Source organism: Gymnodraco acuticeps, unplaced genomic scaffold (assembly GCF_902827175.1).
Source record: "Gymnodraco acuticeps unplaced genomic scaffold, fGymAcu1.1, whole genome shotgun sequence".
Classification (NCBI taxonomy): domain Eukaryota; kingdom Metazoa; phylum Chordata; class Actinopteri; order Perciformes; family Bathydraconidae; genus Gymnodraco; species Gymnodraco acuticeps.
The window spans coordinates 116431-187812 of record NW_022990279.1 but is presented as its reverse complement, the minus strand read 5'-3'; the positions used below and the strand labels follow the sequence as shown (position 1 = coordinate 187812).

The window sequence follows — 71382 nt, the reverse complement described above, 5'->3', positions numbered from 1 at the left end:
TTGGTGTCTTTATGTATGTACATGCAGACACCACCTCCATTCACGTTCCTGTCCCTTTTCACTGATGGTGCTACAGGCCGCAAGGCAGCTGCATTTACCACTACAATAAGCATGTTAATGTTAATCTAATACAGCTCTGGCGATGATCCACTAGCACCCCCCCCCGCGGTGGTTTTGAAATGCTCCCGAATTCTGAGGTCTCAAGGTTGGCAAGCAGGGCCGCCCCTGGCCAACTTGGGGCCCCAAGCGACATTGTGAGATGAGGCCCCCCCCAACCGGCAGGAGTGAACTTTTTTTTTTTGGAAACAAAGTAGGCTACTTTGCAAATATAATTCCTGTTTATTATTATTATCAACAGTTACTTTTTTATACAGTGAGGTAAATGGTAAATGTGCATGTATGTCGTTCAGTATGCGTTTACAGGTACGTCTGCATTTCCTGCCAAATACTAGCCTCTAAAAGATTAAAATATAATTAATGCAAATAAACTACTTCTACTAATAATCCTAATCAATTCAATAATATAATATATATATAATATAATAATCAAATGTAGTTCCCTCTGTCAGCAATGTATTAACAACTACACACACATTTCTATCAGTATTTCTCTGTGTTGTGGTTGACATGATGATGACTGTTAGGAGTAAAAGTTTACTTTTTATTCATGTACTTTTTATTCATGTATTTTTTTCTTTTAATGTTTCTTTTATTATCTTTTACTGTTTTTAAATGCCTTTGTCTGGAAGTCTTTCATTTTTGAATTGCCTTGTGTTGAAAGGTGCTATATAAATAAACTTGCCTTGCCTTAAGGGGAGAGGCTGAGCATCACCATGAAATGTGCAAATTGACATAAAAATGAATAAAAGGTGGAAAAATGCTCCATGTTTTTTAGGCTGTAAACTTTAACTGTTATGTAAGCCAACTAGAAAGACAGTTTATCACTCTTCCTCCTGTACGTTAGCAGATAAAAGGCATCACATACTTGAATGAATGGTAAATAAAGAATGCTGGAAATAACTGCATCTCCATTAGCCTGTATGCTCTGCAGAGACTGCCTTATTCATGTCGTGAATTGCAGCTGATGTTTTAATATGGCAATTGGCAATTTGCTTATACAACATTCGCAAGTTGTACATTTGACTCATACAATAACCCACCTTCGAGTGATGCTCTAGTTTCTTCATGTTGTTTTTTTTTTCCCTCTTGCTTGCGCCGGACTGAAACTGTCTTTTCACCGATATCTCTTCACCTGCACTAGTGGCCGTATCAAAGCCGTGATTGGTCAGATGTCGATTCATTACAACAGTGTCGGGTTACAGACGTGCTCCTCTTGTCACCTCTCACTCTCACTCTCGCGGGGGGTGCGTGGAGAACTGAGCAGAGAACTGCGCACAGCAGCTGAGGCCCTCTGGGCGGGGCCCCCTGTGCAAGGCGGGGCCCCATGCAGCCTGCGTGATTGGCCTGTAGGGAGGGGCGGCCCTGTTGGCAAGTATGGGTTATACTTCACAATCTGTCTTGAGTGATGATGGAGAAGCCGTTCTGTTTTTCTATCTTTGTGGATCTAAAAGAAAAGAAGCTCCTGATAGTACAGTCAATGTTAGTTGTCAGTTGCATGTTACTGCTGTATATGTTTTCAAATCAAAACACTATTAGCAATTTCTGATAGGGCCGTGAGCGAAACGTTGCCAGGAGTTCAATGTAAAGCCAGCCCACATTTCCGACATTACGTCATGACCGCAGCAAATCTGGATCAGCTCCGTTGTTCCCCCGTTTTTAGAAATGTGGGTACGGAGGAAAAGAGAAAGAGTTTAATTTTCTGACACTTTGTGAGTCTCCTGGGCTCCTGGCAGGGCCGTTTATCCTATATGCGGACTATGCGGGGGCATAGAGCCCCCGCGGCCACTAGGGGCCCCCCAAGCTGAAAGTATTTTTATTTTTTTTTAATTCATCCGAAAAACAAAAAAAGTTTAATTCATACACACAAAGATGAACAAAATTAGTAGAAGCGGGAGAGCTGAAGCATAGCTTGTGGAAAGCAAACGAATAATAATAATAATAATATTAATATATGCATAATTGCATATAAACATTGTGAACACTTATTTTCAAGTGACTTTTTTACTTTCATATGTTCACGCTGGGGTTTGGAACTGCTTTTGAATGTTATTAGGCATTTTGTTATGGAAAATGTTGTGCATAATCAGTACTGTTTTACGCTGTACTATCTCAACACATTTTAATAGATTGAGTTTTTTTAAATATGGGAGTTGTGTGTTCATATTTACCAACACCACAGACTATTCGTAACACTTTTTTTTGGGATGTTATTATTTTTTGTAGATTTGTTGAGTAAGTGTTTCCCCATATTTCGGAGCAGTATTAAAGGTAACGGAGAAATAGACTGTTATAAAGAATATATTTTCTTCAAGAATGTTCTTAGTATGATACAAAATACCTATTGTTTTTGACAGTTTAGTCTGTATATAATTTATATGGTGCTTCCAATTGAGTTTTTCGTCAACAATCCGTATAATGCAGTCATTTCTACTCTCAGACTTTGTATTTAATACAACCTGATCTCACCAGAATGCGTGACTCCACCACGACTCCTTAACACCGCATTGCGTGGTGGAGTCACGCATTCTGCTACATTTGCGTGTCGGCACCACGCAAAAAAACCCAATGTAAAGTGAGTGAGTAAGTGTCGTGGTGCACACACGCATTTCTACAACGTCCCACAGTGAGCTTTTATTCTATAAAACGTTTTTAAAATCTACTTTATAGCTTGTAGTAACTCACGGGAGGCTTCTTTTATTTTATTTGTATTCATAATCATTTTTAATTTTTCGTCAGAATGTAAAAATTACATTAGTTACGAATTTTTGTTCTCAAAAAACAGTGCATTGTGTGTAATACAACTGTGATTTTTATTAAATTAGTTAGTTTTTAAGGAAGGCCGGAGCTTCAGCTGTGTCAAATAGATTGTTCCCTTTAGTTAACGTTATTTAAAAGATAATGATCATGTCCCCTCTATTGTATTACGAGCGTCCATTCCCATTGGATAACAGAGAATTTTACACCCGGAAGTAAGTATTCTCCTTACTGTCGATTGATTTTACAGTGATATCTGCACTACTCATCAACTCAAAAACACCAGATTATCCTTGTTAATTACACAACATTGATTGGTTTAAATTGTGTACAATGCTTTTGTATTTTTCCCCTTCGATTCGGAGAAACGAATATTTTTTCTGAGTTTTTGGATGGCAGAAGACACTACACTACCCAGAATCCTCAGCTATCGTTTGGGACTACACCATGTGCTTAGCTTGACAAACCCCGTGATCAGTCCTCAAGCTCTGTGATTGGATGTTGGAGTGGCAGTGCGCGAAGTTTACACGGAGCGTCAAAAAGCACCTTGAAATGGAATGAAACCCATCGACGGCACACTATTCAAAACAAGAATCGAACGTGTCCTATCCCCCCCCCCCCCTTAGGTCGCAGGCTCCTCCAACAGTGCAACACAATAAAACAGATACACAGAAAAAATAGTGAAATAGTGCAATAAGAGTCTATATACAGATTGGAATCTTTTTTATTTTTTATTTAACCTTTATTTAACCAGATAAAAGCATTGAGATACAATCTCATTTTCAATGCTGACCTGGCCAAGAAGTTAGCAATGTTACACATAACACACACATATAAAAGAGAACATAACTAAGAAAACAAAAGACAAAAAAGCAGTCACTTCATTGTGAATATGATATATTAGATAAATAATTTCTAAGTAGCAGCCAGATGAATGTTATGGATGTTGTTTCTAAGTTCAGGTGTTTCATAGTCTTATGGCCTGTGGGATGAAGCTGTCCCTGAGTCTGGTGGTTTTAGTCCGGATGCTGCGGTACCGCCTGCCAGACGGCAGCAGACAGAACAGTTTGTGGCTGGGGTGATGGGGGTCTTTTATAATCCTGAGGGCTTTCTTTAAGGTTAACGTGGTGTTTTTACTCCACTACATTTATTTTAGTTACTTTACAGATTTGGATTAATGATGTGAAATATAAACAACCCTTAAATCAGACTTTAGTTACACCTGAGTAAAATTCAGGGAAGGTGATTGTCAAGTGCCAACAATCAGGAGAGATATTTGATAGTTGGTGCTTGAGAAGACTAAACATTTATCTGCAGATCCGTATAAAGTATATTCATTACTCGTTATTCTCTAATCGTTCATTAAAGACTGTATATAATTGATATTTTGCACATCCCTTTCAAGATTTCAAGATTTTCTAAGGTTTATTGACATATCATATACACAACTACGGTGTAGTTATGCAATGAATGCAAAACTTGGGTCACAGGTTCCTCAACAGTGCATTACAAGACATCTATCAATATGTGTATACCTCCACCATTAAACTGTCATATTCTGCACATTTATTATTCTATCTAACATCTTATAAGAATATAATAAATATGTATAATATCGGTTAAAATAAGTGCTTCAACATAGTTAACATTGCAGGAAAGTTGATTGTCAAGTTCCAAAACAAACCATACAATATATTAGACGTTAAGTACTTTGTCAGGCTTAATATGTATCTGTAGATAGATACCCCCAAAGCTTTTTTCTTATTTAAAAGAAGACCTTAGCCTAAAGTATTCTTTAATGTTTAAATAAAGCCTTATTAGTTTGTTTGTTTTGCACATCATATTGCACAACATATTATTTACAGTATCTTCTTGATATTTTATATTCTATATGTATATCATTGACCTTCTACTTTCCCACTATTTTGTATGTATTCTTAATATTTAAATGTTTTCATCAAACACATTCAAAAGTACTTTACAAAAATGAAAGACATTAAGAAAAAGGCATTTTAAACAGTCATTAAAAAGCAACATAATCTTCCTGCATTGCAATGACTCTAAACGTGTAATAACGTGCTTTAACCAGTAGGTGGTTTGGGTTAAAAAGCTGTCAAGTTTACAGTGTTAACAAAATAAAATATACTGCTGTTTTTGGTTTAGTTGACAACGGATATATTTTGTTATTGTTTTGATATTTGTAACATAACAGCGATGGAAAAAACCCACAGCAACACAGAAAAGATGGTCTTAACAGTCTGACCCAGCGGTCTAGTAGTTAATAAAAAACAATAATATCAAAACAAATTATTACTACTAACTTTATTGTGAAATTAAAACAGAACGGTAAAATAATAGTTTCCGGTCTATTTTGAGGCCCGATCTCTGTAGATAAATAAAGAACTACGATAGATGTGTAATATTTAATGTAGCCAAACCATTTATTACAATGCATTCATGTGATGACTTTCAAAGAGTAAAGCAAGCACTGCTGAATAAAGTATGATTTGATCTTTTACGAAACGTTTTTTATATGGAATGCCGTTGGAGGTCAACCAATCACAGAGCTTGAGGACTGATCACGGGGTTTGTCAAGCTAAGCACATGGTGTAGTCCCAAACGATAGCTGAGGATTCTGGGTAGTGTAGTGTCTTCTGCCATCCAAAAACTCCGAAAAAATATTCGTTTCTCCGAATCGAAGGGGAAAAATACAAAAGCATTGTACACAATTTAAACCAATCAATGTTGTGTAATTAACAAGGATAATTTGGTGTTTTTGAGTTGATGAGTAGTGCAGATATCACTGTAAAATCAATCGACAGTAAGGAGAATACTTACTTCCGGGTGTAAAATTCTCTGTTATCCAATGGGAATGGACGCTCGTAATACAATAAAGGGGACATGATCATTATCTTTTAAATAACGTTAACTAAAGGGAACAATCTATTTGACACAGCTGAAGCTCTGGCCTTCCTTAAAAACTAACTAATTTAATAAAAATCACAGTTGTATTACACACAATGCACTGTTTTTTTAGAACAAAAATTCGTAACTAATGTAATTTTTACATTCTGACGAAAAATAAAAATGATTATGAATACAAATAAAATAAAAGAAGCCTCCCGTGAGAAGCTATAACGTAGATTTTAAAAACGTTTTATAGAATAAAAGCTCACTGCGGGACGTTGTAGAAATGCGTGTGTGCACCACGACAAAAGAGCCTCATTCACTTTACATTGGGGTTTTTTGCGTGGTGCCGACACGCAAATGTAGCAGAATGCGTGACTCCACCACGCAATGCGGTGTTAAGGAGTCGTGGTGGAGTCACGCATTCTGGTGAGATCAGGTTTATTTAATAACATGTAATTTGTTTTGGCCACATTAAGGGATAATTTATTAACTGCAAACCAGTTACATAGTATTTTTAATTCTGCATTCACAATTTTAACAAGATCGCCAAGATTATGATGGGAGCAGAGAATTCAAAGTTCAGGTTCAGGCTCAATATATCTGGGGAGAATTAAAATGAGCCGTCTTTATTTGTAGACAGCCAAGCCCCCTCCTGTGAGTGTTCGGTGAAGCATTATATGCTTACAAATCCAATGTAGGATATAAACACGACTAAACTGCAATGATAGCAAAGCTGTGGCTTGGGTTTTTGGGGTAATAAAGTCCAAATCATCGTTGGGCTGACAGCTGAGAAAATGCTGCATCTCTTGCATTTATTGACATAGAGGAGCCTTATTGTTTACCTTTTTAATATCATTTTTTGTAATTTTCAATTGCTTGGTTTTCGTGAAATTAGCCTGTTTTCCTATTAAAGTGTAACAGATTGATGCATCTCCACAGATCATCTTAAAGGCTTCGGAATCCCCCCCATTGTAGTTAAAAAAACTGTCAAAACTAGGGCCCCCAAACAGCATCTTGCATAGGGCCCCCAAAAAGCTAGAAACGGCCCTGGCTCCTGGGCATATGATTTTCATGGGAGGGCACACAAAACCGTCATGTGCCACGGCCAGTGGCGGCGCCCATACTTGCCAACCTTCCCGATTTTCGCGGGAGACTCCCGATTTCACTGCCTCTCCCGGTTTCCTCCCGGGGTCATATTTCTCCTGCATTTCTCCCGATTTCTGACAAAATCAGATTTACTCAGGACTGTTTCCACTCGGACTTTAATACAGCTACCATTTGTTTGGTTTCCATGGTAGCGCGTCTCTTTAGTAGCGCACGCAACTGAAAGTCTGAGAGGGTGAGGAAGATAGTCACAGAAAACAGAACAAGAATCAACAACTCAACCCTCTGCTCACTCATTTCCTGTAAAATACAGGTCCAGCCCGCACATATGCTCCATCAAGGATGGTGCTTCAGGCCGCAAGGCAGTTCACTTACAACTACAATAAGCATGTTAATTTTAATCTAATACAGCTCCGGCGATCCACTAGCACACCTCCCACCCCCCTGCAACACTCCCCACACGCACATACACAGAACACCCGCGACTTCTAATGAAGGCTCGATAATCAGCTCACGGCATATAAGCAGGGGTAAAATGAAGAGATCTATGGATACATCTCTCAACACCCATATGAAACAGAACTGTAAACAGATGTTCTATTTCTTTATGGATATTTTACAAATCACTCCCCTTTTAAACTGTATTCTTGTTTTACTGTCATATGGCCTATTTCATAGCTGTTTTTCATATATTACTCTTATATTAATATCTGACATCACATACATCGTAGCACTAAAGTTCACAGTTTATTTGTAATGAAAAAAATTAAATAAATAAAAATGTTTATTTATATAAATAAAATAAAACGTGTTTATTGGGGGAGGGCAGTAATGTCAAATGGGAGGGCCTGGGACAGCCCCGGTGACTCTTGCTGGGGAACCACAGACCAGACGGGAAATTGGAAATCTTGACATTTTATACAGATCATTCATGGTTTGTGACTCACTGCTGGTGTTATGCATGCACCTCGCGGGAGCGCCCACACAGTAAAGCGAAAACTCCCAGACATTTCAATGATTTGTACGGCAAAGTACGTTTTGGAAACAATATCAACTTCCACTCTGTCTAATAAAGTATGTGCTGATGCTGATAACACCATTTGATTCAGTTTGATTGGAAGTGTCCTTACTCTAGGAACAAAGTGAACAAAGACCTCTGAAGTGAACTAAACAACAGGACTCTGGTCCTAAAAGAGGTGTTCTCGGACCGCTTGCTAGTGAACTCTGGAGCGGGTTCATCATGGTGTGAATGCAGTCAGCGCCAAACACAGGAAGCGTAGGATTTACGAGTCACAAGAACGCTGAGGTCTTCAAAAATCTTTAGCGAAAGAATGAATCAGAATGAAGTGTTGAACAGTGTCGTGTAAAGTAAAAATGCTCCGTCAACTACTAAATAAAGTCAGAGCCACCTGTCGTCAGTGAAACCTCCTCCTGACTGCAGAACGTCTCTCAATAGCCTATGTGTAGGCTAATTGTTTTTTTAACGCACATTGTCTGAATTATATAATCATATGAGCTGTCAACTCAAATCTGTTGATGATATGCTTTCCAGAGTAACAGAGGCATTAACATAACCAGCCGATGCTCCATGGTGGAGGCTACAGTAGAAATTGCTGGGATTTGCATTTGTACCCCCTTACTTTCTGACCAATCCAACCCGGTATCACGGCAAGACGTGAACATGTGATGATGTACCATGTTGGGAGACGTGAAGATGTCACGATTTCGTCCCTTCAAACGTGACAGTTACACGGTATTGTTAACCCATGTTAACCAGTGGAGAAATAACCGGAATTTGCCAAGCCAATGCAAATGCAAATGCCCCGACGGTCGGTTGTTATTGTCAATATTAATATGATAATGATTTATTTTTTAATAGTCACAGGATTACGCCGATTTTCTTGTTGCCCCAGCTGGTCGACACCTCTTTTAGCAGAAACAAAGGCTACATTAATGTATTAAATCGATGTTAATTCGTGCGTGTGGATGTGGAATTAACGGACGTGACGTTGTGCGATTGAGTTGCCAGGCAACAGCTTCGGTTCATGTTAATTTACAAACTCTTCAACTACAACCGTAGTTATATTTAAAAACACGTTAGAAGGCCTCACAAAATACTTTAATGCAAATTAAAATGTAAATGTGAAGGAATGTGTGTATAACAAAATACATCGGTGATAAACGAAACCGGAAACTGACGTAGGCAAGATCCTCAGCTCGATGATTGGATGGTTTAGCCGCAATGCATGCTGGGATTTGGTGTTTATGTGATGTGAATTCTGAAAACGTTTTTTAAAAATAAAATAATACTTTATTCCGAGTGTGCTTGCTTTTCTCTTTGAAAGTCATCACATAACGGCATTGTAATACACGGTTTGGCTGCATTAAATATTACATCTGCCGTAGTTCTCTATTTATAGAGCCCTGATGAGAAGACTTCTAGACAAACAGAAGAACTGCCGCCAAAACTGAAAACGTGACGTGGATCATAAATATATAAGCAATTAAACAACATCTTACATTTCTTTTCACATCTCCTTGCAGTATCAACACTAATTCGGCTGACTTTTATATTTGATCCAATTGGTAGATAGGCTGTATTTACACCATAACGGTGCAGAGCTGATAGGAAGGGACACCTGGTGGTTAAAGCACGTTATTGAATTGTATTATTTTATTATGATGGATTTGATATTAACGAGGCGGCAGTTAGCAGCTAGCGGCTAGCTAGTAATTATGCTAATGTACACATCAATCGTTATGTAGTATATTATGCTGTAACAGGATCTAGTGATATCCAAGCAACAGAGCTTCATTTAGCATGAAATAATTATTGCACTGTATATATACACAGTGCAATAAGCTTCTTAGTGCAATAATAAACTACAGGGACGTTAATCTAACGTCGGTAATATTAACTTTATTTAATACAACATTTACGGTACAAGATTTAATCATACAGCCCATGTAGTATAATATTTTACAAATGATGAATTACAGCAAACATGTGCAATATATCCATTATTACAGCTCCGTGGCAGTAAGGCGATATGGGTCCGTTCTTATTGTGCATCCATGGGTAAAGATAAACGCATGTAGTGCTGAACACGTAACATGAACGTGCCGGGCGGCGCGGTCCCGTGGGTTAGATGCGCGTTCATAATGCAAAGGGAAATAACTCTCAGAATAACGTTATTAGCACATTTTTACAATTGAGGAACGAATGTTTTTAATAAGGGCTATACAAGTGTTCATACTGGGTTGTTTATTTAGTTTAAAAAAAATTATCCAACGAGTTACAGACCACTCTTTCCCAATGTAAGTCAATGGGAAAAAGTGTTTCCGGGCCCATGCAACCTAAAGGAAGTGTAGTACCGCCGTTTGGCCACATAGAATATTTTCATCAGACTCCGGCGCACTTCCTGGGGGCTTGGTTAACATGTCATGTTAACTGTCACGTTTGAAGGGACGAAATCGTGACATAGGCCCATTCCCAAACCGCCCCTATACACCCTACCCCTACACCCTACCCCTACACCCTACCCCTACACCCTACCCCTCCACCCTACCCCTACACCCTACCCCTCCGTTTGCGCGTTCACGCGGAGGGTCCGCCATATTGAGGGCTATTCCAAAGCAACGAGTGTGGAGCAAGCCCCCAGGAAGTGCGCCGGACTCAAATGAAAATATTCGTGCTGGCCAAATGGCGGTACTACACTTCAGTTTGGTTGCTGGGCCCGGAAACACTTTTTCCCATTGACTTACATGGGGAAAGAGTGGTCTGTAAATCGTTGGATAATTTTTTTTAAACTAAATAAACTACCCAGTATGAACACTGTTCACACTGTTAACAACCTCATGATGACCTCATATGTTTTTAATTTAGGATCATACCTGTGTTTAAAAGGTAAATGTGTGCTTTTTATTATAAAGTTGTGTATATTTACAGACCGTTGCAAAAACTAAGAAGCTTATAAACATCAGGTTTAAAACTAAAAGAGCTTTGAAACACAATGAAAGATGTTTGGAGTTTTATTTGAGTTATTAATTTAAACTTTTTGTCTAAGGGATGCTGATTTGAAACCGTTGCTACATAAAGTTACAGCATTTCCTGTTTCTGCCGGAGAGAGGGGAGGCCGTCCCAAAGATTGCTGCTGTGTTTACTCCCTCCATCTGACAGGAGGGAGCCTCGTTGAGCTGCGAGTGTAGCTACAGACGGAGTTCACTCCGTCACGGAGGGGTAGGGTCGAGGGAGTGGTTTGGGATTGGGATTGGGCCATCTTCACGTCTCCCAGCATGGTAAATCGTCACATGTTCACGTCTTGCCGTGATACCGGGTTGGACCAATCGTTGAACAGCATTTACGAGCACATGACTTGTGTTTAAAGTTTAGAGTCCGTTTGAGTTTTGCCCGTGTGAACGCAAACCGAACCTTCTGAAAAATAAAACTTGGAACAAACTGTCGTCTGGTGCGCACCAGAGAAGCGGACTATTATGTGTGAATGCGACCTAAACTGTCCACTAATCAGACCGAAAACAGGAGATTTTTTAATAAGGGAAAAATTACATCTAGTCACTTCAGTAAAGACTCCATAGCCTACATCCCCATGTAACATCTGTAAAGTGTTATATCTATATTTATTTATTTCAGTCACTGTGAGTTTTATCATTTGGCTGTAAGGTCATTGATCCTTCTTTTTATTCTTTAACTAAGATACGCTTTGAACTTTATTTAAGCCACTGGTTTACAGGGTGTCTACTTTATCTCCTCCCCCACAGCCTGAACTACGCCTACTATAATGCAAATTGAATGCATCACACCAGAACGTTTCCTCCTAGCACAGAAAACAAACTGCAGAAACATCCCCTTCTCTGATTACGCATGCAGCCTCGTTGAAACACCAACTTGCTTCATCGGACATATTCACCATGAAAACAGATCTGTCAGCACTGAGGTCTCTACAGTCTCACATACAGGTAGGAACCTCTATGGTAGGAACACTACTTTATTAAGGAAATTATGTCTCCTACAGCTGCTTCCTTTTAAGCTCCTGTTGTAGAGAACAGGCGCTATATTAAACAAAAATAACAGAACGAGTTGGAAAGACGTTGACTCAGAAACGTTTTTCAAACACAAACTGTGTTACAGTGACGTGCGGTGAGGTTCATGGCTGGTGAGGCACTGACTCTCTCAGAGTCAGATTTACAAATATTATATTTTGACCTTAATCGAAATGTTCGGTTATTTTCAAAAGCTTTTTTAGTCTGATGCTTCGATTCATTTTAAACAGACTGTTCAACAAAAGGATACCCAAAATCTAAATATTGGATTGTTCTTTCTTAGTAAGATCCCATGTTCATTACAATTGTGGTCTTACCTTGACTTGAAGATGAAGTCCATGCTATCCTTCTGGACAACAATCTCCATTACATTTTTGTAAAAGTCCTCCTTATCTTCCTCTAGTTTCAAAACAAAAGTCTAGTTTGTTACCGTCTCTGCGTAGAATAACAGTAGCAACAAGAACCTGTGGGTTCCACAAATCATGTGAAACCCAGATTTGGCACAAAAAAGGGGGAATACACGTTTCGCAATTATGCCACATCAAGGTGGAACGCTCTTCCCACAGCTGTAAAGGAAAGTAAAACTATACTTACCTTCAAAACCTCTCTTAAAGAGCACCTTCGGGGGAGAGCATTGCAAAACTGGCCCCGGTAATGGTACCAATCTCAACCTGTCGTTCAATGGACAGCTTCCCCCCCCCCCCCCCCCCCCCCCATCTATGTATATACTCGCATTTTAGACTCTGTTACTAACTGTATATCTGTAGACTTGGTATGTCTTAAATGTCCGGTTAGGATGTATTAGAACGAAATCTAAAATGAAAATTGTAAATAAGCAATCTGTATGTAAAAAACCACCTGTATGTAAATTGTAAATAAGCCATCTGTATGTCTTATATGTCTTAAATGACATGATGAATTGGAAATGGGGGACCCTGATGTAAACAAGACGACAGTCTTTCTCTGGTCTGCATCCCCTTAACAATTGTATGTTTTGAGCTGTACTGTACTGTACCCAATATACAAGCTGTTAATAAACTTTTCAATCAATCAATCAATGGGCTCACTTGCGCCCCCTTCAGTGCGGCAGAGGTTATGGCTGCCTCTCCAGGTGCTTTTTTCATTGCCGTTGTATGATGAGACCAGCGGGCCTAAATATCATATATACGTGAAATAAGTTATTTAGAGACTATGGATGGCGAGGATAAATGTAATAAAGGGATCTACAAACATTACATTGGTGACATACAGTGAGATGGTGCAGGCATGCGCTTAGGGCCCGCTTTCCAGCCAGTTTCTGTGGGGTGACGCATTCTGAGGTGACCACAGTAACTGGCTTGAGCGCGCTCACAAAATAAGTGTCCGCGTTAAATTAGTGCCCGCGCTCCAGCCAGTTACTGTGGGTTTACGTGAGGCAGAGCTCGTCCCTGCCTCACTCCTCTTCGCTCCCATGTAGTTGTAGCGGAGCTCGGCCAATTTGCTGATTTTGACTATAAAAAGCGATTGGAATCAAACAGAAATCACATTTACAACACAGATCAGTGGAGATATTTTATTATTATTAATATTTAGTTTTTCTTTAGTTGTTTTTCTGTTACATTGGAGTATGGCAGGTGAGGCCCCTGACTGCACGTCGCTGCTGTGTTAATTATTTAAATGTGCCTGAATGCAAAAGCTGTCTCTTTCTCCTCACGAAGCACACATTCACTATTATAATAACAATAATTATTTGTATTATTACTGTTGTTATTCAGAGAGATTCTGAAACAAGGGGGTGTTGAACTGAAGGCGTACAGTTGGTCCTCTGTTTCCTGATCTGCTCACTGATCTCAAAGCAGAAAGTATTTCATGTTGAAATACGATACCACCTAGTGTCAGATATATGTTACTGTTCCTGGTGTCAGTCCTCTGAAGTATTGTGATGACTAAAGATGGACTGTGACTGTGACTGTGTGTGTGTGTGTGTGTGTGTGTGTGTGTGTGTGTGTGTGTGTGTGTGTGTGTGTGTGTGTGTGTGTGTGTGTGTGTGTGTGTGTGTGTGTGTGTGTGTGTGTGTGTGTGTGTGTGTGTCCTCTCACAGGGAGAAGATGATCTTCGTCATCCTGCTGCTCCTCTTCCTCACCCCCTGTATCTCTGGTTAGTTTTACTTCTGTAATACCCACTAAGACACAATTTAATATTATTGGAAGACTTGTCACATTTAACCTTTTTATAAAGAAGCATCTTAGAGCTCTTTGGTATGGAACACTGTTAGTGCAAAACTGAGGAAAGAGATTCTTATTGTATTTAGCTTTTTTTTAAATCAAAATGTCAAGAAGTGGAGCTTTCAGTCCGCGAAGGTACTGCAGATGGTCCGTGAAAAAAAAAAGAAGAAATCCACTTTTTTTATCAAGGATTTTCGCGGACCACCTCATATGCAAACTGTAAAAATAAGTAAATAATATATAAACGTAGTGTTAAAATGGAGATATTTGTTATTGTATTTGTTACCACTGGTTACCCATGGTTACGTGTGCGCGTGCAAAACCACAAACAAAAATACTCTTCCTTAGGAGACCACTGTCTCTGGTTAGTCTCTTTAAAGCTGTTCTCAGTAAAGCAGCACAGAAACATAGCTGTAGTTTAAAGAGTCCCTCTGTGTCTCCTCCACAGGAACATAGCTGTAGTTTAAAGAGTCCCTCTTTGTCTCCTCCACAGGAACATAGCTGCAGTATAAAGAGTCCCTCTGTGTCTCCTCCACAGGAACATAGCTGCAGTTTAAAGAGTCCCTCTGTGTCTCCTCCACAGGAACATAGCTGCAGTATAAAGAGTCCCTCTGTGTCTCCTCCACAGGAACATAGCTGCAGTTTAAAGAGTCCCTCTGTGTCTCCTCCACAGGAACATAGCTGCAGTATAAAGAGTCCCTCTGTGTCTCCTCCAAAGGAACATAGCTGTAGTTTAAAGAGTCCCTCTGTGTCTCCTCCAAAGGAACATAGCTGTAGTTTAAAGAGTCCCTCTGTGTCTCCTCCAAAGGAACATAGCTGCAGTTTAAATAGTCCCTCTGTGTCTCCTCCACAGGAACATAGCTGCAGTTTAAAGAGTCCCTCTGTGTCTCCTCCACAGGAACATAGCTGCAGTATAAAGAGTCCCTCTGTGTCTCCTCCACAGGAACATAGCTGCAGTTTAAAGAGTCCCTCTGTGTCTCCTCCACAGGAACATAGCTGCAGTATAAAGAGTCCCTCTGTGTCTCCTCCAAAGGAACATAGCTGTAGTTTAAAGAGTCCCTCTGTGTCTCCTCCAAAGGAACATAGCTGTAGTTTAAAGAGTCCCTCTGTGTCTCCTCCAAAGGAACATAGCTGCAGTTTAAATAGTCCCTCTGTGTCTCCTCCAAAGGAACATAGCTGCAGTTTAAAGAGTCCCTCTGTGTCTCCTCCACAGGAACATTTGTAGTGAATGTGACTCAGGCTTCCTATCAGGCAGAGGAGAATCAGAACATCACCCTGGAGTGGACCTTCAGCACCAGAAGAGACACTTCCCTCAGATCCATTTCTACCTTCTGTGAGCTTCATACTGAGAGCAGACCCTACGTCCTGTTTCATCTCCATCAAGGCATTGAATCCCCAGAGTCTCAGGATCCACAGTTTGCAGGACGAGTCCAGTGGGACAAAGACGTCCTCACAGAAGGACGCCTCACACTTCATGTCTCCAGACTCAGGACCAGTGACTCTGGGTTTTATGTGTGTGACATACTCGTCAGACATGATGGGAGCAACTCTAGGAGATGCTGGCTCAACGTCACTGGTGAGTAAACGCAGTAGAAGTCTAGAGCTAAATACTAATGCATCTACATCCATTATGTTGCCGCTAATATTGGATCATATTCTCCAATAATTGAACAGTTAACAGCTGGAAAAGGAAATGGCAGATACTCAACAAAGTATGAATGAAAGACCAAAAGAGTCCTGTTGCTCAAATCTTAAGAACGGCTTGTTTTAACGGTTTGAAATGTGCACCTCTCAAAATAAAACTCTGCACTCAAACTAACTGTGATCCAAACCAGCCCCACACAGAACTCATTTTAGTGGAAAAGGGGAAACTGAGAAGCTGGAACCACAGGAGGTTGCAGATGATCATGTGTTCACTCTAGATTAAACCTGTTATCAACACTAAAATGGTTCCTCGTGTTATATTCTGTCCTTTTCCACAGCTGCTGAAGAGCTCGAACCTCAGAGACCAACGGAGAGGCCACAACTAGAGATTCTGATTTGGGTTATCTTTGGACTGTTACCTCTTGGGGTTGTCTTAAATATCAGCTATGCCTGCATAGCTTTAATAATATATAATAGAAGAACCCACAATGCAGCCATACAGATGGAGAGTTCATCAGAGAAACAAACCATCAGGACTTATCTCCGTCTGAATCTGAGCATAAAGTGAGACTCTCCAACATCTGATTCAAGAGTCAGAAAAGAGCTCAGTGTAACATCTGTAAAGTGTATTTGTTATATTTATTTATTTCAGTCATCATTCGAGTTGTATCATTCGCCTGTCACTCTGTTCTCTGCTTACCAATGGATATTGTTACCATGCTGCATTTAATGTGCTTTTATAAATGTTACATATTAGCAATAAATCCCTTTTATTTTGTATTCACTGTTTCACTGCACGTGTCACAGGAGGAGATCTTTGGAAATGTTCAATTGGATCGACTTAAAAGTGTAAAAATGCTTTTTTGTTATATATTATAATAAAGTTGTTTATTCTTTTACACTATTCTTCATCCACATGTCTCCCTGCTTCTTGAACACTGTAGCTGCCTTGAATTTCTGCCAAGACTTGAAAGAGAAACTAAAAACAGACCGACCAATCAGGAGGCAGTGAACTGAGGGCTTTTCTAATGCGCATGCACCAGGGAAAGGCAACCAATGGGAACCTTTGCTTTATTAATAAGAGCGGACGGTTGATATTGAACGACTACAATCGTACAAAAAAACGTCAACCAATCAGAGAGAAGGAGATCCACTGCCTGCTTATTGATCTGAAGAGATGTTTTCTAGATGTAACATATGATAGTGCAGTTCAGGGACCAATCATTGAGGGATGCTGTGAATCCTGCTGTTTCCAGACTCATGAGATCTCTACACTTTCCATAGGTTTACAGGTAAGGTCACATCTTTGTTCTCCTGTTAGGAAATAACGAGCTAAAAGACACGTCTCAATTACCTCGTTATAAAATAAAGTGCTATCAAAACGACTGGAAACATCCGGGGTATCCTATTGGTTAAACTACAAAAAATACATCCGGGGAAAATGCTTTTTACGCAGTATTCTGTGGAGAAAGAGCAATACAGGAATACAGTTTTCATTTGTAATGAGAGTCCCTGTTTCTGTCTGACGGCTGATCCAATTAGCAACCACACCCTTCCTCTCCGTGACACAGCAAACATCGACTGCACTCAATAGAGTGGCAGATAATTATATTAATAATAGTGGAAATAAATAAATAATTCTAAAAATATAATATATCAAAAACAATAATAGTACACAAATATATTATAAATATGATAATTTAGTAAATAATAATAATAAATTAGGGAGGAGAAATTGTATATAATAATGATTAAAAAATGAAATACAAAATAATAAAAATAATAAATACAAAGAAATTATAAAGATAATAATAGTCCAATAATAATAGTAAATATTAAAAGAGATTATAATAATAACAACAGTAAAAGACAGACTGCTGTGTTTAATCAGAAATCAGACCTGTATTCGTCCCACAGGGGGAAATGTACATTGTTACAGCAACAGTGGGAAAAAAAGTAAAATAAAACACTATTAGATAAAAGGGCAGGCACAAAATAAATAAAAGGGTTAGTTATTCAAATCTACAAATTACATTCGGATTAATCTGCAAGTTGCATTCGTTTTATTGCACAACAGTGCCTGAATCTGCTTCATTAAAGGCAGTTTTCCTAGAAATACATTCATTTCTGATCCTAAATATCTTGGTTTCTTCTTTTCTAAAGTCACAGAATGTATTGTCATTACATTTGATATTGAAGTAATCCAAAAGCATTTTTAATACTCAGATACTGATTACTGATTATATTTGTTGAGTCCTCTCCTGCTGATGTTCAGGTGTATATCAGTATGTAGTGTCTCTACTTTAAAGAGTCCTCTCCTGCTGATGTTCAGGTGTATATCAGTATGTAGTGTCTCTAATTTAAAGAGTCCTCTCCTGCTGATGTTCAGGTGTATATCAGTATGTAGTGTCTCTACTTTAAAGAGTTCTCTCCTGCTGATGTTCAGGTGTATATCAGTATGTAGTGTCTCTACTTTAAAGAGTCCTCTCCTGCTGATGTTCAGGTGTATATCAGTATGTAGTGTCTCTACTTTAAAGAGTTCTCTCCTGCTGATGTTCAGGTGTATATCAGTATGTAGTGTCTCTACTTTAAAGAGTTCTCTCCTGCTGATGTTCAGGTGTATATCAGTATGACGTGTCTCTACTTTAAAGAGTCCTCTCCTGCTGATGTTCAGGTGTATATCAGTATGTAGTGTCTCTACTTTAAAGAGTCCTCTCCTGCTGATGTTCAGGTGTATATCAGTATGTAGTGTCTCTACTTTAAAGAGTCCTCTCCTGCTGATGTTCAGGTGTATATCAGTATGTAGTGTCTCTACTTTAAAGAGTCCTCTCCTGCTGATGTTCAGGTGTATATCAGTATGTAGTGTCTCTACTTTAAGAGTCCTCTCCTGCTGATGTGCAGGTGTATATCAGTATGTAGTGTCTCTACTTTAAAGAGTCCTCTCCTGCTGATGTTCAGGTGTATATCAGTATGTAGTGTCTCTAATTTAAAGAGTCCTCTCCTGCTGATGTTCAGGTGTATATCAGTATGTAGTGTCTCTACTTTAAAGAGTTCTCTCCTGCTGATGTTCAGGTGTATATCAGTATGTAGTGTCTCTACTTTAAAAGAGTCCTCTCCTGCTGATGTTCAGGTGTATATCAGTATGTAGTGTCTCTACTTTAAAGAGTTCTCTCCTGCTGATGTTCAGGTGTATATCAGTATGTAGTGTCTCTACTTTAAAGAGTTCTCATCCTGCTGATGTTCATGTGTATATCAGTATGACGTGTCTCTACTTTAAAGAGTCCTCTCCTGCTGATGTTCAGGTGTATATCAGTATGTAGTGTCTCTACTTTAAAGAGTCCTCTCCTGCTGATGTTCAGGTGTATATCAGTATGTAGTGTCTCTACTTTAAAGAGTCCTCTCCTGCTGATGTTCAGGTGTATATCAGTATGTAGTGTCTCTACTTTAAAGAGTCCTCTCCTGCTGATGTTCAGGTGTATATCAGTATGTAGTGTCTCTACTTTAAAGAGTCCTCTCCTGCTGATGTGCAGGTGTATATCAGTATGTAGTGTCTCTACTTTAAAGAGTCCTCTCCTGCTGATGTTCAGGTGTATATCAGTATGTAGTGTCTCTAATTTAAAGAGTCCTCTCCTGCTGATGTTCAGGTGTATATCAGTATGTAGTGTCTCTACTTTAAAGAGTTCTCTCCTGCTGATGTTCAGGTGTATATCAGTATGTAGTGTCTCTACTTTTAAGAGTCCTCTCCTGCTGATGTGCAGGTGTATATCAGTATGTAGTGTCTCTACTTTAAAGAGTCCTCTCCTGCTGATGTTCAGGTGTATATCAGTATGTAGTGTCTCTACTTTAAAGAGTCCTCTCCTGCTGATGTGCAGGTGTATATCAGTATGTAGTGTCTCTACTTAAAGAGTCCTCTCCTGCTGATGTGCAGTGTATATCAGTATGTAGTGTCTCTACTTTAAAGAGTCCTCTCCAGCTGATGTTCAGGTGTATATCAGTATGTAGTGTCTCTACTTTAAAGAGTTCTCTCCTGCTGATGTTCAGGTGTATATCAGTATGTAGTGTCTCTACTTTAAAGAGTTCTCTCCTGCTGATGTTCAGGTGTATATCAGTATGACGTGTCTCTACTTTAAAGAGTCCTCTCCTGCTGATGTTCAGGTGTATATCAGTATGACGTGTCTCTACTTTAAAGAGTCCTCTCCTGCTTATGTTCAGGTGTATATCAGTATGTAGTGTCTCTACTTTAAAGAGTCCTCTCCTGCTGATGTTCAGGTGTATATCAGTATGTAGTGTCTCTACTTTAAAGAGTCCTCTCCTGCTGATGTTCAGGTGTATATCAGTATAGTGTCTCTACTTTAAAGAGTCCTCTCCTGCTGATGAGAGAGAGAGAGAGAGAGAGAGAGAGAGAGAGAGAGAGAGAGAGAGAGAGAGAGAGAGAGAGAGAGAGAGAGAGAGAGAGAGAGAGAGAGAGAGAGATGATCCCAATTTGGGTAATGTTTGCGTTGCAGTAGCATACAAAATGCACAGAGAAATTAAGACACTAGAACTAAACCGAACAAATTATTTTGGAAATAGAAATAAAATAGCATTAAAAATATAGGCAGGCAGGCAGTGTGTATCCAATGGTTTAAGGTAATTTATTTCAAATATGTGTGAAAATAGACTATCGACCTTAGACGACTATAAGGCAGACCAAAGACTGCAAAGCTATGGCACCTGAAAACTAGACAGCTTTGCAAATGGTATATGAACAATATATTGGAAATGGGGAACAGGTGATCACGTGATAAGGTGATGGGAATGGCGGGAAAGTGATTCCTGCAGGACAGGAAGGAGTGGCTGGATTTTTACATAGCCTACTGTATGTGTCATAGAAAACAGAGAGAGAACAATGATTAAAAAAGCAAAGAATAAGGAGTGTTAATCGTTGGGATTCGGCTGAAGTCGTGACCAAATAGGAGCTTAAATTAGATAAAATGAAAGAAAAACAAGCCGGCATACTTTGATGAGTATTGTGATTAAATCAGTTCAAACTGCAAGTTGAGTTGTGTCGCCCCCTAGTGGCGAAAAGGCTCAGGTGTACCACTTCACTGAGAATAAACACCAACTTGTATAATTTATATATTATATGTCTCTGTGCCTTTAGTATAAATCTTTATTTCCGGTGCTGTAACAACATAATTTCCCAATTTGGGATCAATACAAATCTATCTCTCTCTATATATATCTCTCTCTATATATATCTATCTATCTATCTATCTATCTATCTATCTATCTATCTATCTATCTATCTATCTATCATGGAAGAACGAACTAAACTTTTTTCTCATTATTTGACTTATTTATGTTTCTTGTATAGAGCCTTACTTTGTTGTTAATGATTGTTAATTTGTGTTTGTAATTTTTAAGTTTATTTTATTTGATCTAAACTGTATTTGCACCATTCAATGGTATCGGCTGAAAATGAGTGCCTCAAACGTTTGTAAATGACTCTTGTTTAATAAAGTATATTTAAAAAAATCGTAAGGATAACCGGTGTACGCCAGCCTGTGAAACAATCGCACCTTCAGCCATTAGCGTAACGTGATTGGCCTTATTGAGAAAACCAGGTAGAGACAAAACGCCTCAGTATTGGCTAGAATTCAGAATCCCTTCCCTATGTCGCTTCTGATTGGTTCATGACTCACTGGACTTTGATTTGATTGGTTGGCTGTATCGCAGAAGGGGCGGGTTGTCAGGTTTGGTTGCGGAGCTGATACCGGTAACCGAGCACTCCACAGCACGTTGTGAAGCCGCTACTGGTGATTCAAAGAAATCACTTGTTTCTAAATCCTCCACGTTTTTGAAAATTAACCCACTGGTAAGTCTTGCTTTTGGCTAAACTGTCATTCATTTTCGTTTAAAAGTAGCGTGTGGTTTTCCTTGTATTCGGTGGATTAGCCGGTTTCGTGGCTCCGTCTACATCCTGGGGAGGACATGATTAGCAGGGCTATGGTTGATTAATTAAACCCTCCTATGGTGTTAATTTCTTTAAAATAACCAACTGGTGATGCAGTAGTCGTGAATATGTAGCATTATCAGGTTATAGCCATCGCCATTATTGCAAAGTTTCACTTTGGTGGGCCAGGAAATACCCACCGCCCTTTTACTACATTAGCTTAATTCTAGCTCTCATTCAGTCGTGACTCCCCTCCCTCCTTTCATGCCTTTTTTTGTTTAACCTTCTTGCCCTTCGACTTTTCCCTCCATGATCGATAAGATACGATTATACTTCCCTGCACAATTCCCCCTTGTCTGTTAAATGTGTCCCCTTCTACCTGATTAATCTAGCTTTACAGGAATGGAAAGTGGGGCAGATTCCCGGCCAGGACACGTGTTGGGGCTCCAGATCGTAGCCGGTTTCTGCTCTACTTTTCGGCTCTATTCTCACCCAGCTGTCCCGGTTTTAGCTCGGTTGTGAGCCAGCCATGGTGCAATTTTAGCCCAGGTTTATATCTGGACATGTTCCACTAAAAGAAGGACCACATGACCGGTGCTGAGGGTGCTTTCAGGCCGGTGAAAAGCACCGTTTCTGCGGGCACGGCGTGGCCTTTGTCTGCATGCCATGCTTTACACTTTTTTTTTTTAAACACAAGCTGCTTTCTGAAATGACTGCTGCTTTATGCCCTTATAAGCACTTAATATCTCCAAATTCACTTGGATCCATTCTAGCTAAAGCAGGTGGTGTTGAGTAACTAAGTACATTTACTCAAGTACTATACTTAAGTAACATTTTATGGTACTTTGTACTTCTACTCTACTGCAATTCAGTGGTAAAAATGCGACTTTTTCTCCAGTAAAGATGCATATATAGCTAAATACTTTACTACAATTAGGAACTTATTTTGTCACAGCAGTAGGGTTATCAAGCATTTACATTAAACATATTTAAAAGATAGAATAAAGTACACACATTGTACACCTGGAGTAAATCCACCAGCTACCCTGCAGTATACAAAGTCATTCAAACTAGCTGCACCTTTACCAGCTTTGAGAACACTTTCATGATCAATCATTATAAAACATATCATATATATTATTCTGAAATGGACCAATCTGCACAACGACTACTTTTACTGTCGCTGCTTTCACTATATTTAGATGAGAATACTTTTCTACTTTCACTTGAGGAACATTTTGAATGCAGGACTTTTACTGTAACAGAGTATTCCTACACTCTGGTACTTCTACTTTTACTCAAGTACAAGGTCTGAGTACTTCTACTGTTACTCAAGTACAAGGTCTGAGTACTTCTACTTTTACTCAAGTACAAGATCTGAGTACTTCTACTTTTACTCAAGTACAAGGTCTGAGTACTTCTACTTTTAATCAAGAGTACTACCTCCATCTAAACCCACCTCCCTGATGTTAGCAGCTAACATTAGACATGAGGCTCCTTCAGGTCGCCTCTCTAAACAGTGATTGGCTTATCCTGATGGATCACTTGATGTATGCTGCTGTGTGTGTGTGCCAGCACAACAGATGGTCCTGTGTGTGTGGACAGGTGTGGCACATAGTCCATTAATGAAGATCATGCTAGTGGGTTAGCATGTTTAAGCTTCTTTACAGCTGATAATGTAAACGCTACAGAGTTTAACATTTGATGCTAGTTTTACTCTAGACATCTATTGGTGTCCTATCATCAAAAATCAAAGGTTATTTATGCAGCTCAATAGCCCAAATTGCACACATGTCACAGGGGGCTTCGCAGTTTATACAGAATACAGATACGGCACCCTGATGATAATGGTATCGTTGGGTCTGCACTGAACAAAGCCATTATAGGACATTTTGTTTCATTCCTATATGATCTGTCTTATTGTTGGAAATGCTCACTAGATCTCGCTCTAAATTATTCACACTAAAGTTTTGAGTAACGTTATAGAATAAATTATAGCGGTCTAATGATGGGCAATCGACCAAAATAGATACTTTAATTTTGAAATTGGCACCTTGAGTTCAATAGTATCTCCGTCCATACATTATCCAAATCATAATTGAATTGCCTTTGTGTGAACGTAGCTGATTGTGTTAAAACAACCTACGAAATCGTCTTAAATGGATCAGAGGCTCCTGCAATTAGTCGTAGTGTTTGTGATATCTGCCAATAATCTGTCATGTAATATATTTCACGGTAGAAACGTGTGACCCAACCCCTGTAGGATCTATGTTGCTCAACAGTTGCAATGCATCCAGAAAGTGAGTCAGTAACCAAAACATAGAATATTACCTGCATTTAAGACTCAAAACAGGCTGAATATTATGTATTAAATCTTAAAAGCACATCTCAATATTCAAACATTCTCCACATGTAGAACAAATGTGTGAAATCAGTGTAAACGACTCCGATCTGTCATCACTGATTAATCAGCGCAGTGTAAACATAGGAGAAATCATAGAAGGGAACAAAATGTCCTGTGTGTCGAGTTCAGGCCGGGAAACTCAATTCAATTAAACCAACCTCATATGGCAATTTAGGACTGGGCGATGGTTTAAATCTGATATAGACTTTCAATGGAATCATGCCATGTATCGTGTTGCACATGAACATCGCCTATGTTCATAATAAACTCACATTTCTCAACAAAATCCAATTAAAAGTTCAATTGGATCCTAAAACACTTTATCAGTCTGCAAACTCATGTTCTAGAAGTCCACTGGCATGTTCGTTTTGCACTAATTAAACAAGAAAGTACTCATTATTTCATTCACAAAGTAGTATACAAATATAGGCGTAACCATACAGTTATATTGACTATTTATTTGTTGAATTACCATAAAACCTGCTTAATCTGGCTATATATTAAGATTTTAAATTAATTGTATTGGTAGATTTTGGCCATATTGCTCCGCCTTAAAATGGAAATCCAATAACATAGGTTTTCATTTGGTATTTTAAGGGTAAAGTCACCAAAATAAAACAATATCCAGCTTATTTCAGTCGATATTATAGGCCTAAAAGTCTAACCTCTTCAAAAAGCATACATTTATGATGTTATATGCTTTCGAAAAGAGCATTAGGTTAATTGTAAAGTAAAAGACGGTGTTGGAATGCTTTCTGTTGAAGTGCAATGGCTGCAATTCCAGATTTCTATCCGCTCTGTATGAAAACAAACGGATAAGATCTGGGTTTGTTTTCCAGGCCGAGGGCGCTCTGTGTTCATGTGGGTGAATCCAGATGGGACAGTAAATGCATGTCAGTTTTTGTATTTATTTATTTTTTACAGATCGTACACTCCTCATGCCTCGGGCTTTTCAACGCGGTCCAAAAAATATGAATTCAAAATGAGAGTTGTATATTGTAGGCTTTGAATCAGAGGTCTAAACCCTGCTTCACACTTCTAACCGTGCGTGTGATTGCCTGTGACTTCTGTCCAATCAGATGGATGATTCACAATCAGATGATTTTACATTTTCTTAATGGCTACTGGAAAATGCAGACTGGTGCATATGGGATGTAGTGTGGTGAGGGAATGAGTCCTAAAACTGGGAAATTGGATGCTTTTTAACACTTCCTGACCCCTAGTCTGGAAGTCAATTGTTTTCTGAGTGTTTTTGGTTGTTGGCATGAAATAAGCTCTGTGGTTAACACAAGCTGAATATATTTTAATGTTTGTTTGCAAACAAGTGTCTTAATGAGACGACTAAACGTCATCACACCCAACATTAGCCACCTTTAGCTTAGCGGTGGTGAAGTCATGTGACCGTGCTGTAGTTCCTTTGTAGCCCAACATTAGCCATCTTTAGCTTAGCGGTGGTGACGTGAAGTCATGTGACCGTGATGTAGTTCCTTTGTAGCCCAACATTAGCCACCTTTAGCTTAGCGGTGGTGAAATCATGTGACCGTGCTGTAGTTCCTTTGTAGCCCAACATTAGCCACCTTTAGCTTAGCGGTGGTGAAGTCATGTGACCGTGCTGTAGTTCCTTTGTAGCCCAACATTAGCCACCTTTAGCTTAGCGGTGGTGAAGTCATGTGGCTAATGGCTACAAAAGAACTACAGCAGAGATGGGGTCGTTACTAAAAAAAAGTAATATATTACACTACTTCGTTACACTCTACATAAAGTTACTCGTTACTTTAATAGTTACTTTACTCGCAGGGCCGCCCCGCCCCTCCCTACAGGCAGATCACGCAGACTGCCGCGCACCTACAGTGTGCGCGCCACAGTTTTGCCTCTGCGAGACTCCACTTGCCCCCCCAATTACTATTGCATTAAGGAAGACATAACACATGTCTTTCTTTTTATATGCTCTAAAATAGGCTACCAGCCACACAACAAGCTCACAGTCTGTGAAACGTCAAGACACTAATTCATGAAACCAGTTCAAGACGCATTATTCTTATCATTCTTTATGAGCGCATAACGGTAAGGTATCTAATTACTTATGTATTTAGTATTCCATAACTTAGTAACAGAGATGGTCAAACTAAAGTGGTAGAGACATGGCAGAGTTCCTACAATGAAGCGGGGCATTGAACTGTTCACCCGTGAGAGGGCGATCAACAAAAGAGAGCGAGCGGCCCCGTTGAGGGAGTTTACAGATGAGAAGACTCAGCCATGTTTATTCAGCACTGCACGTGGAGATGTGGTCTCGCAAATCACGCAGATTACATAGGCCTACATGTATATAAACCTGCGGCGGAAACCCCTCTTGTCTGTCAGTGAGTGTGATTATTTTATAAAAGTAACGCTTGTCGGGGCAATGTTAGTAACTGTAGTGTGATTACTAAATTATAAAAGTAACGCGTTACACTACTCCGTTACCGACACAAGTAATATTATTACAGTAACGCGTTACTTTGTAACGCGTTACTTTGTAACGCGTTACTTTGTAACCAGTTACTTTGGTTACTTTGTAACGCGTTACACCCAACTCTGGCGGTGGTGAAGTCATGTGACCGTGCTGTAGTTCCTTTATAGCCCAACATTAGCCACCTTTAGCTTAGCGGTGGTGAAGTCATGTGACCGTGCTGTAGTTCCTTTATAGCCCAACATTAGCCACCTTTAGCTTAGCGGTGGTGACGTGAAGTCATGTGACCGTGCTGTAGTTCCTTTGTAGCCCAACATTAGCCACCTTTAGCTTAGCGGTGGTGACGTGAAGTCATGTGACCGTGCTGTAGTTCCTTTGTAGCCCAACATTAGCCACCTTTAGCTTAGCTGTGGTGACGTGAAGTCATGTGAACGTGCTGTAGTTCCTTTATAACCCACCATTAGCCACCTTTAGCTTAGCGGTGGTGACGTGAAGTCATGTGACCGTGCTGTAGTTCCTTTGTAGCCCAACATTAGCCACCTTTAGCTTAGCTGTGGTGACGTGAAGTCATGTGACCGTGCTGTAGTTCCTTTGTAGCCCAACATTAGCCACCTTTAGCTTAGCTGTGGTGACGTGAAGTCATGTGACCGTGCTGTAGTTCCTTTGTAGCCCAACATTAGCCACCTTTAGCTTAGCGGTGGTGACGTGAAGTCATGTGACCGTGCTGTAGTTCCTTTGTAGCCCAACATTAGCCACCTTTAGCTTAGCTGTGGTGACGTGAAGTCATGTGAACGTGCTGTAGTTCCTTTATAACCCACCATTAGCCACCTTTAGCTTAGCGGTGGTGACGTGAAGTCATGTGACCGTGCTGTAGTTCCTTTGTAGCCCAACATTAGCCGCCTTTAGCTTAGCGGTGGTGACGTGAAGTCATGTGACCGTGCTGTAGTTCCTTTGTAGCCCAACATTAGCCACCTTTAGCTTAGCGGTGGTGACGTGAAGTCATCTGACCGTGCTGTAGATCCTTTATAGCTATTTTCTTCAAAAATCATTAAGTGTTAACTGTTTCAGCACTAGATGTAGCTGAAACACAAAAGGCAGTTATCTGATTCTCTCTTTGCTCATTATCTTCCTCTAACCCTCCTCTTCCTCCTTGCAGAGATTTCCAGTTGACCAAAGAAATGGTGATGGAGAAGCCAAGTGCCCAGCTGGTCGGGCGAGAGTTTGTCCGACAGTATTACACACTCCTGAACCAGGCGCCCGACTACCTGCACAGGTGAGAACACACATCTTTAGTAGCAGCATCCATTTTACGTTATAGTAATACACATATGAGCTATACAGAGTACACATACAGGTGCTATATACAACAATTAAATAAAAAAAATGACAAAACAATAATACCATAAAAAGAACGTTACAGTAATAGCGATGAAAAAAATAATACAATGACATGACAGAAAACCCCTAAGACCATCCTGTATCGAAAGTGATCATGGCGTCCTCGTCGTCAGGTCATTGATAGTACAGGAAGATGAAGCTGGAAGCCTTTCCCGTGTTTGAAGGATTCTCCGTTCCTATCAGACCCTGGCGCTCCCAAACATTTAGAATAACAGATTAAACAAAGTGACTTTTTTAGACGTGAATACAGTGTTTGTTGTTCTTGTGGACGTAAGAGTTAAATGCAAGTAACTCTACAATCGAGTTTTGGTTCTCACGGACATGGACTTTGGCGAGGGACGTCCGTCTTTAGTTTTTGGTCGCTTCTGTGTTTTTAATCAGAATGCCTTTCATGTAAATGTTCCCTCTGTGGGACTAATGGCGCTTTTCCACTGCAGGGCCTCGCACGGCTTAGTACGGTCTTGGTAGGCCAGGCTTACTTTATGCTGCGTTTCCATTACAGTTTAGTAGCTGGGCCAGTAACTATGGTAACGCAGTGTAGGCGGAGCCGTGACGTCATCTTCAATGAGAACCACAAAACCAACATTAGCTGTTAGCACTCAAGCTCACAGCTCCTCATATCTGTTCAGAAACTAGACAGAAGTTAAACAAGTACAAACCACAGACTGCCTGTGTCATGGCGAATACAGTCGCTGCTTTATTTATGTCTGTATGGGCCGTTGTTGTGAGTGTGGACGGTCGGAGCATATACAACGTTAGCTTAGCCAATCTCCATTCAGAAAACACGCATTTTAAAAGGTTTCTCGCCTGCCGTCTGTCTGCAGACTTGTCAAAGCATTAATTCATGGTTTTTACTAACCGGTATCAGTATGTTGTTACGTCGGCATCATTTTGAAACGTGTATTACAATTAAATCACGGTCAAATGTTCATCTTGTTGTAGTTGTAGTCCCCTTGCCAGCGATTCTCTCTGACCAATCAGCAGTCGAGTGTTTACGTCACTAGTTTAGCATATTCAGCCCGGTAAGAACCTCGATTTTGGAGGGCCAGAAAAAAGGTGAAAAAGTAGCCCTGAGCCGGGTTTGGCACGGCACGCTTAGACCGTGCTAGGCCCTGCAGTGGAAAAGCGCCATAACGGGTGTTCTGATTAAAAACATGGAGGTGATTCGAGGCTGGACATGGATGTCTTTCGCTGGGGTCTATGTTTGTGAGAATGAAACTTGAATGTAATGTTTATATTCTGGTGTGTTGTCACTGCTCAGGTACGTGTTATTTGACACTATGGAGACGTTAAACATGGGAATATCTGACATGATTGTGGTGTTACAAACTCTGTTTTTAAGTGACGTTCCTCGTGGTCTAAACACGACGGTTCGAAGTGTTTTGGACAGAATATTGACAGAACGATTGTGATTTGTTTCCTGCTTTCAGATAGGGGTTTTCTGTTTTTACTAACTTCTTCTAAGACCAGTCATTACAGTACTTCTTATCTTAAATTGTCCTGAAACTAATGAACCTTTCTGTGTTTCTGCTCAGGTTTTATGGAAAGAATTCGTCCTACGTTCACGGCGGTTTGGACAACAACGGCAAACCAGCTGAGGCTGTTTATGGACAATCTGTAAGTGGATTTATCAACAGTTTTTATACTCTGCACTTCACTCCCACACACCAGCTAAGAGAGGAACACAAAAAACACACAGAGCGGTTTCCTGGAGCCTCTTTTGTCTGAAAAAGACATGTCGTCAGTCTCCTCTTCTTTCTGTTATAACAGCGATTTAAAAAAACACTCACAGTGAATTTCGTAGACATTTGAAAACACGGTTATTTTGACTTGACATGTGTCCTTAACCTGTTTTTTCATGAAACTGTGTCTCAGGGCTTCTTAACATTTAACAACCTATTAATGTGTCATACTCACTTAACGGGAAGAAACTCAGCTAACTGATGATACGAACCATTTTTACCGAAACAAAACACAAGTCTCTCAAGAAGCGTCTAAATGAGCCCTGACCGAAAAATGCTACGCACTTAGCACAGAACTCACAGTAAAAATACCCTTATTACTTATCGTAACTGCACATACAAGATATCAGCTAGCAAACTGAGATTCCACAGATTCCAGAAATGTAAGTATCATCACTGAGCGATCAGAACACGCGACAGGGGAAGCGAAAACAGACATCACAACACGTAGCATTACGGAGCTTTCACGGGACATCGTCTCACCTTAGCCGTTGTTCTGATCAAAAGTCGTGTTCAATGGCATTACAACGATAAAAACGCGGCTGAAGGTTAATCCAATGTGTCTGTCACTTTTTAAATGATTACTGATAATCCATAATTCCATTTTTATGTCAATAACGGAGTTTTCATATATAGCTGCTAATGGTAGCCACCAGAGTGTATCGCAGCTTCCGGTTCGGGGGCATTCTGGCTGCGCATCACTCATTCACCAATGGGTAATGTTTAGATGGATTTTTAGGAACTTCCCCTCGATTCTATTGGCTAACGGTTCAGAAGAAGTGTCAATCATCAAAATCGAAAGATATATGGGAGATATGGAAAATGCACCCAAATGACCCCAGAAGTGGCTTTTTTTTCTAAATCTCTAAAAAGGTCAAATGTCATTTATTTTGCATCGATCTTGATACAGGGTACTTCTTATGTTACAGTTTGGATTCCTAAAGCTTTTAGTCTACCATGCCATCATTCAAGGGTGGTTCAAGGGTGGTTTTCTCTATAAGTCATGTTTGGACGGACATTTTTTTTACTATGTTCCATCTGCATTAACTTTAAAATAAAAAATATCTATATTGATTCTGACTTTTCTACATCCAACTCATCGGGTTATCATTACTTTGAGAAAAAAGATTATTAATTGACATTGAACAATAATGATAATGCCATAGAAAGACCGTTACAGTAATAGCAATGAAAAAGTGAACCAAAATATACAATGACATGACAGAAAACCCCGAAGACCATCCTGTATCGAAAGTGATCATGGCGTCCTCGTCGTCAGGTCATTGATAGTACAGGAAGATGAAGCTGGAAGCCTTTCCCGTGTTTGAAGGATTCTCCGTTCCTATCAGACCCTGGCGCTCCCAAACATTTACAATAACAGATTAAACAAAGTGACCTTTTTTAGACGTGAATACAGTGTTTGTTGTTCATGTGGACGTAAGAGTTAAATGCAAGTAACGCGTCTTACAATCGAGTTTTGGTTCTCACGGACCGTGTTTGGTTTTTGGTACATCCAACTCAAAGGTTTATCATTGCTTTGAGAAAAAAGATTATTAATTTACCCCTTTTTAGAAGTGAATGTCATTTTCGAACCTGAAAACAGGCTCGGGGCTTAACAGGTTAGAGTAGGTAGTTTCCTTTGCCTGTATCTCTTCTTAAATAAGATATCAAATGAGGAGTAAGGCAACAAATATAACCATACAGTTGTGTTATATTGACTATTTCTTTCTGGACTGACCATAAAACAGGCTAAATGTAGCTATATATCAAGATTTGAAGTTGCCTGTATTGGTAGATTTTTGCCCATATTGCTCCGCCTTAATGGAAATCCAATAAAACCGGTTTTTATGCTGAGTAAACGCCACCGAAATAAAACTATCCAGCTCTTTTCAGTAGATGCCAAAACGTACCCAACCTCTACCAAAAGCATCAATTTAAAAACGCTCATAGTGAGTTTCGTAGACACTTGAAAACACGGTTATTTTTACTCTTCATGTTTCCTTTGCCTTTATCTTTTCTTAAATGAGACGTACAATGAGGAAAAAGAGTGTGAACTCAAGCAATATTAGCGGCAGAGATGGTGTGCCATAGGGCTGTGCGATTATGGCAAAAATCATAATCACGATTATTTGGGTCAATAATTGATATCACGATTATTTTGACGATTATTCATTGACCATTTATTGAACTTTAAAACAAATAATATTTTACCAATAAACAAGATCAACAAATATGTTGGAGCGCACTTCCAAAACCATATAAACATATATTATTAATATGATAAATAAAAATAAATTAGACCCAAAAAAATGAAATCAAACATGTTGCAGTGCACTGTCACAACCTACTGAAAACTCCTTAACATATAGCCAACATTTTGGTAAAACATATTCAACATATTCCACTCAGTTAAACGTTGAAGGCTGGCCCACCGTCATGGTCCAGAAGTAACAGGAAATAAATGTTGAACTACAATTTAAGACCAAATAAAAATGTCTAGGCCACCATGGCAAATGCTGGTAGGGCTGCTCATGTCATCTCTTAAAGATTTTTTGCAAGAAACACCAGCCTGTTTACATGGTCTGGTTTCAGAGATGAGCGCAGGCAGGTGACAATATTGCCACCTGTACTGAAGACCCTCAGCCACGCCCCGACACATGGGGTGACGCCGGCCAATCACAAAGCTTTGATGTAGGGCTGTGCGATTATGGCAAAAATCATAATCACGATTATTTGGGTCAATAATTGATATCACGATTATTTTGACGATTATTCATTGACCATTTATTGGACTTTAAAACAAATAATATTTTACCAATAAACAAGATCAACAAATATGTTGGAGCGCACTTCCAAAACCATACTAAACATATATTATTAATATGATAAATACAAATAAATTAGACTAAATAAAATAAAATATGATGCACTGTCACAACCTACTGAAAACTCCTTAACATATAGCCAACATTTTGGTAAAACATATTCAACATATTCCACTCAGTTAAACGTTGAAGGCTGGCCAACCGTCATGGTCCAGAAGTAACAGGAAATAAATGTTGAACTACAATTTAAGACCAAATAAAAATGTCTAGGCCACCATGGCAAATGCTGGTAGGGCTGCTCATGTCATCTCTTAAAGATTGTTCGCAAGAAACACCAGCCTGTTTACATGGTCTGGTTTCAGAGATGAGCGCAGGCAGGTGACGATATTGCCACCTGTACTGAAGACCCTCAGCCACGCCCCGACACATGGGGTGACGCCGGCCAATCACAAAGCTTTGATGCGTTCAAGTGCATTATTCTGGCACAGGAAGATTATGTTACAGGACATTAACGATAAAACAGAATATTGTTGTTCTATTTTTAGACACATCTCGCGATCGACTGGTTGGGCACCCCTGGGCTAGACCATAGGTCTGTTGTGGTAGCAAAGTAGTCAGCTGAAGCCACATCTCTCTCAACTTCCCCACGGCATTTGTCATATAGCGCAGGCAGCGCAGACCTGCTGAAATAATACCGAGACGGCATCGCGTAACGCTTGTCCAACGTGTTGACAAGTTGCTTAAAGCCCTGGTTGCTAACAGTGCTAACTGGGCACATATCTTTAGCGATGTGGAATGTAATGGCAAAGTACTTGCAAATAGTGGAAATAGTTTGACCCTTCTTTTTAACGAGTTGCTGCTCTTGTTCTGACATCTTCGCTCGCGCTGATCACTCACAACACATTTCACTCCCACGTGGCCGAGTGGGCTTTTAGGGAGGGGCGAAAGCGCACCCAGCAAAATAATCGTATTTTGTCAATTATGCTGTTTTCATAATCGTCGCAAACCATAATCGTAATCGCGATTCAAATACGATTAATTGCACAGCCCTACTTTGATGCATTCAAGTGCATTATTCTGGCACAGGAAGATTATGTTATAGGACATTAACGATAAAACAGAATATTGTTGTTCTATTTTTAGACACATCTCGCGATCGACTGGTTGGGCACCCCTGGGCTAGACCATAGGTCTGTTGTGGTAGCAAAGTAGTCAGCTGAAGCCACATCTCTCAACTTCCCCACGGCATTTGTCATATAGCGCAGGCAGCGCAGACCTGCTGAAATAATACCGAGACGGCATCGCGTAACGCTTGTCCAACGTGTTGACAAGTTGCTTAAAGCCCTGGTTGCTAACAGTGCTAACTGGGCACATATCTTTAGCGATGTGAAATGTAATGGCAAAGTACTTGCAAATAGTGGAAATAGTTGTACCCTTCTTTTTAACGAGTGGCTGCTCTTGTTCTGACATCTTCGCTCGCGCTGAACACTCACAACACCTGTCACTCCCACGTGGCCGAGTGGGCTTTTAGGGAGGAGCGAAAGCGCACCCAGCTAAATAATCGTATTTTGTCAATTATGCTGTTTTCATAATCGTCGCAAGCCGTAATCGCGATTAAAATACGATTAATTGCACAGCCCTAGTGTGCCATGACATGTAATATCTTGTATGATGTGTCATGACAAAAGTGTATCCATTAAAAACTGTCTCAATGCCGGAAAACCCCATCGTCAGCACTACGACAGCAGCAGAAATAAAGAAAAATGCATTATTTTGCAAAGATATAAATATTTTAAGGCAATATCACCAACGTCTTATATCCAGGAGTGCAGAGTAAAGTGAAGTCCGCACTGCTCCTGCATTTTGAAGTGGTATATAAATGTCTAATACTTGGAAAAAGCCAGAGCAGCAAATCTTCTTGACGGGCATTATTAGATTTCTCTGAATGTTTTGAATGGGCACTTTTTAAAAACACGGGTTACAATAAAAGCATTTAAAATGAAACTCTTCTGTCCTGGTTGTTGTTGTTGTTGGAAAATGTCCTCTTCCCATATCAGAGCAACATGATAACAAAGGTATCAACTGTAGCTGTGAACATGACAGGATGTGTGATTACCTAGAAGAGCATCAGGACTGTTTGAGGCATATGATAGCTATGTGATTAACATGATGAGTCAGCCTCTATGGAGAGAGACATCAAGCATGCTCATTTCTGACGTGGAGCTAATCTGAAGTAAACATTGAATACTGCTTTCTATTCCTCCATCTTGTGACTGTGTAACTCCCTCTCTTGGATATCAGCATGTGAAGGACACTGTTCAGGAACTACTTGATGTCAGAATTTTTGGTTTTTCAGAAAAAAGTCAGAATTGAGAAAAGGTCTGGATTTTGAAAAGTCTGATTTTTGAGATTTTAAGAAAAAGTAGAGAATTTGAGAAAAAGTCAGAATTTTCAGGAAAAAAGGCAGAATTGAGAAGATTTGCAGGAAAAACATCAGATTTTTGAGAAAAAAAGTCAGAATTTGAGATTTTCAGAAAAAGTCAGAATTTTTAGATTCAGAAAAAATTGAGAAAATGTCCGAATTTTGACATTTTGAAAAAAAAGTCAGAATTTTGGGATTTTCCGTATTTTGTCCATGAAACAATGTATGATTACCTACAATAACTGGTGTTCCTCCATCTTGTGACTGTAACTCCCTCTCTTGGATATCAGTTCCATTGACTCTCTCTTTCCCTCAGGAGATCCATAAGAGGGTAATGGCTCTGAGTTTCCGCGACTGTCACACTAAGATCCGACACGTTGATGCTCACGCAACGCTGAACGAGGGCGTGGTGGTGCAGGTGATGGGAGAGCTGTCCAACAACATGCAGCCCATGAGGAAGTTCATGCAGACCTTCGTTCTGGCACCAGAGGTCGGTTTCACACTTCTAATCCTAATTCAAAGGTTTGGTAACACTTTATTTTAAGGTTCACTTATTCTCCGTCAACTAGTTGTTCATTAACATATTAGAGTCAAACTACTAGCTTATTGGTTATGAACTAGACTTCACTTTAAAATAGGGAACATATTCTGAGTTGGAAACACCTAATTGAGTTATTTTGACACAATTAACACTTGTAGTTTCATATCTTGTTACATAATTATAGACCATATTTGTGAAGTATTAACCAAAACTCATATACAACTACTTTCAATAAATAAGCACTAATTAGAGCAAACAAACTCAACTAATGGCTTAGTACTTGTAGAATAAGGCATTAATACGTTTTTTATAATGACTAATAAAGAGCCAATATACTGCTAATATACATGTTAATTAACAACTACTTTATAAACATGTAGAATATGATATCTACAAGAACAGAATGTGAAATAATGTACATTAAAACAAAATTAAATACGGTTTATTTAATAAACCCAAATATACAATGACATGACAGAAAACCCCGAAGACCATCCTGTATCGAAAGTGATCATGGCGTCCTCGTCGTCAGGTCATTGATAGTACAGGAAGATGAAGCTGGAAGCCTTTCCCGTGTTTGAAGGATTCTCCGTTCCTATCAGACCCTGGCGCTCCCAAACATTTACAATAACAGATTAAACAAAGTGACCTTTTTTAGACGTGAATACAGTGTTTGTTGTTCATGTGGACGTAAGAGACTTCACTTTAAAATAGGGAACATATTCTGAGTTAGAAATATGTCATTTTGACACACTTTCAGTTTCATGTCTTGTTACCTAAGAATAGATCATATTTATTAGGTGTTATTATGAGAGAATTACTATTCGTGTGGTACTAATGGCTTATTAGGCCCATATTGAGCAGAGCATATTAAGACCCAAACTCATGTACAACAACTTCCTTACACTAAATATGCACTAATTAGAGGGTTATTGAGGAAAAACTCGTAACTAACGGTTTAGTACTTGTAGAATATGGTCATGTAGAATAAGGCATTAATAAGTGTTTTATAATGACTAAAAAAGACCCAATATATTGCTAATATAGATGTTAATTAACAACTAGTTGATGGTGAATGTGTGTACCTTAAGGTTACCGTAGGTTTTAATGTCTTACAAAATATGTTTTAATTATCACTTTATTTTTGCTGTATTTTGATTTTGTAATCTATTTTATTTTATGTGTGAATCCTGTTTTTCATTCTGTCAATGTTGCTGCTATTAACGCCTGAGTTTCCCCACGGGGATACATAACGTTTCATCTTAACGTGTCTTATATGCACCAAGCTACAGAGTAGAAATGGCAATGGAATTCTTCTGACCTGAGCTCCTCCAACAATGCAACGTATATAATAAAATACAAATAAGAAATATTGCAAGAAGTCTATACACATGTAGAATATTATATCTACAAGAACAGAATGTGAAATGTACATTAAGACTAAATTAAATACGGTTTATTGCGGTGATAACTAAGTAGATTGCAAGATGCCAAACAGATGAATGTTTATCGGGTCTTACAGCCTTCGAGACCCTTTACAGTCAGGGTTTGGCATCCTTAGGTTGAAATAAATGTATTTTTGGGTGTTTTCTTGCAGGAAAAGTTGATGTAGTTTTTAACGGTATTTGTTCGTCCTGCAGGGAACTGTTGCGAACAAATTCTACGTTCACAACGACGTGTTTCGTTACCAAGACGAGGTGTTCGGAGACTCCGATTCAGAGCCTCCAGAAGGTGAGAGAACGCCCATCTTTTTAAATGTTTCTTAGGTTGTAATTGTTGATGCTTCACCAGGTTTCTCTTTCCTGCTGCTTTGTAGTCTTCTCCTTTTTAGATATGATCCTTTACCTTGCATTATTCGGCTAAAGATGGTTAATTCAGAGTTGTTTTCTTTAGAAATGTCACAACGTGTATAAACACCGTAGCATCTTAGATTTGATTGGTCTTTGTACCTCTCAAAGAACCTCTCAATGTTTGGGACATTAGGTGAAAGGTACATGAAGCAACAAAACCAACGTGAGGTCAAAATAGGTCCACGGTCCCTGCAGCTTATTAAGCCGACCAGTTGTGCTGTCAGTGCGTTTCTGGTGTGCAAAGGCTGCACACAGTGAATCTTTGGTTTGTGTAAGAACTCAGCTGGGAGGTGCGGAGTGCTTTAAGGGACCACTGAGACAAAAATCCATCTATCTCTCCATCCATCCGTCTATCTATCTCTCCATCTATCTATCTCTCCATCTATCTATTTCTCCATCTATCTATTTCTCCATCTATCTATCTCTCCATCTATCTATTTCTCCATCTATCTATCTCTCCATCTATCTATTTCTCCATCTATCTATTTCTCCATCTATCTATTTCTCCATCTATCTATTTCTCCATCTATCTATCTCTCCATCTATCTATTTCTCCATCTATCTATTTCTCCATCTATCTATCTCTCCATCTATCTATCTCTCCATCTATCTATTTCTCCATCTATCTATCTCTCATCTATCTCTCCGTCTATCTATCTCTCATCTATCTATCTATCTCTCATCTATCTATCTATCTCTCATCTATCTATCTCTCCATCTATCTATCTCTCCATCCATCTCTCCGTCCATCTATCTCTCCATCCATCCGTCTATCTATCTATCTATCTCTCCATCTATCTATTTCTCCATCTATCTATCTATCTCTCCATCTATCTCTCCATCCATCTATCTATCTCTCCATCTATCTCTCCGTCTATCTATCTCTCCATCCATCTCTCCATCTATCCATCTATCTCTCTATCCATCCATCTATCTCTCCATCCATCTCTCCATCTATCCATCTATCTCTCTCTCCATCTATCTCTCTCTCCATCTATCTATCTCTCCATCTATCTATTTCTCCATCTATCTATCTGTCTATCTATCTCTCCATCCATCTCTCCATCCATCCATCTATCTCTCCATCCATCTATCTATCTATATAAAACAATGTATTATATTACATTATTGCCTGTGCATTGGATTATTATCAGATTGGGAAATAACTCTGTCTGAAAGCAGAAGTCTAGGGAAAATAACTGCAAGTCTCTTCAGTGCGCATGTCACCAAATGAGATGCATTGTGGGACATGTAGTTTATGGACACCTTGCTTCTGTAAAGCGGCATGTAACCGTATAATAAACTCATTATATTCTTTGCAAGCAACATAGAATGAAGTCGTGGGCTTTTGACACCCCTGCTATAAAGCGTCATGAAGTGTTGCATTGTGGGTTTCTTGGCATAGTTTTCAGAGTTCAATAGAAAAAGGGTTCTTTTTGTTTTCCTGATCATGTTTTTATTGTTTGTGTGTTTCCAGAGTCTGAGGATGAGGTGGAGGAGATCGAGGAGAGGATCCCCTCCCCTGACATCGCTCAGGAGGACTCGGCTCCTTTCTACGACCCCACACCCTGGTGAGGATCTTTTACTTCCTGTTAGGGCTTTATCTGAGGTTGTGGAGAACAATTGTCCCCCAAAAAAATCAGTAGAATCAGCAGATATTTTCCTTCCAGTTCAGAACCGATGGCCCCCGGAGACGATGAGGAAGTTGCAGCGAGTCCAGAACCAGAACCTGAGGAGGAGAAGGAGGTCGAGGTCGTGGAGCTGAAGCCTGAAACGCCGCTGGAGACGCAAACGGAAACAAACACATCGGACGAGCAGACAGAGAAAAGCCCGGCCACCGCCCCCCCCCACAGCTGAACCCATCGTCGCCGAACCAACACCTGCCGCTCCAGAAGAAAACAGGGTACGTCTGAACATGCTGCATTGGGGGGAAATAGTTGTGCACAGAGGATGTATTTGTGTAGTCCGACCCAGAAGGAAACATCTCCCTGGTTCCCTCCACAAAAAAATCTATTTCTCCACTTGATTTTGGATTGTTGCAGAAAATGACAAACGTTTATGATCCTTACAAGTTGAGTTCATCAGGATAATCTCCACACATTAACACCAGTTTATGATTACTGTAGTAAAAAGCTAATGTTGGGCTATAAAGGAACTACAGCAGGGTCACATGACTTCACGTCACCACCGCTAAGCTAAAGGTGGCTAATGTTGGGCTATAAAGGAAGTACAGCACGGTCACATGACTTCACGTCACCCCCGCTAAGCTAAAGGTGGCTAATGTTGGGCTATAAAGGAACTACAGCACGGTCACATGACTTCACGTCACCACCGCTAAGCTAAAGGTGGCTAATGTTGGGCTATAAAGGAAGTACAGCACGGTCACATGACTTCACGTCACCACCGCTAAGCTAAAGGTGGCTAATGTTGGGCTATAAAGGAACTACAGCACGGTCACATGACTTCACGTCACCACCGCTAAGCTAAAGGTGGCTAATGTTAGGCTATAAAGGAACTACAGCACGGTCACATGACTTCACGTCACCACCGCTAAGCTAAAGGCGGCTAATGTTAGGCTATAAAGGAACTACAGCACGGTCACATGACTTCACGTCACCACCGCTAAGCTAAAGGTGGCTAATGTTGGGCTATAAAGGAACTACAGCACGGTCACATGACTTCACGTCACCACCGCTAAGCTAAAGGTGGCTAATGTTGGGCTATAAAGGAACTACAGCACGGTCACATGACTTCTCGTCACCACCGCTAAGCTAAAGGTGGCTAATGTTAGGCTATAAAGGAACTCCAGCACGGTCACATGACTTCAAGTCACCACCGCTAAGCTAAATGTGGCTAATGTTGGGCTATAAAGAAAGTACAGCATGGTCACATGACTTCACGTCACCACTGCTAAGCTAAAGGCGGCTAATGTTGGGCTATAAAGGAACTACAGCACGGTCACATGACTTCACGTCACCACTGCTAAGCTAAAGGAGGCTAATGTTGGGCTATAAAGGAACTACAGCACGGTCACATGACTAAATGTCTCTCTCTCTCTCTGTCTCCCTGCAGCAGTTCTCCTGGGCGTCCGTCACCAGTAAGAATCTTCCTCCCAGTGGAGCCGTTCCAGTTTCAGGGGTCCCTCACGTCGTCAAAGCCCCCACAGCACCGGTACGTCTCCTAAAATATCTATAGGATGTGATAATCTATCTGACAGCAGTCTGTATGATTTCAGTCTTTGAAGAACCTGTTAACGCAACTACTTTATAGTTTTTGCTACGAGATGTTATTTTCAAACTGAGGCTGGGTTGCACTTCCAAAATGTTGTTTGATATCTTTGAGATAGATATGAAGCCTTTTTATGATGTTTATGATCAAAGTTATATCCCTCCCGTCTCCCAGCAGAGAAGCTGCTCCGTTTCTAACAAAGTGTGTTTCTGTTTCTAACAAAGTGTGTTTCTGTTTCTAACAAAGTGTGTTTCTGTTTCTAACAAAGTGTGTTGTTGTTTCAGCCGAGAGCCGAGGTGAAGTCAGAGACTCAAACAGCAGCAACGAGACCACAGAGAGACCAGAGACCGAACAGAGAACAGAGACCAGGAGGACCTCCACCAGTACACAGAGGACCCAGACCAGGTACACACACCAGTGTTTCCCCTAGGAGTCATAGCAGCGGTGCTGAGGCAGCAAAATGTGATCGTGGAGTGCGTGGAATTTCTTTGTGTGAAGTGCGCCCCGCCAATATGTTTCTATGTGTCTGCCAGCACAAGAAAGGCTCTTGAGGTGCATGAAGTGGCAATGTCTCAAGATTTAGCAAAATACACCTTTATAGAACATACAGTAACACAAATACTACAAAGGGAGGTGTGTGGCGCAGTGGGTTGTGTGTTGGGGTCAGGGGAGCACAGGTTCAAACCCCACTGCAGTCAGCATGTCGTTGTGTCCCTGAGACAGTTCACCCCAAATTGCTCCTGTGGGGATTGCTCACAGTATTGAGTATGAAAGTCGCTTTGGATAAAAGCGTCTAACAAGTGGCCTGTAATGTAATGATCCACATAACGAACATTCAAAAAGAGCGCTAGGGGGCGCCACTTATTATTATTTAAATAAATAAAATATATATATATATTTTTTTACCTGTCTGGCCCCCTAGCAGCGGCGCGCATATTGATGCTGCGCCGCCGCTATTTGTATATAAGGGAAACACTGCACACACACTTCATAAACACACACAGGTTAAACTGGCGTGATGTGCATATATACACCTTTGTTCTTGTATCCTGGTCATCTCGTTTCATGTACTGTATGTATTTATTCTATATTCTCTCAGTGCGGGAAGGAGAGCAAGGAGAGACGGAGAGTCGCCGCGTGGTTCGATACCCCGACGCCCAGCAGCTGTTTGTGGGGAACGTTCCTCACGATGTGGACAAGACGGAGCTCAAGGAGTTCTTTGAGCGTAAGTCTCACACATTATATATATATTGGCAAGAAAATCTACAAGAGATTGTACAGTGCAATCAGAGAGATACATTATGTCCACGTTTTTGAGCATGTCCACGAATCCAGTCTTTGTCAAGTCTGTCACCACCTTCGCATAGCTGCTGGCGCCACTTCATCCGGTCCTCCGCCAGCCTCTCCCAGTTGTCCGTCGCAATGTCCAGAGCCTTCATGTCACGTTTTACGACAACCTTGAAGCGCAGCAGTGGCCGTCCTGTGGGGAAATTCAGTTGTTGTACCTGCTGTGAGAGTGAATTAAACATGTGTCTGTCCCCCCCCCCCCTCTTCTACAGAATATGGTACAGTCCTGGAGCTGAGGATCAACAGCGGAGGGAAACTTCCAAACTTTGGTTTCGTGGTGTTCGACGACTCTGAACCCGTTCAGAAGATCCTGAGCAACCGGGTGAGACGAATACTCTGAATAGCTGTTGTTATTCAATCTTTTACTGGATGCTGCATCATTTATTTGTTTAGAAACCACCCAGAGCTCCTTTCTGTTCAGTCTGCTCCTGTATTGTGCAAGAAATGATACCATCTAAGCATTTGGTTAATAACATAAGCAGGTGCTGATTAATACAGGTGAAAAGTGCAGAGGGAAATACATCGACACAGATTGCAGGAAATAAAACGGATAAAAGATTTATTCCTGCCCGTTAAGTTATCCAATCAGAATCGTTTGTTCAACCAAACGGATTTAAATAACATTAATCAGCTGTTTAGATCGGGGTGACTTTGACCTACATGTAATTGAGTTTTTTAAAACACATTAGAACAAACATTTTGAAACTTCACCAGAAATACTGAGCAATCTGACTTGTTTTTATTATCCTGAAATCAGGTTGTTTTCTGGAGAGAAAAAAACGTTTATTCTAATTTCAAATTAAACTAAAATAATGACCAGGTTTTTTGTTATTAAAGTTTTTATTTATGAACATACATGCTACATAGCTCACATGGTACAGCATACAGAAAGAGGAAGGTCAGGCTACAAAACATTTGAGTGAGGTGTTCCTGGTTAAAAGAAAACAATTAGATTACCAATCAGACCCTACAGCGATCATAACATAATAACAAACGATGCTTAGAATCAAAGACCAGGTTTTTAATCTTTAACCCTTATTTTGTGTGTCCTCCCCCTCAGCCCATAATGTTCCGAGGCAGCGTGCGTCTGAACGTTGAGGAGAAAAAGACCCGTTCGGCTCGGGAAGGCGACCGACGGGACGTCAGGCCTCGAGGTCCTGGGGGTCCTGGAGGTCCTAGAGAAAGGATCGGAGGTGGAGGAGGAGGAGGAAGAGGAGGAGGAGGAGGCCCCCCCACCCGAGGAGGCATGGCACAGAAACCCAGCTTCGGCTCTGGACGAGGAGCGGGGCCCAGCGAGAGTCGCTACCCTAACCCGCGCCAATAAAAGGCTCGTTCAGCGGCCCCCCCAAAACACCCAAAACCCCTCCAACCTGAGTTAGATTTACTCTCTGGATTCAACTGCAGCAGGAAGCAATCGGACAACAAGCTAAAATATTACTTTACATCGTAGTGGTATAAAAACATGAGTCCAGTCATTTTAGGGTACACACACACACACCATCACACACACCAACACGCACACACAGGCATACACGCAGGTTCCACCTGAGTAACTTATCAGTTTTGGTTGAGAGCTCTCCACATCCCCCCTGAAGATGGCTTCTTCCTCTTCCTCACCCTCCTCTTCCTCCCCTGCTGCTCTGTTTCCCGCTGAGGAATCCAGAATGTCCTTCCTCCTCCTCCTCATCTCTTTTTGTTTACCCCTCTCTCCTCCACCAACACATGAATTATCTGGACTTTTTTTTTGTCTTTATTCTTTTAGTTTTTTCCATTGCTGAACTTGAATTCATTAAGAAACAAACACGCTAACACACGAGAAAAAGGGTAAATACTACTTGAATTGGGGATTAAAAAACCCAGAGGTTAGGTTTTTTCGCGTTCTCTCTCCCTGTTTCTTAAAGGAACGTGTACTTTACTGCTTGGGCAATCCTGTGTATTGCTGCCACCGTTGTACCTGGCGATGGATCTGTCTTATCTTTTTATTCTATCAGGTCAAGAGCTGAACTGTCGTGGTTTTTATTTGAGTAATGTTGGCTTGTTAAACATGTGACAGACGGACATCCGAGCGGAGCGTGTTTCAGATCATGTATCAACAATCCTGTCAGGCTTCTTTACCGATGCACTTCATTTGTCATCACGTTTAAAACGAGCTCACCTGCCGATGAGAGAACTAAATTAAAAGTGATTTACTGTTTTAAAACCTGTCGTCTGTTTCGTGGTGTGTTCACTGTCTTCTCTTGTACCGGGAAAAATTGAACTTTTAAGCAGAATCAGGTTTATCACCAGGTAGGTTGACAAGTACGAGGAATTGACTTGGTGTCGTGGTGCGTGCATACAAGTAAAAACAAGCAGTAAAAACAGAACTAGGAAAATATAATGGTATTAGAAATTTAATACAAATCGGCAGTAATAAAAAACAACAGATATTGTGTGCGTTAATGTATATTAAAAACACTGTGAACGGGAGAACTTGTCCGGTCTTAAACCTTTACTTCGAATATGTTATGAATAGCTTGGTTTCACGTGACGTCACACCGTTGCGTTCCTTTGGCGCGAAATTCCATTGGAGGTCAGGAAGTAATTTTCTACAGAGGATCTAGCTGCTGTTACCATTGTGAAAATGCCGGTGTGTTGTGTAGTTTACGGTTGTTCCAATCGATCCGGCCGAGAGAAAAACAAGAGGTTTTACCGAGTGCCGAAGGTTGTCGTCCATAAAGCTGAGCAATTTAAGAAGCTAACCGAAGAACGCCGGAAAAAATGGCTTTCAAACCTACATCTGCGGTAGGGAGGAGCAGAGTCGTCTAATGCACGGGTCTGCAGCGACCACTTCATCAGAGGTATTAGCTAACTTGGTTTTTGTGGCTTTGTTTAGGTATTATTGGGTTGTGGTTAAATGCGTATTTACTTAGTAATACTGATCATGTTTAAGTTACCTGTAGTCTAATATGGACTTTGTTGGGACTTTTTAGGGTGCCCTAGCGCTTTGGGTGACGTTAAGTCGGTAGACTGGGCTCCCACTGTTAGCCTCGGTTACCACACAACAAGTAAGCCCAGATCAGAGGCATCTCTTCGACGAGAGCAGAGGATGAAGCTCAAGGAAGACCAACAAAGACAATCAGAATGTGCAGAGGCTTTGTTGGATCTCCTGCAGACAACCGAGAGCCTAGAACCGACGCAGCCCCCGTCTGACAGCCCACAGCCAGAGGACACCAGTGGGATATTAAATGACCAACAAGGTAAATTAACCACCAGCATTATTATTAAATATTACAAATGTGATTGTCAGAAAATCAATGCAAACTTTGAATTAGGTTTAGAAAATAGAGCACTAATTTGAGAATCTGCAATAATTGGAACAGAGAACTTGCATGTCTGTAAAAAGGTTGTCAAAAAGATAACTTCACAAAAATTCACATTCATATTTGACTATTTTAAATAACTAATTATGCTTGCTACTGCTATATTGTATGCAGATGCAGGATGCCAGACTGATTTAACGATGGAGGACATCGAGAGGATGTTCTGAGACAGAACACAACAGAGCTGGGAGATCTTCGGACAAAGGCACTGGACACAAAGTTCAACCAGGAGTCCTTTGAGAACAACGAAGAGAAAACAAAGTTTTACACCGGGCTCCCCAACTTCTTAGTTTTACTTCAGGTTTTTCAACTGTGCGAGCCCTACATCACCTGTGGCCCTATGTCTGTGCTCTCCAAATTTGAACAGTTCATTTTAGTTTTGCTGAGGCTGAGACTAAATCTCCCTCTGAAAGATTTGGCTTTCAGGTTCAACATCTCTCTCTCCACTGCTTCTAGAATTTGGCATAAGTTAATTTACATACTTCACGAGAGTACAGAATTTATAATTGAGTGGCCAGAGCGACATGTACTTCAAGCTACAATGCCAATGGGATTCAGACAGGCATTTGGATGTAGAGTTGCTGTGATTGTTGACTGTTTTGAAGTTTTTATTGAGAGGCCCTCTAATTTACTAGCTAGAGCACAAACATGGTCCAACTACAAGCATCACCATACTGTTACATTTCTGATTGGTGTTGCTCCCCAAGGCTATGTTACCTACATATCTTGTGCCTGCGGAGGAAAAGTTAGTGATACACAGATCACAATACAGAGTGGGCTCCTAAACAACCTGTTACTTGGAGATATTGTCCTAGCAGACCGTGGGTTCGATATTGGCGATAGTGTGGGATTTTACTGTGCTTCACTAAAGATGCCTGCATTCACCAGGGGGAAAAGTCAGCTGTCAGCATACGAGGTGGAAGAGACAAGAAAAATAGCTAATGTGCGTATTCATGTTGAAAGAGTCATAGGATTAGTCAGAAGAAAATATCAGATTCTGCAAAGCAGGGCTGTGCCCATAGAGCACATGCTAACAAAACCAGGTGAGCCACTAGCATTAATTGACAAGATTGGGGTTATTTGCTGTGCCTTGTCTAATCTGTCAGTGTCTGTCGTCCCATTGGAGTAAAGTCATGGAGCTGTAGTCTTGTAAATAAGAAACCATGTATTATTCAGTATCATTTAATCTTTTCAGTAAACATCTTTTTGTGTTGAAAATTGTGTAGCCCTACTCAATATACAACTTTCATCTACATTCAGGCTTAATTCATTCAACAATATTCTAGAGATGACAATTGGTCTGGTGACGCTCCCATGTATGGCCATTGAGGGTTATTGTAAATGTAAATAAGAAACCATGTATTATTCAGTCTTAGTATCATTTAATCTTTTCAGTAAACATCTTTTTTACAATAGCAATATATCACACAGCCCTACTTCCTCTAGTGAGTGTGGTCAGTGAATATGAAGGTGCTGTAATGCAGGTTAAAGAGCTGCCACTGTGCAAATGTTACGTTCCCTTGTAAATATAGGGGTACAAAGGGAAGTAGCGACACACAACATAACCGGCCGAGAGAAAAAGGAGAGGTAACTGATCTGACGCCATAAAGTGGTCTTTTAATTAACACAACGAAAAAGGGCTCACCAGCCAACTTGTCAAACAAAGCTTAAGATAAGGGGAGAGCGACTGCAACCTTCCTCATGTCCTATATGGAGGCGCTGATTGGAGATTGGGAGCACCTGGGGAGATCAGAGGGAGAGAGAAAAAGACACCCACACACACCCAAACACCAGCACCCACTACGGCACGTAATAATAATGCAACAAGGAGAGAACCATAACTTCCGGGACCAGGACAGTCCACAGGTGCTGGTAATCACGCCTTCTCTCCCTCCTGATCATCTTGCAACTGAAACTGAAAAATGGAACAGCAGACAGGGAGAGGAGGCTTTTAGTCACCTGATAGTTATGCACTAACATGTTCTTGTGGAAAAAAATGAGCACACCAACTCTTTATGACTTTTACCTTTCCCCTTGTAAGTTGCTGTCCCAACACTTCAGGGAGAACACATAGTCTGAAGAAACGCTCAACTCTGGGAATGATGTTGTCCCACAGGTCCACATCACGCACAATTCTCTCTACAAAGAGGTCCTTTTTAGTCCAGACAACAAAGTCGCAGTAGTCAACATCAACGAGGTGGAGCTGAGCCTGTACTTGATGGTAGTAGGCATGTCTCCTGTCCATCTTCACAGTGCCCCCATCGTTGACGAGACAGAAGCCCTGTTCTCCAGCACACAGGCGAAGATTGGCCTCCTCTTGTTTGCTGTGTGGGCACTAAAAGTTCAATGAAAAGAAAAGTAATATATTGTACTGTAAATAAGTGTCTGCAGCTCAAAACGTATTGGGAGAGGATCCCCAGACTCAGGATCACGTCACAATCCTATACTTACCCGCTTTACTGTAGCACAATACTGAACAAATAACTTACCTTTATCTCACAGATACCAGTTCCATGGCAGGTGCACGTGACACCTCCGTCTGGCGACGCTCCCATGTATGGCCATTGAGGGTTCAGCCAAAGCCCGCTGTCTTTACAGCTGAAACCCTGGTGGTGCAGACTTTGTACTCCTTCATACTGCTTTCGGGCAGTTGCCTCGTATTTGTGTACACACACACACACAGTATTTTTATGCATTGAATATTTTGTGAATCATGTTTTGTAATGATAATGAATTTAGTTATAAGTTACTTGTACTGTAACTTACTGATATACGTGATATAATCAGCGTATACCACGGGTAGAATTGTAAGTTACTTTTCACAACAAGTCGGTATCCCTCCGCGTCTGAGAAAAACTGTATACAGTTTGCTTTTCTGATTGGCTCCCTAATCCCTAATAAATACCTTGTTGCAGCTGTAGAGAACTTGTATGCCTCTGGGTAGCATATGGACTTGATCAAGGACTTTGATGGCTGTGCAAGACTAGTCTGGAGAACCTGCTTCAGTCTTGAGGCTGTGATCCTTCCTGCTCTTTGGCTAAACCATATTGGTGATAAGCTCTGGTTTCTGGTCTCCTCCTCTACTGCCTGGACCTGTGGCTGTGTCAGCTCTTCCTGTCTGAAGTCCTGGCATGCATTCTGCAACTCTGTTGGGGATAGCTGTAGCATCTCTGGTGTCCTATACTGAGGTAGTGGTTTAGGTAGCTTGCTCACAGATTTAGGGACAAATTCTCTGTAATATGGTTCCCTGGACATCAGTGCAGCACTTCTTGGGGAATTTCTGCTCAAAGTCTTGAAAAACTGCATATACCTCTCTGATCCTCGCTCCAATTTTGAACCCTGGACTGTGGGACGCTGAAATGTGTGCTTCTCACCTGTCCTTCCAGCAATGGCATCATCCAGTTTTTGCTTTTTGGATTTTGCGGATGAAAAGTCTATCATCGCAACTGGAGCAGCAGGAATCTGCACATGTGAGAGACAGACCAACATGTATGTGAACATACATGTAGGTGCAGTGTAACAATGAGACAGGCAAGGACGGCATGAACAGCTGACTGACCACTGGGGTCTGAATACCTTTTTGACATGTGATGGCATTAGCCACTTGCACTTCTCAGTGGTGCAGGATGCAGTCTCTCTCATCTTCACACCTGCTTCGATTGCAAACAGAACTGCTCCAACATGTGAGCAGGATTCTGACAAACTGTATAGACAGAGACATACTAGAATAACTAGATTGATCGTAAAAGCTAGTAATGGTATAACATGAATATTATAGCAGGCATTATTTTGTCTGAGCTTAAGTGTTGTGTCAAATATGCTTTGGGTTGGGATATTTATTTTATGACTTACCCAGCCATACAGTTACAGTGTGCTGTAACAACCTCTCCATCTTCTTTAGCTACAATCCACGTTTGTAATGGTGTTTCTCCAGACCTCTGGGAATGGTTGACCTACACAATTGAAGCTCCAGTTCACAACTTGCGAGTTGGTAACATACATTTAACAACATCACAAGCAACACATAACCAGATGGTCTTGGTAAAGAGGTTGTTTTTAATATTAACCTCAACATAGAGTGATATAAACAACGTGCAGGCTGTTCAAAGGCTCTGAGCTGTCTATACACACAACACAATATATCCTAAGCTAAACACATAACAAACATACACATATATACACACACAACACACTCACAGGCCAGTTAATGCTGAAGGCAAGGCGACAGCCGTAACACTGCCTTACATGAGTCCATGTAGCTAAAGTTAGCTAGCTAGATGTCTCCTAATAATGCTACTTAGAGGTAATATAAGAAGGTATAGGTAGTTAACACTCACCCGGGCAAAAACAAGGCGACATTTGTTTAATGCCTCTTTGGTGCCGAGGTCATTCACCCATCCACCCACGAAGTAGTTGAAAGCTTCCAGGCTTGTATACGCTTGCATCTGGCTAGCCGTGTAGTAGGAGGTATGAAGGACGAGGTAGCTGGTGATATCCATCGCCTGGACAGCGGGCAAATCGGATAAATCACAAGAAAAGTCGTTTTTTTTCAGCTGATACGGATCGTATCCGATGTGTGCTGTGATTTTTTCACGATATCTGCGGCGTGCAGGTTCATTTAATTGTTTGACATAGTCGGTGTCCTCCATGATTCCTGCGTTGATGAATGATTGCGTTTTCACTTCCTGACCTCCACTTGAATTTCGCGCGTCATAGAAGTCACGTGACTGAAACCAAGCTATTGTACAACCCTGTCTCCTAAAAATTACGTTCCCACAGGACTAAACTGCATTCTCAATTACGTTTAGCTAGAAACGTATTTTCTCCCACGTTACGTTCGTTATGAACGTATCTCAAATATGTTTATTTTCTACATATCTTCTAGAAACATATTTTCTCCCACGTTACGTTTCTTATGAACGTATCTTAAATACGTTTATTTTCTACATATCTTTGCCATTTATTGTCTTATAATAATGATAATAGTCATTTATAAATATAATTTTAGAGCACACATTTGAAATCAGTAGGCGAGGCTGTAATCTCGCCAGCTGTTACTCTCAGGAGCGAGGCAGAAAATAATAGTTTTCTCGTGCCAAAAAGCTGCTGTGTCGTTTTATTGCACCTCAAACATTAAAACAAATCCAGTGACGTGTTTCTGTACTTCCTCTAAGAAGACAGTAACAGAAGATCTCTGTGACGCCAGATGTGGTGTTGTTAATGCAATATTTTATCCGAAAACAAATTCAGTTTAGGATGGCCGAAGACACTACACTACCCATAATCCCCAGCTGTCGTTTGGGACTTCAGTCCCGTTGACAACCCCCGTGATTAATCTTCAAGCTCTGGGATTGGATGTTGGAGTGGCAGTGTGCCAAGGTTACGCCGAGCATCAAGCTCTTTGAAATGGAACGAAACCACGGCAGACTATTCAAAACTGGACTTGAACGCCCCCCCAGAACTACACATGCTGGCTATTGTGTTTCGCAACATGTTCTCTATGGCACGTCTCTACTGGGAATTGTAGTTTTAAAAGACGTTTTCGTTTTTCCCAAAATTAGAAGTTAACAGTATTAAACTGTGTACAGCCCTGGAGGTTTAGGCGATAGGAAACACATTGGTGTGTACAAATGTAAAACATGTAATTACTAAATGGGTGAAAATCGCTTAATCGGCAGCATTAATATATACCCACATGACAGCTCATTGTTACTTTGTAATTCTACTCCACTACAATTCAGAGGTGAACCTGGTATTTTTACTGCACTACATTTATTTTAGTTACTTTGCAGATTCTGATTAATGATGTGAAATGGAGGTGGACGAGGGCAAGTACTGCGGCATGGTGATGCTGGACCTACAAAAGGCTTTCGACACTGTCAATCACCCCATTCTGATTGACAAGCTAAAAGCAATTGGTTTTGATAAGCTATCGGTGAGCTGGATGCAATCCTACCTGGAGGGGAGAGAACAGATGGTGGAGGTAAATGGTACTCTGTCCCCCCCCCTCCCAGTGAGCTGTGGTGTTCCACAAGGGTCCAATATTGGTCCGTTACTGTTCCTAATTTATGTAAATGACATGTCATCAGCATGTGACTGCAACTTGTTCCTGTTCGCGGACGACTCAGCCCTGCTGGTCTCTGACAGGAACGGATTGCAGGTTGAAAAAACCCTCAGCTCCGAGCTCGGCAGAATCTGCACCTGGCTCGCCGATAATAAATTATCATTACACCTGGTTAAAACAGAGTCCATTCTCTTCGGTTCGAAACATAATCTCAGCAAATCCGACGACTTCTCAGTTGCAGTGGGCGACATTATTGTCACAAGTAAGAAGGAAATTACATACCTAGGATCTATTCTTGAGGCAAACCTCTCCTGTGATAAAATGGCATCCAATGTAATAAAAAATGTCAATCAAAGAACTAGATTCCTATACCGGATCTCTTCTCTGGTAAACAAAAACACCCTGAAAACTCTGGCAGGAGCACTCATTCAAGGGTACTATGACTATGCTTGCACGTCATGGTACCATAGCACCTCCAAGGCGCTAAAAATAAAACTTCAAACATCGCAAAATAAACTGGTCAGACTACTGCTTGACCTTTCATCTAGAACCCACCTCACCTCTGCCCACTTTGACAACCTAGGATGGCTTAGAGTAGACGACAGAGTACAGCTACTTGCAATGGGCCTGGTCTACAAGATCCACTACACCTCTATGGTACCCATGTACATGTCAAAATTCTTCCCAAAGGTCAAGGAATACCATGATCATAACACCAGAGGGAGCTCCACAAATCATGTGAAACCCAGATTTGGCACAAAAAAGGGGGAATACACGTTTCGCAATTATGCCACATCAAGGTGGAACGCTCTTCCCACAACTGTAAAGGAAAGTAAAACTATACTTACCTTCAAAACCTCTCTTAAAGAGCACCTTCGGGGGAGAGCATTGCAAAACTGGCCCCGGTAATGGTACAAATCTCAACCTGTCGTTCAATGGACAGCTTCCCCCCCCATCTATGTATATACTCGCATTTTAGACTGTTACTAACTGTATATCTGTAGACTTGGTATGTCTTAAATGTCCGGTTAGGATGTATTAGAACGAAATCTAAAATGAAAATTGTAAACAAGCAATCTGTATGTAAAAAACCACCTGTATGTAAATTGTAAATAAGCCATCTGTATGTCTTATATGTCTTAAATGACATGATGAATTGGAAATGGGGGACCCTGATGTAAACAAGACGAAAGTCTTTCTCTGGTCTGCATCCCCTTAACAATTGTATGTTTTGAGCTGTACTGTACTGTACCCAATATACAAGCTGTTAATAAACTTTTCAATCAATCAATCAATCAATCAATCAAACAGCGACGGACATTCCCGGGGTTTCCTCAGAAGTAATCTGGAAGGAAACTGAACACAACGTGTCCACTTCTGTCTCACCTGCACCATACAGGTTGGTAAACTGTGCATAAATCATATGAACCCCCCCCCCCATAATGTTCGCGTATATAGTGTGACGGCCCACTAAAAGTGTGGAGTGTTTGTAGCGCTGTTTACATGTTAAAATAATTTATGAATGTGTGTGCGTATTAGTTTATCTTTCCCCATGCGGCGCCATCTTGGGGATAACGTGGTCTGACACGGAGATGGTGCGAGTGAGATCGTGTGTCTGAAGGCTCCCGCCCACTAAATATTTCCATACATGTGAAGTTATGAATAAATATGCACCTTATGAAAGGTATAGTTTAGGTAGTGTTATACTGGATGTTTGTTACACAAGTATGCTGTAGTGTTTGTAGCATTATGATTCTCTAGTTTAAATGCATTTTTGTGACCTGCAATGAATGGCAGAAGGGTAATTACAGTTTCAAGGGATATTTAATACAGGTTTAATACTGTAAAACAAGATGCATGAAAGGTACAAAAAGATTAGTGAATGTAAAGTTCAGCTTAAATGTGTGTTTGTCACAGTAGGGGTTATTGACAGTGGATGTGTGTTGATGGAGCTGTCAGAAAAGTGAATGATTAAGTAAATACACTGAAATGCATAAGAGAATTAAGATGTTTAAATAAGTTTGTGTAATAAAACTACCAACAGAAGTAATCTGGAAGGAAACTGAACACAACGTGTCCTCATTACTTCTGTCTCACCAATCTCATAAAAAAACGTGTAATAACTACGTTGGTCCACAACGTAGGACGTAGTATTTCTACAAAAACGCCTCTGAAATTGTAAGATCCCTACCTTTTTTTTCACCATTCATTTCAATGGCTGGCGTCTATGTCACGTGATCTTCACATTTCTCCCTGCAGAGAAAAAAAAACATGGCCGACCTTCGTTTTATTCTCGGTGTAAAATGCCTATTTTAAAGTTAGTTTGGCCATTAAAATGCGTTTTGATGTCATTTGATGCGAGAAATATGAGTTGTTATTTCAGATTATGTGTGCAGTGGATCTACATGATCTTTAGTTTGCTAGTTATTACGAACATTACTTCAGGAAATTGTGTCGATACAACGTTTTCATTGTTACCAAGGTGGTTGCTAGGGATGCTGCTATCGATTTTATTTCTGTTATGTTGTGTAACTGTTTAATGGTGTTATCTTTATTGCTACCCCCTTCCCCGTCAACGTATAGTGTTGGTCCACAGCGCAAACGCATTAGTTTAACAAAATCTGCATCTAAAATTGTGGCATAGATAGCCTTTAGGATTACCCACATTTTTGTATGTGGTTGTGGATACAGCCCTATCTTCACTTGATGAGAGGTTTCAGCACCTTGAAGAGGTAAATGACAAGTTTGGAGTGCTCATCAACTTTCCCACCACATCAAACGAAGAACTGTCAAACCCTGAGCTCTGCTCTGACCCATGATGGACAACCAGACATTGATGGCAGGGAACTTGCTGCAGAAATGCAAAAATGTTCCACATTTGCCATCAAAGAAGATGACAAACATGGAACTATTGACCTTCCTTCATGAGAAGAAGCTGACAGAAATGTACCCCAATTTGTGGGTTGCTCTGAGAATCTCTGCCACTCTTCCTGTTACAGTGGCTGCTGTTGAAAGAAGCTTCTCAAAGCTCAAACTGGTAAAAACGTACCTGAGAGCTTCTATGGGACAAGAACGTCTCAGTGGACTATCCATCATAAGCATCAACCATGTGGTCTCAAAACAGCTGTTTTATGATGATGTCATAGATCATTTTGCTTCAAGAAAGGCAAGGAGAGTCAGGCTAAGGTAAGGTGTTGAGGTGTGAGATTGAGGCCTGTAGTATTTTAATGGTTGGATTTTGGCTAAATCTTGCTTTTAACCAAGACTGAAGTGATTGATAGCAAATATTTCGCTACCCAGAAGTAGTATGTTTAAGTGTTCAGCAAAGCAGCTTTTGTTTTAAATTAGTAAATGTTTCTGGGTTGTACTTCTTACACATCCAGGTCTTAAGGTGAGGCAATTAGTCTCTCACGGACTGTATATCAGTACAGGTTGATTGTGTGCCTGTCAGCAGAGTAGCAACTTGTTGCCCTGTCTGACCTCAGCAGGGAGCAAGTGGAGGGGCCATGTGTGAATAGGCCTTTAGAAAACACTGGTGTGTTGGCGAGGCTGCTGACTGCAATTATAGGTTTTAATGTTGTGTTTGTGTTAAAAAATGTATCTCCCAAAAAACGTATACAGCTTTGGTCAGGGCCGGCCCTGCGACACACACCTGCAGACTCTGCACGTAGGAGCAGCGGAGTCCAGGCGATGCTCCTCCTCCAAGGAAGAGACACACGTTCACTAAACCCAAAAAACGATATCCGGTCACAGAGATCTGCTATTTAAAAGTAAAGTCAACACATAGCGACCCTAAATAGTCTATATTAAGAACAAGACAATTTTTAACATATATATCGTTTTTTGTATACATATGACAAATGTGCGAGGGTGATGACGTCAGAACATCGTCCTAGGAGCCCCGGATAGCCCCGGCCCAATGTAACCCCTCGACACTACATACAAATATGAACCTGAAAATGGGCAAAATATGTCCTCTTTAGTACAAGTCTAGGAAAACAGCCATTCAACAACAGGTTGCCCTGGCCTCAGACCACCACAGCCTGACAATGGCACAGCGAACTAAGAAGAGGATTAAACCTGTTTCCTTGATGTTTGTCTCTGGGGAGTGGGCCGATAGGCCTACATAGACCGGTTGCTGTAATATAGCTTTTGATCTTGGCGTCGGGGGTCTCAATAGCGCCATAGAGTCCCCTATCGGTCGGGGCCCTTGGGGGAACTGTTGGACCACCGCCGGGCACAGCCAAATCCAGCCTCTCCTCCTGGCTAGCTGGAGAAGAAGGTTGCACAGCCACGGCCACAAATACAGCTTCACTTGTGGAGCTAGATGCAGGGGCGGATCTAGAAAAATATTCATGGGGTGGCAAGAGGGTGGCAGGAGATTTTGAGGGGTGGCAGAAGTATATGCTGATTTAATCGCAGTCATATCAATCAATGTTAACAATCAATGTTAGACCCCCCCAAAGAGGTTAAGGATGGCAGCTTCCTCATACGTTGCACTCGGAGAGAAATAGTTGAGACAGAGACTGTGAAGGTAAACTTCTGTTGTTGCAATGTTGAGGTAGAATGAAGGAGTCTGGAACCGTTGTTAGCCAAAAGCACTGAAGAGTTTATTGATCACAGTACAGACAATAACGGCCGGGGAGATCACTTAGTTGCACACCGTCCCGTGTTTCACCAGCGATCTCTCTGAACCAAAAGACACAAAACATCTAACCAACACGAGGAGAGGCGGGCTTCCAGAAAGCCCGCGTATAATCAATTAGCCGATGCAAGACAATGATCTGCTTGTCTCAAAGAGATGCTGCCAGGTCAACCCTCGGACATAGGAGACGCGTTTGACCTGTGACCTCAACCCACAGAGAAGTCTCTGACTGACTACAAGCAGATGTCTGCAGTATCACAGACTCTAAGGAACCATAAAAGACTCTATAAACAGATCAGATGAAAATATTCTCTTACAGAGACGATGAACTGTTAAGTCCTTAGGCATGGTTTATTTTACTCTGCACTGCAGGTGCATCCTTTCGCTCAGCCGAGCTAACTTAGAATAACAACACCTATTGCCTCACAGTGGTACAATAATAACATGACATCCCTTTGTGAGCTTGAGTACAGAATATATATATATATATATATATATTTAACAACTGAGGACAAATGTACACATTTCCCTTAACACACATTTATCACGTTAACAGTTTTCTATGCTCATCGAGTCATTCGTGAGCAGAGCATCAAGTTGGCTATAACAGCTGAATGCGGCGATTTCCATGTTGTTCAGCAAAACGCCTCACAAACTTATTGAGATCCAAAGCTTTACTGCGTTTGGATTCAATGCTGAGTACAGCCAAACTTGACAGTCTCTTTTCTGTCATTCCATCCATCTTCTCCCGCTTATCCGTGGTCGGGTCGCGGGGGTAGCAGTTCCAGCAGAGAGCCCCAAACTTTCTTTTCCCTGGCGACATCAACCAGCTCTGACTGGGGGATCCCAAGGCGCTCCCAGGCCAGCGAAGAGATATAATCCCTCCACCTGGTCCTAGGTCTACCCCTTGGTCTCTTCCCAGCTGGACGTGCCTGGAACACCTCCCTAGGGAGGCGCCCAGGTGGCATCCTAACTAGGTGCCCGAACCACCTCAACTGGCTCCTTTCGACGCGAAGGAGGAGCGGCTCAACTCCGAGTCCCTCCCTGATGACCGAACTTCTCACCTTATCCCTAAGGGAGACACCAGCCACCCTGCGGAGAAAACCCATCTCGGCCGCTTGTATCCGCGATCTCGTTCTTTCGGTCATGACCCATCCTTCATGACCATAGGTGAGGGTAGGAACGAAAATGGCCCGGAAGACCGAGAGCTTTGCCTTCTGACTCAGCTCCCTTTTCGTCACAACGGTGCGGTAAAGCGACTGCAGTACCGCTCCCGCTGCTCCGATTCTCCGGCCCATCTCACGCTCCATTGTTCCCTCACTCGAGAACAAGACCCCGAGATACTTGAACTCCTTCACTTGGGGTAAGGACTCATTCCCTACCTGGAGTGGACAGTCCATCGGTTTCCTGCTGAGAACCATGGCCTCAGATTTGGAGGTGCTGATCCTCATCCCAGCCGCTTCACACTCGGTTGCGAACCGATCCAGTGAGTGCTGAAGGTCGCAGACCGATGAAGCCATTAGAACCACATCATCTGCAAAAAGCAGTGGTGCAATCCTTAGTCCACCGAACTGCAGACCCCCTCCCCCATGACTACGCCTCGAAATCCGATCCATGTATATTACAAACAGGATTGGTGACAAAGCGCAGCCCTGGCGGAGGCCAACCCTCACCGGAAATGGGTCCGACTTACTGCCGAGGACCCGGACACAGCTCTCGCTTTGGGAGTACAGAGATTGGATGGCCCTGAGTAGAGACCCCCTCACCCCATACTCCCGCAGCACCTCCCACAGTAACTCCCTGGGAACTCGGTCATACGCCTTCTCCAAGTCTACAAAACACATGTAGACCGGATAAGCGTACTCCCAGGCCCCCTCCAGGATCCTTGCGAGAGTAAAAAGCTGATCCGTCGTTCCACGACCAGGACGGAATCCGCATTGTTCCTCCTCAATCTGAGGTTCGACAATCGGCCTGACCCTCCTTTCGAGTACCTTAGAGTAAACTTTCCCGGGGAGGCTGAGTAGTGTGATGCCTCTGTAATTGGCACACACCCTCTGATCCCCTTTTTAAATAGGGGAACCACCACCCCGGTCTGCCACTCCTTCGGTACTGTTTCCGACTTCCACGCAACGTTGATGAGACGTGTCAACCATGACAGTCCCTCAACACCCAGAGCCTTCAGCATTTCCGGGCGGATCTCATCCACCCCCGGGGCTTTGCCACTGTGGAGTTGTTTGACGACCTCAGTGACCTCTCCCCGGGAGATTGGTGTTGATCCCCCGTCATACTCCAGCTCTGCCTCTAACATAGAGGGCGGAGTTGTCGGGTTCAGGAGTTCCTCAAAGTGTTCCTTCCAACGCCCTAACACTCCATCAGTTGTGGTCAACAACGTCCCATCCTTACTGTACACAGCTTGGATGGTTCCCTGCTTCCCCCTCCTGAGGTGTCGGACAGTTTTCCAGAACAACTTTGGTGCCGCCCGAAAGTCCTTCTCCATGTCTTCTCCGAACTTCTCCCACACCCGCTGCTTTGCCTCGGCCACGGATGAGGCTGCTGCCCTTCGGGCCTGTCGGTACCTTGCAACTGCCTCGGGAGTCCCCCGGGATAACAAATCCCTGAAGGCCTCCTTCTTCAGTCGGACGGCTTCCCTGACCACCGGTGTCCACCAGGAGGTTCGAGGGTTACCGCCCCTTGAGGCACCTAGGACCTTGAGACCACAGCTCCCCGCCGCGGCTTCGGCAATAGAGGCTTTGAACACCGACCACTCTGGTTCAATGTCCCCAACCTCCACAGGAATGCCCGAAAAGCTCCGCCGGAGGTGTGAGTTGAAGGCCTCCTGAACTTGGGCCTCCTCCAGACGTTCCCAGTTCACCCGAACTACACGTTTGGGCTTACCAGGTCTATCCAGAGGCTTCCCCCGCCACTCGACCCAACTCACCACCAGATGGTGATCAGTTGACAACTCCGCCCCTCTCTTTACCCGAGTGTCCAAAACATACGGCCTCAGGTCCGATGATACGATAACGAAATCGATCATGGACCTTCTGCCTAGGGTGCTCTGGTACCACGTACACTTATGAGCATCCTTATGTTCGAACATGGTGTTTGTTATGGCCAATCCATGACTAGCACAGAAGTCCAGTAACAAACCACCACTCCGGTTCAGATCAGGGGGGCCGTTCCTCCCAATCACGCCCCTCCAAGTGTCTCCATCATTGCCCACATGTGCGTTGAAGTCTCCCAGCAAGATTAAAGAGTCCCCTTCAGGAGCCCCATACAGGACTCTTTCCAGGGTCTCCAAGAAGGCCGTATACTCTGAACTGCTGTTGGGTGCATAAGCACACACAACAGTCAGAGTTTTCCCCCCCATAACCCGCAGGCGTAGGGAGGCGACCCTCTCGTCCACTGGGGTAAACTCCAACAAAGAAGCACCTAACCGGGGACTTGTGAGTATCCCCACACCCGCCCGGCGCCTCACACCTTGAGCAACTCCGGAGAAGAATAGAGTCCAACCCCTATCCAGAAGTAAGGTTCCAGAGCCGACGCTGTGCGTAGAGGTGAGCCCAACCAGATCCAACTGGTAACGCTCCACCTCCCGCACAAGCTCCGGCTCCTTCCCCCCCAGAGAGGTGACGTTCCACGTCCCCAAAGCCAGCTTCTGTCGCCCGGGTCTGGTCCGTCGAGACCCTCCGCTTTCACTGCCACCCTTCTGGCAGCGCACCCGACCCCATCGCTGTTTCCCGTAGGTGGTGGGCCCCGCGGGACGGAGAAGCGGAGGTGTTGCCCACGTTGCCTTTTCGGGCTGGGCCCGGCCGGGCTCCGTGGCAAGCCCGGCCACCAGACGCTCGCCGACGAGTCCTCCTTCTGGGCCTGGCTCCAGAAGGGGACCCCGGGCTTCCTCCGGGCCGGGTATCCTCACTTCTTGTATCGTCTTTCATGAGGTCTTTTGAACCAATCTTAGTCTGGCCCCTTGCCTGAGACCAATTTGCCATGGGAAACCCTACCAGGAACACAAGGTTCCAGACAACACAGCCCCCAGGTTCATCAGGGCACACAAACCTCTCTACCACGGTAAGGTGCTGGTTCTTCAGAGAGGCTGAAGAACATTGTTTTCTGTCATTGTAGACCTCAAATAACTCTTAATGATCCTAAGAGTTGAAAAACTTCTTTCACAGGATGCACTGCTCACCGGTAAAACTACTGCCATTTTACACAATCTGGACAACTCGTAAAAAACATCATTGTATGGGTCAAAATTGAGCAAACTCCATCAGAGTGGTAGGACTCCCCTTTTCCTTATTCTTTCTTTCTAGTACTCTCCTCGTCTGATGTAATTTGTGTTTAAGATCCTCAATATTAGAATCATAGGCATTAGCCAATAAAAGAATAGCCTCCTCACTCAAAAAAGTAGCACTTGATGGATTTAGTGCCTGGATACCTTGCATTATGTTGCAATTTGTGTGAGAAAAGCATCTTTCTATTTCTCCAATCATGTTATCCATAACTGGATAGTACACATTGACGCAAAAAGAGTGTTTGCCATCTGGAACTACATGCTGTCCCAAAGTGAAAGGGATGACACTATCTTGAAGGGTCCTTGTTGTCTGTCTTGACCTCTTTGGCTTTCGCTGAGTTGTTTCAATGCTACTTCTTTCACATAAAACAAGTGCTTCACTCCACACTTCATCAAAGGAGGCTTCACTGCGATATTGTACCAGTGTCACTTTAAGTGCTTCAACTAGTTCCACGGCCTTAGCCAAGTCCAATGTTTTGGACTGGAGCATATCTGACAAAAAATTAGAGTCACTCAAGACCTTTCGGAACAGTACAAGGCATCCAACAAAATTCAGATCAATCTGAACCAATATCCCCCCTGGCTTCAACAGCTCTATGTGGATGGTTCTCAGAGGAAATCTCTTCAAGCAGCTGTACTATTGCAGGTAACCTATCCATAACATTGCGACATGCTCCATGTGTCACGGTTTGTGCAGGAAGCAGGACCCAAATCCAGATTAAAGTGACAAAAACTAGCTCCTTTATTTCAAGGCTCAACTATAACAAATACAGAACAGAACACTCACCGCAGACCAAGTCAAAGGTCAAGTCAAGTCGGAGGAGGGACGCATCACTAAGCCACCAGGGTGGGTGAAGGGGGTCAGGAGGATGAGACTGAACTGACCGCCCAGGGGCACGGCAGAGGACCAGGAAGGGGTCTCGGGCGGACGGCCCGGGGGTAAGGCAGAGGACCAGGAAGAGGAATTCGGGCGGACGGCCCGGGGGCAAGGCAGAGTCCAAAAAGAGGAACTCGGGCGGACGGCCCGGGGGCAAGACCGAGTCCAAGGTGGGGACCATGGAGGGGCGAAGGCAGCGGCAGGAAGAGTCAGGGGGCCGGGCCCGAGGGCGAAGGCAACGGCAGGAAGAGTCAGTGGACCGGGCCCAAGGGCGAAGACCGCGGCTCTCAGGGGGCCGGGCTCGAGGGCGAAGACTGCGGCTCTCCGAGGGCTGGGCTCGAGGGTAAAGACCAGACAGCTCCGGGGCCCGGGCAGGAAGGCGCTGATGGGACAGTGCCGGAGACCGGGCAGGACCCGGTGTCGGAGCTGGTGGGACAGGCCTCGGCAGGATCCCCCACGGAAGGGGACCAGGACACGGGATTTGCAGGACCCCCGGCAGGAGAGTAGTCGGCGGGGCCTCCAACGGCACAGGACAAAGGGTTGGCAGGACCCCCGGCAGGAGAGTAGACGGCGGGACCTCCAACGGGACAGGACAAAGGGTTGGCAGGACCCCCGGCAGGACCCCCGGCAGGAGAGTAGTCGGCGGGGCCTCCAACGGCACAGGACAAAGGGTTGGCAGGACCCCCGGCAGGAGAGTAGACGGCGGGGCCTCCAACGGGACAGGACAAGGGGTTGGCAGGACCCCCGGCAGGAGAGTAGACGGCGGGACCTCCAACGGGACAGGACATAGGGTTGGCAGGACCCCCGGCAGGAGAGTAGTCGGCGGGGCCTCCAACGAGACAGGACAAAGGGTTGGCCGGACCCCCGGCAGGAGAGTAGACGGCGGGACCTCCAACGGGACAGGACAAGGGGTTGGCAGGACCCCCGGCAGGAGAGTAGTCGGCGGGGCCTCCAACGAGACAGGACAAGGAGCTGGCAGGACCCCTGGCAGGAGAGTAGACGGCGGGACCTCCAACGGGACAGGACATCGGATTGGGATTTGAGAAGGGACTAGGGAAGGGACTGGAGATGGGACTAGAGATGGGACTAGAGAAGGGACTAGAGGAGGGACTAAAGGAGAGAGGAGGGAACTGGAGGAGGGACTAGAGGAGGGACTAGAGAAGGAACTAGAGAAGGGAACTCGAGAGGGGACTCGCGAGGGGAACTAGAGGAGGGGACTAAAGGAGGGAACTCGAGAGGGAACTCGAGAGGGGACTCGAGAGGGGACTCGAGAGGAGACTTGAGAGGGGACTCGAGAGGGGACTGGAGAGGAGACTTGAGAGGGGACTCGGGTAGGAACTTGAGAGGTGACTAGAGAGGGGACTCGAGAGGGGACTTGAGAGGGGACTCGGGTAGGAACTTGAGAGGTGACTAGAGAGGGGACTCGAGAAGGGACTCGAGAGGGGACTCGAGAGGGGACCCGAGAGGAAACTCGAGAGGGGACCCGAGAGGAAACTCGAGAGGGGACCCCGAGAGGGAACTCGGGTAGGAACTGGAGAGGGGACTCGGGTAGGAACTGGAGAGGGGACTCGAGAGGGAACTTGTGTCGGTCGGTACGCCGACAGGACATGGGGAGCTGGCGTCGTCTGGGGAGCCAGCAGGAGACGAGGTGCTGGAGTCGGCCGGTACACCGACAAGACTCGGGGAGCTGGCGTCGGCTGGGGAGCCAGCAGGAGACGAGGTGCTGGAGTCGGCCGGTACGCCGACAAGACTCGGGGAGCTGGCGTCGGCTGGGGAGCCAGCAGAAGACGAGGTGCTGGAGTCGGCCGGTACACCGACAAGACTCGGGGAGCTGGCGTCGGCTGGGGAGCCAGCCCTGTAGCCGAAACTGGAGTCGAGCCCATGGCTTCCGGGGCCGGTACTGAAGCCGGAACCATGGCTGCTGGGGCCGGAACCATGGCTGCGGGGGTCGGAATAGAAGCCAGAATCATGGCTGTAAGGTCCGGTTCTGGAGCCGTAAACATGGCTGAATGGGCCGGCTCTGGAGCCGGAATCATGGCTGTAAGGTCCTGTTCTGGAGCCGGAAACATGGCTGTAAGGTCCGGTTCTGGAGCCGGAAACATGGCTGTAAGGTCCGGTTCTGGAGCCGGAAACATGACTGCTGGGCAAGGAACCGGAACACGGATCAATGGCTGTGTGGGGTGGTACTGGAGCACGGTACCATGGCTATGTGGGATGGTACTGGAGCACGGAACCATGGCTGCTGGGTCCGGCACTGGAGCCCGTACCATGGCTGCTGGGGCTCGGGCTGCTAGCCTGGCCTTGCGACGACTCCTCTTAGCAGCCTCCTGAATACTCCGTGGACCTCCATAAGCCTGACGAGTTCCGGAATACGACTCCTGGACAGGAGCAGGAACTGGGGCAGAAGCACTGGCTGACTCCAAACGGACCACACCGAGACGTTTGTAGTCAGCAGGCTGGAAATCACACACCCAGAGGAAGTTCAAAATCCAGCCAGGCAAGAACTTCACCAAGTCTGGTTTCTCCATAGCCAACCGGTGCGCCTCTACCAGAGCGGCCTCCCTCTGCCGAACACTGGATGCTCCACTCCACCAATCACAGCAGCAAGCCAAACCAAAGGAAAAATGCTGTAGCTCCACCTCAAATGGATCATCTGCTGGGTCCATTTCAGGTCGGTTCGTTCTGTCACGGTTTGTGCAGGAAGCAGGACCCAAATGCAGATTAAAGTGACAAAAACTAGCTCCTTTATTTCAAGGCTCAACTAACAAATACAGAACAGAACACTCACCGCAGACCAAGTCAAAACACAAGACGAACCGACAAAGACAGACGGAAAAACCAGAACTTAAATACACCCAGGACTAATCAAACAAACACGAGACAGGTGAGGAGGGAGGAGAAAACACAGAGGCACCAGGTGAACACAATCGGGTAATCAGGGAGGGAAAACAGACAGAAAGCAACAGGCAGGAAACGGGGGTGAACAATTTACAAAATAAAACAGGAAACCCAAAGACAAGACAAAACAACAACACAGACAGATCGTGACAACATGTCTGCAGGCCCAACGTGTATCACTAAGCCTTTGGAGTTCCCTTGGTGCACCGTCAAACATCTCCCGCTGCACTTCCAGCTATTTGTTGTGTACATAAGACCCAGATATGAACACATACAATCGTTCCATCAATGAGAAGAAGTTTCCCGCATCTGTTACACTTTTGACAGAGTCTACTATGACTAAGTTTAGGCAGTGTGTACTGCAATGCACATAGAAAGCATTTTTGGCTACTTCTTTTATTTTCGCTTGAACACCAGCATGTGCCCCGCTCATCACTGCAGCGCCATCGTAGCCCTGACCGACAAGGTTTTCTTTATACTCCAGCCCATGTTTCTCAAGAAAACAAATAATCTTACCACTTAACGCAGCAGCATCCAGGCCTTCTGCCACGTCAAACTCCAGAAAGCTCTCGTGAACAACACCATTGTAATAGTATCTCAGAACAAATGAAATTTGCTCTTTTTTCTGAAGATCTTTAGTTTCGTCTACAATAACTGCAAACTGCCTGCTCTTTTTAACCTCTTGAATTATTTCTTCCTTAACCATTGCAGCCAAACATTCCAGTATCTCGTTTTGGATAGTTTTACTGGTGTATGTTACATTTTTAGCTTGCTTTTCAAGTCTTTTTTAAATCATAGGATCATGGTTTCCCAGCAAATCTAACATAGCTAAAAAAACACCTTTTTTTTCTGAGTCAGGATTCTCCCTGTGACCCCTCCGCTGGGCTGTGTTTTCTGTGGCAGTTATAATCAGAATCTCAGCTAGTGTTTTAATGTAGTTTTGATTTTTAATCACCTGTTTCTTATTTTGCTCATCCAATATTCCCATCATTGAGCTATTTCTGTCATTCATTTTCTTGTTTTCTCCCCATGCAAACATTGTATTTACATGGCTTTCAGATCGGGCATGAGAACAGAAACCACTGTCTTTCATTGTGGCCTTTTTCCAGTTACGATACCCGTCAATTGAGGTGAAAACGGTCTTGGGGGCATCAGGTAAAGAGAAATGTCTACAGGGGAAACAATACGCTGAATCATTGGACTGTGAGTACTCAAGCCATGAATGAGTTTTGTACCAGTCCGTTCTGAAGCTTCTTCTGGCTCCTCCCTGAAGGGTCTTGGGGAAACTCTCCCGTGTCGGCTGAGCTGGCTCCTCACACCTGGACTTGGATATGTCTAGAAAATGGGAGTAAAATATATTCAAACTGTAATAGAGCTTAACTGATTACACATTATAATCAACTAATTATAACACAGTTTGGAGCTGTCATTTATTCAATATGTGTTTAACCTACTGGCTGTGTTAATGCGTGCAGCACAACATTTTGGCCTAGGTGTGTATTGTTTTGGGTAATTTTTGAATTTCAACCTCAGCTGCTATAATAGGTCTAAAATACATTGTACACAAAATACTCACAATCTACCCTTTTACTCATACTCAAAACTATCTAAGGAAAGCAAACATAATTTTTTTTAATTAATAATATATTTATTAGACTGAGGCTAGCCCTGTCTCTTAAATAAACTGTTTTGCAAAATGTCCTTTTGTGTGATTTTTGCATCTTATTCAGATGCATTATACTTTGTATTAACAATTTTCATCACATGTGGACCAACTCGACTGGCCGTTGGTTGCAAGGGTTTAGGAATATTCCTTTCCCCCTCACTGTCTGAGCTCTGCATGCCGTCTTGTTGTCTCTCGCTCTCTCCCTCTTGCACCTTGTCTATGTGATGCTCTCCCTCTTCCGTCTCTTCTTCTCTGTTGTGTTCTCCTTCCTCCTCCTGTCCCTGTTCATCTTTGCCTTCTATCTCATCACTGACACTTTCCTGTTCTTCATCTCCTTCCACCTCCTCATGTCCCTGGTCATTTACCTTGTCACTTCCCTGTTGCTCAGCCTCACTTTCTATCCTCTTTGGTGACAAAAAACTTGCAATGCCACGTTTCCTCTTCATTTCTATAAGATTCAAAGTCCATTTATTACGTTGTTTTCTTTTATATTACCAGTAATCATTATTAATAATGGTGTTCAAATTAAAATGCTGTTTGAGCAAATGCTTGTTGTTTTCCCACTTACTGTGTGCTTCAAACTCTAGCTTGTGGCTTGCAATCCAAACAGATTCCTGAAATAAGATTCAAAGTAATTATTGAAGAGCAGAATCGTTTAGCCTTGATCAGGTCGTACATCTTGCTAAATGATTGATAATATAAAAATATTTCATGCATGACATTTTTTTAAACAAAAACCTAGCTAACGTTCCACGCACACTGTACAGTAAGTAAAGAGTTACTGATAATAACGTTACTCAACCGGGTTTGTATTGTTTCAATATCAGCATTAACGTTATGATTCACATGGACATATCTAACTTCTCTCTTTTATGTAACTGGAAAACATTAGCTTTGTTCTACACTTATTTCACAGGAGACGTAGTTGATCAGTCTTACCTCATTCCTTCCGTCTACTTCTAGAGATGGGCGAGTCATGATTCATCCGGATCATTAACCCGGATCCTAGTAATGAGCCGGTCGTGACGAGTCTCCCTCTCGATTAACCCGAGTCCTTTGAGTCCTACACCTGATGTGACGTAACAATTAAAACTATAAATTGCGTCACTCTTTACTCTCTTTATAACGTGTACAATCACATTACAACGTTGTTGTATCCAGAGATCCAGCAGACTCGTCGCCATGCACGAATCAACAGCAAATTCAGCCCCTCCTCCGGCTCCCGCGAGAGTCCCGTGAGCCGTGAGTGAGCCGTGAGTCGTTGGACTCGCGGGAGCCGTGAGTGAGCCGTGAGCCGTGAGTGAGCCGTGAGTGAGCCGTGAGCCGTGAGTGAGCCGTGCGTCCGCAAATCTCTGAGTCTGCTGCGACTCGTCGAGGGAGCCGTGGGACTCGCGGGAGCCGTGCGAGCCGGAGGAGGGGCTGAGTCTGCTGTAGATTCGTGCATGGGGACGAGTCTGCTGGATCTCTGGATCTGCTGCCTGCTATATGTTACGGCTCTGAGTCCTCGTAGGCTACTGGTCTCTCTCGATCATTGACCTGGATTCACGGATCCCGCGATTTTTCCGGCTCTAAATTAAGTTTCAGTGTAGACTTCTAACAAAATGGTCATGTTGTGCAACAGTCTCCTGTAATAATATCTGCATTTCCAATAAGGATCTTACTTGGAAACTCGTTTATTTTGAACATGGCACACAAAAAGAAACAAATGATAGAAAATTGCAAAACAGTTAGAATATATAAAATGTAATTATACAATTATTATTATTATTATTATTATTATTATTATTATTATTATTATTATTATTATTATTATTATTATTATTATTATTATTATTATTATTAAATGAAAACACAATTGTGCAAAATTAGCTTAAGTACAGGAACATATTAAAATAACTATATACATATAATGCAAAACACTTATTTTTTAAAATGCACACACACACACATGTTTTATTAAAGCAAAAGACACTGTGTAGCGGAGGTTAATGTAACGTTAGTTTAATATGCTGGTTAAATGCAACAACTTTTCGGTTTCACCGGTAGGATTTCTACGGTCTTGGTCATGCTGACTCATATGACTCAAATGACTCAAATGACTCGTATGATCCGGATCTCTTCAATGATTGACTCAGAAGACTCCGAGTCCATAAAATGATCCGGATTTGCCATCTCTATCTACTTCACCGAATGCTTCTCTATTTGTTCTGTCCCGTTCAAAATTAAATCGCCGCCAATCACATTTCAGCTCGCGCCAGGGAGGGGGGTAACTGGCTCGTGTCTTGTGGTGCATTCACTTGCACTCGGACATTAGAGATTTTTTCTCATAAATGTCCGATGAGCCACAACTTTTATTTCAAAACAAAGCTGCCAACTGGGGTGGCAGCTGGGGTGGCATTGGCAAGGATGTGTTTTAGGGTGGCAGCTGCCACCCCATGCCACCCCGGTAGATCCGCCCCTGGCTAGATGGCAATGATGGTGGTGGGGCAGGTGAGCTATCGTTAGCCTCCGGCTCCGGCTGCCGCTGCACGTCAACATTGCTAACGTTAGCGCTCGATTTATAATGCTACCGAACTTGCTGCTGCAGCTACAGTACAGCACAGGTTAATTAAACGGTTCGCTCGTCACGCAAGGTATCACATGACATGAAAGGGAGCAAGGTCATTGGACAGACAAATTACAAATTAATTGAGGTTGCTTGGTTACTTTGAAGACTGCGTGAACCGGTCAATGCCATTGGGGCTCCCAAAAAAAATTTTTTAAAAAGAAAAAAATGTAATTCTTTTTTTTTCTTTTTTTGCATGGGCCCCTTGCCGGCTCTGGGCCCCGGTGCGTTGCACCGGCTGCACCGTTTACAGTTACGCCACTGATTTGTTGGTTCCTTTAAAATCAGGTTAATGTCCAAGGACGTTTGGATGTTTTTCACATTTGTTATCAAAGACATCTGCTGGATTGTCACGTGCCTTGCCAGTGACCTGTTTAACGTGGATATAAAGATGGGGACAGAGCGAGACGTGTCTCACTTCTCTGTCTGAACAGCGATATTTCAGAATGAGGAGAGCTGCAGTTTTTCCGGCGTTGCTGCTCTGTCTGCTCTGGACGGGGGCTCGGGGTGAGGATCAGAGCAGCAGTCAGACCCAGGTGAGCATTGGCATCTGGGCTGAGGTGAAGGAGCTCAGAGACATGGCCATCGAACACAGGATCAAGATCCAGAGGCTGGAGCAAGACAACACAGGTGACACAGCTGGCACAAAACACACTGAGAGCCATGTCACGCTGCACTGAGAGCCATGTCACGCTGCACTGAGAGCCACGTCACGCTGCACTGATACATGCAACCATCATCACTGACACTCTTCACTTTAAGGACTCATTTGTTGTTTTTAGCCACACAGGTCAGACTGACAGCCATCGAGAGCAAGCATGCAGGTAAATATTTACATATGCTGATTTATATGTTGATGTACAATAATGTTTGTGACAGAGCTCCACAGTGACATCTACAATAATATTATTTATCTGAAGAAAGTGTCCCCACCACTTTTGAAAACAAAGTGACGCCTGCCAATGAGTATGAGTGTGTTTTAATCCTAATTAAAAACCTAAAATGTGTTCAGTTCTAGAGGCCAGGGTGATCTCTAGTGAAAAGGATGTGGGGGAGTTCAAGAGAGCAAACGCAGGTAAGCTATCTGAGTTAAAGTGAACTCTTTAGTGTGGTAAAAAAACAGGTGTCAAACTTTCTAATATGTGATGTGTAAAAGTGACGGAAACTGAAATAAACTGAGGATGAAAACTATATTTTAAACTTGTTCAGGTCTAGAGAACAGGATGAGCTCCAGAGGAAAGGAGGTGGAGCAGCTCCAGAGACCGAACGCAGGTGAGAAACTATTATTAAAAAATAAAGATTGGCTGCTTTATGTAAAAAAACAGATGGTGAATTTAAAAGTGAGAAAAGAGAAGTAAATTATATGTTTAACAGAAATAGTACAAACATATTGATGAGATATGTTTGTTTATCAGCTGTTAACCTGCTCTTTCTCTGTATTGCAGAACGCCTGGCTCGAGTCACAGCGAGTGAGATTAAGAGCACAGGTAGGAGAACAAAGTAATCAAATAAGAATAGAAGAAATTACTAATATAATTATATTTTTCTATAAAAACGTTGGATTTGTTTGCCGTTTTAAAAGGCAACAAAATATTGCAGTGAATTTGAAAAGTGAATATATAGTATGCAGGGTTGGGAGGGTTACTTTGTAAATGTAATCAGTTACTGATTACTGAATACATGGCTCTGAAAGTAATCAGAATACAGTTACAGTTACGCGACGGCGTCTTAAAAAAGTAACGTAATCAGATTACTTTTAGATTACTTTATTTTTCCATCACAGATGGGTATGTTTTGGTGTAGGCCTCCAGGAGACATAAAAAGCAAAAGGAAATTGAACGTGTTTTACTGTTTTAATGGCTTATCAAGAGCACAACTGAAACATAACATCTGAAACGATGTAACAACATAATAAACTCTTTGAGGATGCAGCTTGGGATGTGAGGAGTGAGGGACACGGCTTAGAACGGGCGTGTCGTCTTCTGTCCTGCCAGTGTTGGCAGGACATGAATTAAAATGTCGAATTCGGACTTCATTTTAAGGACATGTCGGCCAGGGGTGTAATAATAATAATAATAATAATAGCTTCGATTTCTATAGCGCCTTTCAGGGGACCCAAGGTCGCTTCACAAGTAATAGTGCAAAGACAAACATAACAAAACAAAAGACAGACAAACAGAACAACAGATCGATTTAGGGGCCGAAAGCCTTGGCAAACAGATGGGACTTGAGGGCCCTTTTGAAGGCTTCAAGTGTGGGGATGTTGCGTATCTCCGCAGGGAGAGCGTTCCAGAGGGTGGGGGCTGCCACACTGAAGGCTCTGTCCCCGTAGGTTCGCAGTTTGGTGCGGGGGGTGGTAAGCAGGCCAGAGTCTGAGGACCGCAGGTTCCGGGGTGGGGCATGTGGGTGAAGGATGTCCGATAGGTACTGGGGGGTAAGGGCATGGAGGGATTTGTAGGTAAGGAGGAGGATTTTGTAGGATATGCGGGACTTGACCGGCAACCAGTGTAGGTGGATGAGGGTGGGAGTGATGTGCTGCCACGGTTTTGTGTGCGTGAGTACCCTAGCAGCACAGTTTTGGACATACTGGAGCCTGTCCGGGGTTTTGTTGGGAACCCCGAACAGGACACCATTGCAGTAGTCCAAGCGGGTGGTGACAAATGCATGGACTAGGGTTTCGGCAACCGACTCCGAGAGTGACGGTCGGAGTCTGGCAATGTTCCTCAGGTGATAAAAGGCCGATTTGGTCACAGATTTGACGTGGGAATGGAAGGAAAGGGTGGAGTCGAGGATGACACCCAGGTTGCGGGCTTCAGGAGATGGGGAGATGGAGCAGCCGTCAACCTCAAGGACGAAGTCACCAACCTTCTGGAGCAGGGCCTTGGGTGCCACAACCATGAGCTCTGTTTTCATGCTGTTTAGTTTCAGATAGTTGCATGACATCCATGCTTTGATGTCATGCAGGCAGTTGATGAGAGACTGAGGGGGGAGCTGGGAGGATGGAGTGGTGCTGAGATACAATTGGGTATCATCAGC

General features: G+C 42.6%; 4 protein-coding genes and 4 non-coding genes across 15 annotated transcripts in view; 7 read left to right on the top strand and 1 right to left on the bottom strand.

Annotated features, from left to right (window-relative positions):
* The first annotated feature begins 11729 nt into the window (after window positions 1–11729).
* On the top strand, window positions 11730–16712 carry LOC117549675. The gene is made up of 4 exons (XM_034221761.1): window positions 11730–11865; window positions 14030–14085; window positions 15367–15729; window positions 16136–16712. The coding sequence occupies exons 2-4, from the start codon at window positions 14037–14039 to the stop codon at window positions 16363–16365; spliced, it is 642 nt and encodes a 213-aa protein (XP_034077652.1). The 5' UTR covers window positions 11730–11865; window positions 14030–14036; the 3' UTR covers window positions 16366–16712.
* Window positions 16713–21496: 4784 nt separating this feature from the next.
* g3bp1 (GTPase activating protein (SH3 domain) binding protein 1) lies at window positions 21497–44138 on the top strand. The gene is given in 13 exon segments (XM_034221720.1): window positions 21497–21654; window positions 27742–27858; window positions 29519–29600; window positions 35289–35462; window positions 37154–37244; window positions 38841–38934; window positions 39034–39205; window positions 39207–39266; window positions 40436–40534; window positions 40876–40996; window positions 41691–41816; window positions 42151–42260; window positions 42999–44138. Coding segments are annotated over 12 exon segments (1488 nt in total). The 5' UTR covers window positions 21497–21654; window positions 27742–27763; the 3' UTR covers window positions 43263–44138.
* On the top strand, window positions 28059–28185 carry LOC117549682. Its single transcript, XR_004569521.1, has one exon. It is a non-coding gene; the product is annotated as a small nucleolar RNA SNORA71 (small nucleolar RNA).
* LOC117549681 lies at window positions 30967–31093 on the top strand. The gene has a single exon (XR_004569520.1). It is a non-coding gene; the product is annotated as a small nucleolar RNA SNORA71 (small nucleolar RNA).
* LOC117549680 lies at window positions 36008–36134 on the top strand. Its single transcript, XR_004569519.1, has one exon. It is a non-coding gene; the product is annotated as a small nucleolar RNA SNORA71 (small nucleolar RNA).
* LOC117549683 lies at window positions 37553–37687 on the top strand. The gene has a single exon (XR_004569522.1). It is a non-coding gene; the product is annotated as a small nucleolar RNA SNORA70 (small nucleolar RNA).
* Window positions 44139–46659: 2521 nt separating the features above from the next.
* Window positions 46660–50035, bottom strand: LOC117549662. Of its 8 annotated transcripts, none has more exons than XM_034221721.1 (7): window positions 49635–50019; window positions 49150–49250; window positions 48874–49000; window positions 48672–48759; window positions 47787–47951; window positions 47324–47632; window positions 46660–47212 (listed from the first exon to the last, which is right to left on the bottom strand). In XM_034221721.1, the coding sequence occupies exons 4-7, from the start codon at window positions 48693–48695 to the stop codon at window positions 47174–47176; spliced, it is 537 nt and encodes a 178-aa protein (XP_034077612.1). In that variant the 5' UTR covers window positions 48696–48759; window positions 48874–49000; window positions 49150–49250; window positions 49635–50019; the 3' UTR covers window positions 46660–47173. The 8 variants fall into 8 exon arrangements, 4 of the variants coding, with proteins under 4 accessions (XP_034077612.1, XP_034077614.1, XP_034077615.1 ...); XM_034221723.1 differs by having other exon boundaries at window positions 47787–47933; XR_004569514.1 differs by having other exon boundaries at window positions 47324–47951; window positions 49635–50035.
* An 18688-nt stretch (window positions 50036–68723) lies between these two features.
* Window positions 68724–71382, top strand: part of LOC117549660 (complement C1q-like protein 2) — a 6423-nt gene continuing 3764 nt past the window's right edge. The window contains exons 1-5 of the mRNA XM_034221718.1: window positions 68724–68976; window positions 69129–69170; window positions 69359–69421; window positions 69556–69618; window positions 69792–69833. Of these exons, the coding sequence (XP_034077609.1) occupies window positions 68793–68976; window positions 69129–69170; window positions 69359–69421; window positions 69556–69618; window positions 69792–69833 (394 nt within the window). The 5' untranslated portion in view covers window positions 68724–68792. The remainder of the gene's footprint in view (window positions 68977–69128; window positions 69171–69358; window positions 69422–69555; window positions 69619–69791; window positions 69834–71382) is intronic.

What these genes read in the sequence shown, in the direction of transcription:
- LOC117549675 (XM_034221761.1), top strand. Translation starts at nt 14,037, where the DNA reads ATGATCTTCGTCATCCTGCTGCTCCTCTTCCTCACCCCCTGTATCTCT. An exon ending in CCTCACCCCCTGTATCTCTG is followed by an intron (nt 14,086 to 15,366) that starts GTTAGTTTTACT and finishes TCTCCTCCACAG; the next exon opens with GAACATTTGTAGTGAATGTG. An exon ending in ATGCTGGCTCAACGTCACTG is followed by an intron (nt 15,730 to 16,135) that starts GTGAGTAAACGC and finishes CCTTTTCCACAG; the next exon opens with CTGCTGAAGAGCTCGAACCT.
- LOC117549662 (XM_034221721.1), bottom strand. Translation starts at nt 48,695, where the DNA reads ATGATGCCATTGCTGGAAGGACAG. An exon ending in TGCCATTGCTGGAAGGACAG is followed by an intron (nt 47,952 to 48,671) that starts GTGAGAAGCACA and finishes CACAAATACGAG; the next exon opens with GCAACTGCCCGAAAGCAGTA. An exon ending in AGCAACTTACAAGGGGAAAG is followed by an intron (nt 47,213 to 47,323) that starts GTAAAAGTCATA and finishes TCCATTTTTCAG; the next exon opens with TTTCAGTTGCAAGATGATCA.